The sequence below is a fragment of the Camelus bactrianus genome, chromosome 28 (genome assembly GCF_048773025.1).
Source record: "Camelus bactrianus isolate YW-2024 breed Bactrian camel chromosome 28, ASM4877302v1, whole genome shotgun sequence".
Classification (NCBI taxonomy): Eukaryota; Metazoa; Chordata; class Mammalia; order Artiodactyla; family Camelidae; genus Camelus; species Camelus bactrianus.
Window position 1 is genome coordinate 6,094,524 of NC_133566.1, and position 72,089 is coordinate 6,166,612.

Below are 72,089 nucleotides of genomic sequence, written 5' to 3' on the forward strand. Positions count from 1 at the left end.
GTGAAAACTGCAGGAACTTCAAACCGGCACTAGGAAACAGACTGAGAAACCAGAGTAAATGTTTCTCCTGCAACCCGTTCCCTTTGTGCTAGATGAAAGAACGTCTCTCCACATGCTCAGTTCTGAGAGATACGTGTGTGTGAAAGCCGTCCTTCACCCAGCTTGTTGGGAACACAAAGATTCTCTTCAGTTGCAAACTCCACTCCATACGTATATATGGGGAGGTACTAGCTCCAACTCGGTTTTACAGTGAAAAATGGAGGAACTTCAAACCGGCACTAGGAAACAGACTGAGAAACCAGAGTAAAAGTTTCTCCTGCAACCCGTTCCCTTTGTGATAGATGAACGAACGTCTCTCCACATGCTCAGTTCTGAGAGATAAGTGTGTGTGAAAGCCGTCCTTCACCTAGCTTGTAGGGAACACAAAGTTTCTCTTCTGTTCCAACTCCACTCCATACATATATATGGGGAGGTACTAGCTCCAACTCGGTTTTACAGTGAAAACTGCAGGAACTTCAAACCGGCACTAGGAAACAGACTGAGAAACCAGAGTACAAGTTTCACCTGCAACCCGTTCCCTTTGTGCTAGATGAACGAACGTCTCTCCACATGCTCAGTTCTGAGAGATAAGTGTGTGTGAAAACCGTCCTTCACCTAGCTTGTTGGGAACACAAAGATTCTCTTCAGTTGCCAACTCCACTCCATACATATATATGGGGAGGTACTAGCTCCAACTCGGGTTTACAGTGAAATCTGCAGGAATTTCAAACCGGCACTAGGAAACAGACTGAGAAACCAGAGTAAAAGTTTTCCCTGCAACACGTTCCATTTGTGCTAGATGAACGAACGTCTCTCCACAAGCTCAGTTCTGAGAGATAAGTGTGTGTGAAAGCCGTCCTTCACCTAGATTGTTGGGAACACAAAGTTTCTCTTCAGTTGCAAACTCCACTCCATACATATATATGGGGAGGTACTAGCTCCAACTCGGTTTTACAGTGAAAAATGCAGGAACTTCAAACCGGCACTAGGAAACAGACTGGGAATCCAGAGTAATAGTTTCTCCTGCAACACGTTCCCTTTGTGCTAGATGAACGAACGTCTCTCCACATGCTCAGTTCTGAGAGATATGTGTGTGTGAAAGCCGTCCTTCACATAGCTTGTTGGGAAAACAAAGTTTCTCTTCAGTTGCAAACTCCACTCCATACATATGTATGGGGAGGTACTAGCTCCAACTCGGTTTTACAGTGAAAACTGCAGGAACTTCAAATCGGAACTAGGAAACAGACTGTGAAACCAGAGTAAAAGTTTCTCCTGCAGTCCGTTCCCTTTGACCTAGATGAACGAACGTCTCTCCACATGCTCAGTTCTGAGGGATAAGTGTGTGTGAAAGCCGTCCTTCACCTAGCTTGTTGGGAACACAAAGTTTCTCTTCAGTTTCAAACTCCACTCCATACATATATATGGGGAGGTACTAGCTCCAACCCGAATTTACAGTGAAAACTGCAGGAACTTCAAACCGGCACTAGGAAACAGACTGAGAAACCAGAGTAAATGTTTCTCCTGCAACCCGTTCCCTTTGTGCTAGATGAACGAACGTCTCTCCACATGCTCAGTTCTCAGAGATAAGTGTGTGTAAAAGCCGTCCTTCACTTAGCTTGTTGGGAACACAAAGTTTCTCTCCAGTTGCAAACTCCACTCCATACATATATATGGGGAGGTACTAGCACCAACTCTGTTTTACAGTGAAAACTGTAGGAACTTCAAACCGGCACTAGGAAACAGACTGAGAAATCAGGGAAAAGTTTCCCGTGCAAACCGTTCCCTTTGTGCTAGATGAAAGAACGTCTCTCCACATGCTCAGTTCTGAGAGATAAGCGTGTGTGAAAGCCGTCCTTCACCCAGCTTGTTGGGAACACAAAGTTTCTCTTCAGTTGCAAACTCAACTCCATACATATATATGGGGAGGTACTAGCTCCAACTCGGTTTTACAGTGAAAACTGCAGAAACATCAAACCGGCACTAGGAAACAGACTGAGAAACCAGAGTAAAAGTTTCACCTGCAACCCGTTCCCTTTTTGCTAGATGGACGAAAGTCTCTCCACATGCTCAGTTCTGAGGGATAAGTGTGTGTGAAAGCCGTCCTTCACCTAGCTTGTTGGGAACACAAAGTTTCTCTTCAGTTGCTAACTCCACTCCATACATATATATGGGGAGGTACTAGCTCCAACTCGGTTTTACAGTGAAAACTGCAGGAACTTCAAACCGGCACTAGGAAACAGACTGAGAAACCAGAGTAAAAGTTTCTCCTGCAACCCGTTCCCTTTGTGCTAGATGAACGAAAGTCTCTCCACATGTTCAGTTCTGAGAGATGAGTGTGTGTGAAAGCCGTCCTTCACCTAGCTTGTTGGGAACACAAAGTTTCTCTTCAGTTGCAAACTCCACTCCATACATATATATGGGGAGGTACTAGATCCAAATCGGTTTTACAGTGAAAACTGCAGGAACTTCAAACCGGCACTAGGAAAAATACTGAGAAACCAGAGCCAAAGTTTCTCCTGCAACCAGTTCCCTTTGTGCTAGATGAACGAAAGTCTCTCCACATGCTCAGTTCTGAGAGATAAGTGTGTGTGAAAGCCGTCCTTCATCTTGCTTGTTGGGAACACAAAGTTTCTCTTCAGTTGCAAACTCCACTCCATACATATATATGGGGAGGTACTAGCTCCAACTCGGTTTTACAGTGAAAACTGCAGGAACTTCAAACCGGCACTAGGAAACAGACTGAGAAACCAGAGTAAAAGTTTCTCCTGCAACCCGTTCCCTTTGTGCTAGATGAACGAACGTCTCTCCACATGCTCAGTTCTGAGAGATAAGTGTGTGTGAAAGCCGTCCTTCACCTAGCTTGTTGGGAACACAAAGTTTCTCTTCAGTAGCAAACTCCACTCCATACATATATATGGGGAGGTACTAGCTCCAACTCGGTTTTACAGTGAAAACTGCAGGAACTTCAAACCGGCACTAGGATAAAGACTGAGAAACCAGAGCCAAAGTTTCTCCTGCAAACAGTTCCTTTTGTGCTAGATGAACGAAAGTCTCTCCACATGCTCAGATCTGAGAGATAAGTGTGTGTGAAAGCCGTCCTTCACCTAGCTTGTTGGGAACACAAAGTTTCTCTTCAGTTGCAAACTCCACTCCATACATATATATGGGGAGGTACTAGCTCCAACTCGGTTTTACAGAGAAAACTGCAGGAACTTCAAACCGGCACTAGGAAACAGACTGAGAAACCAGAGTAAAAGTTTCTCCTGCAACCCGTTCCCTTTGTGCTAGATGAACGAACGTCTCTCCACATGCTCAGTTCTGAGAGATAAGTGTGTGTGAAAGCCGTCCTTCACCTAGCTTGTTGGGAACACAAAGTTTCTCTTCAGTTGCAAACTCCACTCCATACATATATATGGGGAGGTACTAGCTCCAACCCGGTTTTACAATGAAAACTGCAGGAACTTCAAACCGGCACTAGGAAACAGACTGAGAAACCAGAGTAAATGTTTCACCTGCAACCCGTTCCCTTTGTGCTAGATGAACGAACGTCTCTCCACATGCTCAGTTCTGAGAGATACGTGTGTGTGAAAGCCGTCCTTCACCCAGCTTGTTGGGAACACAAAGATTCTCTTCAGTTGCAAACTCCACTCCATACGTATATATGGGGAGGTACTAGCACCAACTCGGTTTTACAGTGAAAACTGCAGGAACTTCAAACCGGCACTAGGAAACAGACGGAGAAACCAGAGTAAAGTTTCTCCTGAAATCCGTTCCCTTTGTGCTAGATGAACGAACGTCTCTCCACATTCTCAGTTCTGAGAGATATGTGTGTGTGAAAGCCGTACTTAACCTAGCTAGTTGGGAACACAAAGTTTCTCTTCAGTTGCACACTACACTTCATAAATATATATGGGGAGGTACTAGCCCCAACTCGTTTTTAAAGTGAAAACTGCAGGAACTTCAAACCGGCACTAGGAAACAGACTGAGAAACCAGAGTAAAAGTTTCTCCTTCAACCCGTTCCCTTTGTGCTAGATGAACGAAGGTCTCTCCACATGCTCAGTTCTCAGAGATAAGTGTGTCTGAAAGCCGTCCTTCACCTAGATTGTTGGGAACACAAAGTTTCTCTTCAGTTGCAAACTCCACTCCATACCTATATATGGGGATGTACTAGATCCAACTCGGTTTTACAGTGAAAACTGCAGGAACTTCAAACTGCCACTAGGAATCAAACTGAGAAACCAGAGTAAAAGTTTCTCCTGCAACCCGTTCCCTTTGTGCTAGATGAACGAACGTCTCTCCACATGCTCAGTTCTGAGAGATAAGTGTGTGTGAAAGCCGTCCTTCACCTAGCTTGTTCGGAACACAAAGTTTCTCTTCAGTTGCAAACTCAACTCCATACATATATATGGGGAGGTACTAGCTCCAACTCGGTTTTACAGTGAAAACTGCAGGAACTTCAAACCGGCACTAGGAAACTGACTGAGAAAACAGAGTAAAAGTTTCCCCTGCAACCCGTTCCTTTGTGCTAGATGAACGTACGTCTCTCCACATGCTCAGTTCTGAGAGATAAGTGTGTGTGAAAGCCGTCCTTCACCTAGCCTGTTGGGAACAGAAAATTTCTCTTCAGTTGCAAACTCCACTCCATACATATATATGGGGAGGTACTAGCTCCAACTCGGTTTTACAGTGAAAACTGCAGGAACTTCAAACCGGCACTAGGAAACAGACTGAGAAACCAGAGTAAAAGTTTCTCCTGCAACCCGTTCCCTTTGTGCTAGATGAACGAACGTCTCTCCACATGCTCAGTTCTGAGAGATAAGTGTGTGTGAAAGCCGTCCTTCACCTAGCTTGTTGGGAATACAAACTTTCTCTTCAGTTTCAAACGCCACTCCATACATTTATATGGGGAGGTACTAGATCCTACTCGGTTTTACAGTGAAAACTGCAGGAACTTCAAACCGGCACTAGGAAACAGACTGAGAAACCAGACTAAAAGTTTCTCCTGCAACCCGTTCCCTTTGTGCTAGATGAACGAAAGTCTCTCCACATGCTCAGTTCTGAGAGATAAGTGTGTGTGAAAGCCGTCCTTCACCTAGCTTGTTGGGAACACAAATTTTCTCTTCAGTTGCCAACTCCACTCCATACCTATATATGGGGAGGTACTAGCTCCAACTCGGTTTTACAGTGAAAACTGCAGGAACTTCAAACCGGCACTAGGAAACAGACTGAGAAACCAGACTTAAAGTTTCTCCTGCAACCCGTTCCCTTTGTGCTAGATGAACGAACGTCTCTCCACATGCTCAGTTCTGAGAGATAAGTGTGTGTGAAAGCCGTCCTTCAACTAGCTTGTTGGGAACACAAAGTTTCTCTTAAGCTGCATACTACACTTCATATATATATATGGGGAGGTACTAGCTCCAACTCGTTTTTAAAGTGAAAACTGCAGGAACTTCAAACCGGCACTAGGAAACAGACTGAGAAACCAGAGAAAAAGTTTCTCCTTCAACCCGTTCCATTTGTGCTAGATGAACGAAGGTCTCTCCACATGCTCAGTTCTGAGAGATAAGTGTGTGTGAAAGCCGTCCTTCACCTAGCTTGTTGGGAACACAAAGTTTCTCTTCAGTTGCAAACTCCACTCCATACCTATATATGGGGATGTACTAGATCCAACTCGGTTTTACAGTGAAAACTGCAGGAACTTCAAACTGGCACTAGGAATCAAACTGAGAAACCAGAGTAAAAGTTTCTGCTGCAACCCGTTCCCTTTGTGCTAGATGAACGAACGTCTCTCCACATGCTCAGTTGTGAGAGATAAGTGTGTGTGAAAGCCGTCCTTCACCTAGCTTGTTCGGAACACAAAGTTTCTCTTCAGTTGCAAACTCAACTCCATACATATATATGGGGAGGTACTAGCTCCAACTCGGTTTTACAGTGAAAACTGCAGGAACTTCAAACCGGCACTAGGAAACAGACTGAGAAAACAGAGTAAAAGTTTCCCCTGCAACCCGTTCCTTTGTGCTAGATGAACGTACGTCTCTCCACATGCTCAGTTCTGAGAGATAAGTGTGTGTGAAACCCGTCCTTCACCTAGCCTGTTGGGAACACAAAATTTCTCTTCAGTTGCAAACTCCACTCCATACATATATATGGGGAGGTACTAGCTCCAACTCGGTTTTACAGTGAAAACTGCAGGAACTTCAACCCGGCACTAGGAAAGAGACTGAGAATCCAGAGTAAAAGTTTCTGCTGCAACCCGTTCCCTTTGTGCTAGATGAACGAACGTCTCTCCACATGCTCAGTTCTGAGAGATAAGTGTGTGTGAAAGCCGTCCTTCACCTAGCTTGTTGGGAACACAAAGTTTCTCTTCAGTTTCAAACTCCAGTCCATACATTTATATGGGGAGGTACTAGATCCTACTCGGTTTTACAGTGAAAACTGCAGGAACTTCAAACCGGCTCTAGGAAACAGACTGAGAAACCAGAGTAAAAGTTTCTCCTGCAACCCGTTCCCTTTGTGCTAGATGAACGAACGTCTCTCCACATGCTCAGTTCTGAGAGATAAGTGTGTGTGAAAGCCGTCCTTCACCTAGCTTGTTGGGAACACAAAGTTTCTCTTCAGTTGCCAACTCCACTCCATACCTATATATGGGGAGGTACTAGCTCCAACTCGGTTTTACAGTGAAAACTGCAGGAACTTCAAACCGGCACTAGGAAACAGACTGAGAAACCAGACTTAAAGTTTCTCCTGCAACCCGTTCCCTTTGTGCTAGATGAACGAACGTCTCTCCACATGCTCAGTTCTGAGAGATAAGTGTGTGTGAAAGCCGTCCTTCACCTAGCTTGTTGGGAACACAAAGTTTCTCTTCAGTTGCAAACTCCACTCCATACATATATATGGGGAGGTACTAGCTCCAACCCGGTTTTACAATGAAAACTGCAGGAACTTCAAACCGGCACTAGGAAACAGACTGAGAAACCAGAGTAAATGTTTCTCCTGCAACCCGTTCCCTTTGTGCTAGATGAACGAACGTCTCTCCACATGCTCAGTTCTGAGAGATAAGTGTGTGTGAAAGCCGTCCTTCACCTAGCCTGTTGGGAACACAAAATTTCTCTTCAGTTGCAAACTCCACTCCTTACATATATATGGGGAGGTACTAGCTCCAACTCGGTTTTACAGTGAAAACTGCAGGAACTTCAAACCGGCACTAGGAAACAGACTGAGAAACCAGAGTAAAAGTTTCTCCTGCAACCCGTTCCCTTTGTGCTAGATGAACGAACGTCTCTCCACATGCTCAGTTCTGAGAGATAAGTGTGTGTGAAAGCCGTCCTTCACCCAGCTTGTTGGGAACACAAAGATTCTCTTCAGTTGCAAACTCCACTCCATACGTATATATGGGGAGGTACTAGCACCAACTCGGTTTTACAGTGAAAACTGCAGGAACTTCAAACCGGCACTAGGAAACAGACGGAGAAACCAGAGTAAAGTTTGTCCTGAAATCAGTTCCCTTTGTGCTAGATGAACGAACGTCTCTCCACATCCTCAGTTCTGAGAGATAAGTGTGTGTGAAAGCCGTACTTCACCTAGCTAGTTGGGAACACAAAGTTTCTCTTCAGTTGCATACTACACTTCATACATATATATGGGGAGGTACTAGCTCCAACTCGTTTTTAAAGTGAAAACTGCAGGAACTTCAAACCAGCACTAGGAAACAGACAGAGAAACCAGAGTAAAAGTTTCTCCTTCAACCCGTTCCCTTTGTGCTAGATGAACGAAGGTCTCTCCACATGCTCAGTTCTCAGAGATAAGTGTGTCTGAAAGCCGTCCTTCACCTAGCTTTTTGGGAACACAAAGATTCTCTTCAGTTGCAAACTCCACTCCATACATATATATGGGGAGGTACTAGCACCAACTCGGTTTTACAGTGAAAACTGCAGGAACTTCAAACCGGCACTAGGAAACAGACGGAGAAACCAGAGTAAAGTTTCTCCTGAAATCCGTTCCCTTTGTGCTAGATGAACGAACGTCTCTCCACATTCTCAGTTCTGAGAGATAAGTGTGTGTGAAAGCCGTACTTAACCTAGCTAGTTGGGAACACAAAGTTTCTCTTCAGTTGCATACTACACTTCATACATATATATGAGGAGGTACTAGCCCCAACTCGTTTTTAAAGTGAAAACTGCAGGAACTTCAAACCGGCACTAGGAAACAGACTGAGAAACCAGAGTAAAAGTTTCTCCTTCAACCCGTTCCCTTTGTGCTAGATGAACGAAGGTCTCTCCACATGCTCAGTTCTCAGAGATAAGTGTGTCTGAAAGCCGTCCTTCACCTAGCTTGTTGGGAACACAAAGTTTCTCTTCAGTTGCAAACTCCACTCCATACCTATATATGGGGATGTACTAGATCCAACTCGGTTTTACAGTGAAAACTGCAGGAACTTCAAACTGGCACTAGGAATCAAACTGAGAAACCAGAGTAAAAGTTTCTCCTGCAACCCGTTCCCTTTGTGCTAGATGAACGAACGTCTCTCCACATGCTCAGTTCTGAGAGATAAGTGTGTGTGAAAGCCGTCCTTCACCTAGCTTGTTCGGAACACAAAGTTTCTCTTCAGTTGCAAACTCAACTCCATACATATATATGGGGAGGTACTAGCTCCAACTCGGTTTTACAGTGAAAACTGCAGGAACTTCAAACCGGCACTAGGAAACTGACTGAGAAAACAGAGTAAAAGTTTCCCCTGCAACCCGTTCCTTTGTGCTAGATGAACATACGTCTCTCCACATGCTCAGTTCTGAGAGATAAGTCTGTGTGAAAGCCGTCCTTCACCTAGCCTGTTGGGAACAGAAAATTTCTCTTCAGTTGCAAACTCCACTCCATACATATATATGGGGAGGTACTAGCTCCAACTCGGTTTTACAGTGAAAACTGCAGGAACTTCAAACCGGCACTAGGAAACAGACTGAGAAACCAGAGTAAAAGTTTCTCCTGCAACCCGTTCCCTTTGTGCTAGATGAACGAACGTCTCTCCACATGCTCAGTTCTGAGAGATAAGTGTGTGTGAAAGCCGTCCTTCACCTAGCTTGTTGGGAATACAAACTTTCTCTTCAGTTTCAAACGCCACTCCATACATTTATATGGGGTGGTACTAGATCCTACTCGGTTTTACAGTGAAAACTGCAGGAACTTCAAACCGGCACTAGGAAAAAGACTGAGAAACCAGACTAAAAGTTTCTCCTGCAACCCGTTCCCTTTGTGCTAGATGAACGAAAGTCTCTCCACATGCTCAGTTCTGAGAGATAAGTGTGTGTGAAAGCCGTCCTTCACCTAGCTTGTTGGGAACACAAATTTTCTCTTCAGTTGCCAACTCCACTCCATACCTATATATGGGGAGGTACTAGCTCCAACTCGGTTTTACAGTGAAAACTGCAGGAACTTCAAACCGGCACTAGGAAACAGACTGAGAAACCAGACTTAAAGTTTCTCCTGCAACCCGTTCCCTTTGTGCTAGATGAACGAACGTCTCTCCACATGCTCAGTTCTGAGAGATAAGTGTGTGTGAAAGCCGTCCTTCACCTAGCTTGTTGGGAACACAAAGTTTCTCTTAAGCTGCATACTACACTTCATATATATATATGGGGAGGTACTCACTCCAACTCATTTTTAAAGTGAAAACTGCAGGAACTTCAAACCGGCACTAGGAAACACACTGAGAAACCAGAGAAAAAGTTTCTCCTTCAACCCGTTCCATTTGTGCTAGATGAACGAAGGTCTCTCCACATGCTCAGTTCTCAGAGATAAGTGTGTGTGAAAGCCGTCCTTCACCTAGCTTGTTGGGAACACAAAGTTTCTCTTCAGTTGCAAACTCCACTCCATACCTATATATGGGGATGTACTAGATCCAACTCGGTTTTACAGTGAAAACTGCAGGAACTTCAAACTGGCACTAGGAATCAAACTGAGAAACCAGAGTAAAAGTTTCTCCTGCAACCCGTTCCCTTTGTGCTAGATGAACGAACGTCTCTCCACATGCTCAGTTCTGAGAGATAAGGGTGTGTGAAAGCCGTCCTTCACCTAGCTTGTTCGGAACACAAAGTTTCTCTTCAGTTGCAAACTCAACTCCATACATATATATGGGGAGGTACTAGATCCAACTCGGTTTTACAGTGAAAACTGCAGGAACTTCAAACCGGCACTAGGAAACAGACTGAGAAAACAGAGTAAAAGTTTCCCCTGCAACCCGTTCCTTTGTGCTAGATGAACGTACGTCTCTCCACATGCTCAGTTCTGAGAGATAAGTGTGTGTGAAAGCCGTCCTTCACCTAGCCTGTTGGGAACACAAAATTTCTCTTCAGTTGCAAACTCCACTCCATACATATATATGGGTAGGTACTAGCTCCAACTCGGTTTTACAGTGAAAACTGCAGGAACTTCAACCCGGCACTAGGAAACAGACTGAGAATCCAGAGTAAAAGATTCTGCTGCAACCCGTTCCCTTTGTGCTAGATGAACGAACGTCTCTCCACATGCTCAGTTCTGAGAAATAAGTGTGTGTGAAAGCCGTCCTTCACCTAGCTTGTTGGGAACACAAAGTTTCTCTTCAGTTTCAAACTCCAGTCCATACATTTATATGGGGAGGTACTAGATCCTACTCGGTTTTACAGTGAAAACTGCAGGAACTTCAAACCGGCTCTAGGAAACAGACTGAGAAACCAGAGTAAAAGTTTCTCCTGCAACCCGTTCCCTTTGTGCTAGATGAACGAACGTCTCTCCACATGCTCAGTTCTGAGAGATAAGTGTGTGTGAAAGCCGTCCTTCACCTAGCTTGTTGGGAACACAAATTTTCTCTTCAGTTGCCAACTCCACTCCATACCTATATATGGGGAGGTACTAGCTCCAACTCGGTTTTACAGTGAAAACTGCAGGAACTTCAAACCGGCACTAGGAAACAGACTGAGAAACCAGACTTAAAGTTTCTCCTGCAACCCGTTCCCTTTGTGCTAGATGAACGAACGTCTCTCCACATGCTCAGTTCTGAGAGATAAGTGTGTGTGAAAGCCGTCCTTCATCTAGCTAGTTGGGAACACAAAGTTTCTCTTAAGCTGCATACTACACTTCATATATATATATGGGGAGGTACTAGCTCCAACTCGTTTTTAAAGTGAAAACTGCAGGAACTTCAAACCGGCACTAGGAAACAGACTGAGAAAGCAGAGAAAAAGTGTCTCCTGCAACCCGTTCCCTTGGTGATAGATGAACGAAAGTCTCTCCACTTGCTCATTTCTGAGAGATAAGTGTGTGTGAAAGCCGTCCTTCACCTAGCTTGTTGGGAACACAAAGTTTCTTTTCAGTTGCAAACTCCATTCCATGCATATATATGGGGAGGTACTAGTTCCAACTCTGTTTTACAGTGAAAACTGCAGGAACTTCAAAACGGCACTAGGAAACAGACTGAGAAAGCAGAGAAAAAGTGTCTCCTGCAACCCGTTCCCTTGGTGCTAGATGAAAGAACGTCTCTCCCCTTGCTCAGTTCTGAGAGATAAGTGTGTGTGAAAGCCGTCCTTCACCTAGCCTGTTGGGAACACAAAATTTCTCTTCAGTTGCAAACTCCACTCCATACATATATATGGGGAGGTACTAGCTCCAACTCGGTTTTACAGTGAAAACTGCAGGAACTTCAACCCGGCACTAGGAAACAGACTGAGAATCCAGAGTAAAAGATTCTGCTGCAACCCGTTCCCTTTGTGCTAGATGAACGAACGTCTCTCCACATGCTCAGTTCTGAGAGATAAGTGTGTGTGAAAGCCGTCCTTCACCTAGCTTGTTGGGAACACAAAGTTTCTCTTCAGTTTCAAACTCCAGTCCATACATTTATATGGGGAGGTACTAGATCCTACTCGGTTTTACAGTGAAAACTGCAGGAACTTCAAACCGGCTCTAGGAAACAGACTGAGAAACCAGAGTAAAAGTGTCCCCTGCAACCCGTTCCCTTGGTGCTAGATGAACGAACGTCTCTCCACATGCTCAGTTCTGAGAGATAAGTGTGTGTGAAAGCCGACCTTCAACTAGCTTGCAGGGAACACAAAGTTTCTTTTCAGTTGCAAACTCCATTCCATACATATATATGGGGAGGTACTAGCTCCAACTCGCTTTTACAGTGTAAACTGCAGGAACTTCAAACCGGCACTAGGAAACAGACTGAGAAAGCAGAGAAAAAGTGTCTCCTGCAACCCGTTCCCTTGGTGCTAGATGAACGAACGTCTCTCTACTTACTCAGTTCTGAGAGATAAGTGTGTGTGAAAGCCGTCCTTCACCTAGCTTGTTGGGAACACAAAGTTTCTTTTCAGTTGCAAACTCCATTCCATACATATATATGGGGAGGTACTTGCTCCAACTCGGTTTTACAGTGTAAACTGCAGGAACTTCAAACCGGCACTAGGAAACAGACTGAGAAAGCAGAGGAAAAGTGTCTCCTGCAACCCGTTCCCTTGGTGCTAGATGAACGAACGTCTCTCCACTTGCTCCTTTCTGAGAGATAAGTGTGTGTGAAAGCCGTCCTTCATCTAGCTTGTTGGGAATACAAAGTTTCTTTTCAGTTGCAAACTCGATTCCATACATATATATGTGGAGGTACTAGCTCCAACTCGGTTTTACAGTGAGAACTGCAGGAATTTCAAACCGGCACTAGGAAACAGACTGAGAAAGCAGAGAATAAGTGTCTCCTGCAACCCGTTCCCTTGGTGCTAGATGAACGAACGTCTCTCCACTTGCTCAATTCTGAGAGACAAGTGTGTGTGAAAGCCGTCCTTCACCTAGCTTGTTTGGAATACAAAGTTTCTTTTCAGATGCAAACTCGATTCCATACATATATATGGGGAGGTACTAGCTCCAACTCGGTTTTACAGTGAAAACTGCAGGAACTTCAAACCGGCACTAGGAAACAGACTGAGAATGCAGAGAAAAAGTGTCTCCTGCAACCCGTTCCGTTGGTGCTAGATGAACGAACGTCTCTCCACTTGCTCAGTTCTGAGAGATAAGTGTGTGTGAAAGCCTTCCTTAACCTAGCTTATTGGGAACACAAAGTTTCTTTTCAGTTGCAAACTCCATTCCATACATATATATGGGGAGGTACAAGCTCCAACTCGGTTTTACAGTGAAAACTGCAGGAACTTCAAACCGGCACTAGGAAACAGACTGAGAAAGCAGAGAAAAATTGTCTCCTGCAAACCGTTCCTTTGGTGCTAGATGAACGAACGTCTCTCCACTTGCTCAGTTCTGAGAGATAAGTGTGTGTGAAAGCCGTCCTTCACCTAGCTTGTTGGGAACACAAAGTTTCTTTTCAGTTGCAATCTCCATTCCATGCATATATAGGGGAGGTTCTAGCTCCAACTCGGTTTTACAGTGAAAACTGCTGGAACTTCAAACCGGCACTAGGAAACAGACTGAGCAAGTAGAGAAAAAGTGTCTCCTGCAACCCGTTCCCTTGGTGCTAGATGAACGAACGTCTCTCCACTTGCTCAGTTCTGAGAGATAAGTGTGTGTGAAAGCCGTCCTTCACCTAGCTTGTTGGGAATACAAAGTATCTTTTCAGTTGCAAACTCGATTCCATACATATATATGGGGAGGTACTAGCTCCAAGTCGGTTTTACAGTGAAAACTGCAGGAACTTCAAACCGGCACTAGGAAACAGACTGAGAAACCAGACTTAAAGTTTCTCCTGCAATCCGTTCCCTTTGTGCTAGATGAACGAACGTCTCTCCACATGCTCAGTTTTGAGAGATAAGTGTGTGTGAAAGCCGTCCTTCACCTAGCCTGTTGGGAACACAAAATTTCTCTTCAGTTGCAAACTCCACTCCTTACATATATATGGGGAGGTACTAGCTCCAACTCGGTTTTACAGTGAAAACTGCAGGAACTTCAAACCGGCACTAGGAAACAGACTGAGAAACCAGAGTAAAAGTTTCTCCTGCAACACGTTCCCTTTGTCCTAGATGAAAGAACGTCTCTCCACATGCTCAGTTCTGAGAGATAAGTGTGTGTGAAAGCCGTCCTTCACCTAGCTTGTTGGGAACACAAATTTTCTCTTCAGTTGCCAACTCCACTCCATAACTATATATGGGGAGGTACAAGCTCCAACTCTGTTTTACAGTGAAAACTGCAGGAACTTCAAACCGGCACTAGGAAACAGACTGAGAAACCAGAGTAAAAGTTTCTCCTTCAACCCGTTCCCTTTGTGCTAGATGAACGAAGGTCTCTCCACATGCTCAGTTCTCAGAGATAAGTGTGTCTGAAAGCCGTCCTTCACCTAGCTTGTTGGGAACACAAAGTTTCTCTTCAGTTGCAAACTCCACTCCATACCTATATATTGGGATGTACTAGATCCAACTCGGTTTTACAGTGAAAACTGCAGGAACTTCAAACTGGCACTAGGAATCAAACTGAGAAACCAGAGTAAAAGTTTCTCCTGCAACCCGTTCCCTTTGTGCTAGATGAACGAACGTCTCTCCACATGCTCAGTTCTGAGAGATAAGTGTGTGTGAAAGCCGTCCTTCACCTAGCTTGTTCGGAACACAAAGTTTCTCTTCAGTTGCAAACTCAACTCCATACATATATATGGGGAGGTACTAGCTCCAACTCGGTTTTACAGTGAAAACTGCAGGAACTTCAAACCGGCACTAGGAAACTGACTGAGAAAACAGAGTAAAAGTTTCCCCTGCAACCCGTTCCTTTGTGCTAGATGAACATACGTCTCTCCACATGCTCAGTTCTGAGAGATAAGTCTGTGTGAAAGCCGTCCTTCACCTAGCCTGTTGGGAACAGAAAATTTCTCTTCAGTTGCAAACTCCACTCCATACATATATATGGGGAGGTACTAGCTCCAACTCGGTTTTACAGTGAAAACTGCAGGAACTTCAAACCGGCACTAGGAAACAGACTGAGAAACCAGAGTAAAAGTTTCTCCTGCAACACGTTCCCTTTGTGCTAGATGAACGAACGTCTCTCCACATGCTCAGTTCTGAGAGATAAGTGTGTGTGAAAGCCGTCCTTCACCTAGCTTGTTGGGAATACAAACTTTCTCTTCAGTTTCAAACGCCACTCCATACATTTATATGGGGTGGTACTAGATCCTACTCGGTTTTACAGTGAAAACTGCAGGAACTTCAAACCGGCACTAGGAAAAAGACTGAGAAACCAGACTAAAAGTTTCTCCTGCAACCCGTTCCCTTTGTGCTAGATGAACGAAAGTCTCTCCACATGCTCAGTTCTGAGAGATAAGTGTGTGTGAAAGCCGTCCTTCACCTAGCTTGTTGGGAACACAAATTTTCTCTTCAGTTGCCAACTCCACTCCATACATATATATGGGGAGGTACTAGCTCCAACTCGGTTTTACAGTGAAAACTGCAGGAACTTCAAACCGGCACTAGGAAACAGACTGAGAAACCAGACTTAAAGTTTCTCCTGCAACCCGTTCCCTTTGTGCTAGATGAACGAACGTCTCTCCACATGCTCAGTTCTGAGAGATAAGTGTGTGTGAAAGCCGTCCTTCACCTAGCTTGTTGGGAACACAAAGTTTCTCTTAAGCTGCATACTACACTTCATATATATATATGGGGAGGTACTCGCTCCAACTCGTTTTTAAAGTGAAAACTGCAGGAACTTCAAACCGGCACTAGGAAACACACTGAGAAACCAGAGAAAAAGTTTCTCCTTCAACCCGTTCCATTTGTGCTAGATGAACGAAGGTCTCTCCACATGCTCAGTTCTCAGAGATAAGTGTGTGTGAAAGCCGTCCTTCACCTAGCTTGTTGGGAACACAAAGTTTCTCTTCAGTTGCAAACTCCACTCCATACCTATATATGGGGATGTACTAGCTCCAACTCGGTTTTACAGTGAAAACTGCAGGAACTTCAACCCGGCACTAGGAAACAGACTGAGAATCCAGAGTAAAAGTTTCTGCTGCAACCCGTTCCCTTTGTGCTAGATGAACGAACGTCTCTCCACATGCTCAGTTCTGAGAGATAAGTGTGTGTGAAAGCCGTCCTTCACCTAGCTTGTTGGGAACACAAAGTTTCTCTTCAGTTTCAAACTCCAGTCCATACATTTATATGGGGAGGTACTAGATCCTACTCGGTTTTACAGTGAAAACTGCAGGAACTTCAAACCGGCTCTAGGAAACAGACTGAGAAACCAGAGTAAAAGTTTCTCCTGCAAACTGTTCCCTTTGTGCTAGATGAACGAACGTCTCTCCACATGCTCAGTTCTGAGAGATAAGTGTGTGTGAAAGCCGTCCTTCACCTAGCTTGTTGGGAACACAAATTTTCTCTTCAGTTGCCAACTCCACTCCATACCTATATATGGGGAGGTACTAGCTCCAACTCGGTTTTACAGTGAAAACTGCAGGAACTTCAAACCGGCACTAGGAAACAGACTGAGAAACCAGACTTAAAGTTTCTCCTGCAACCCGTTCCCTTTGTGCTAGATGAACGAACGTCTCTCCACATGCTCAGTTCTGAGAGATAAGTGTGTGTGAAAGCCGTCCTTCACCTAGCTTGTTGGGAACACAAATTTTCTCTTCAGTTGCCAACTCCACTCCATACCTATATATGGGGAGGTACTAGCTCCAACTCGGTTTTACAGTGAAAACTGCAGGAACTTCAAACCGGCACTAGGAAACAGACTGAGAAACCAGACTTAAAGTTTCTCCTGCAACCCGTTCCCTTTGTGCTAGATGAACGAACGTCTCTCCACATGCTCAGTTCTGAGAGATAAGTGTGTGTGAAAGCCGTCCTTCACCTAGCTAGTTGGGAACACAAAGTTTCTCTTAAGCTGCATACTACACTTCATATATATATATGGGGAGGTACTAGCTCCAACTCGTTTTTAAAGTGAAAACTGCAGGAACTTCAAACCGGCACTAGGAAACAGACTGAGAAAGCAGAGAAAAAGTGTCTCCTGCAACCCGTTCCCTTGGTGATAGATGAACGAAAGTCTCTCCACTTGCTCATTTCTGAGAGATAAGTGTGTGTGAAAGCCGTCCTTCACCTAGCTTGTTGGGAACACAAAGTTTCTTTTCAGTTGCAAACTCCATTCCATGCATATATATGGGGAGGTACTAGTTCCAACTCGGTTTTACAGTGAAAACTGCAGGAACTTCAAAAAGGCACTAGGAAACAGGCTGAGAAAGCAGAGAAAAAGTGTCTCCTGCAACCCGTTCCCTTTGTGCTAGATGAACGAAAGTCTCTCCACATGTTCAGTTCTGAGAGATAAGTGTGTGTGAAAGCCGTCCTTCACCTAGCTTGTTGGGAACACAAAGTTTCTCTTCAGTTGCAAACTCCACTCCATACATATATATGGGGAGGTACTAGATCCAAATCGGTTTTACTGTGAAAACTGCAGGAACTTCAAACCGGCACTAGGAAAAAGACTGAGAAACCAGAGCCAAAGTTTCTCCTGCAACAAGTTCCCTTTGTGCTAGATGAACGAAAGTCTCTCCACATGCTCAGTTCTGAGAGATAAGTGTGTGTGAAAGCCGTCCTTCATCTAGCTTGTTGGGAACACAAAGTTTCTCTTCAGTTGCAAACTCCTCTCCATACATATATATGGGGAGGTACTAGCTCCACTCGGTTTTACAGTGAAAACTGCAGGAACTTCAAACCGGCACTAGGAAACAGACTGAGAAACCAGAGTAAAAGTTTCTCCTGCAACCCGTTCCCTTTGTGCTAGATGAACGAACGTCTCTCCACATGCTCAGTTCTGAGAGATAAGTGTGTGTGAAAGCCGTCCTTCACCTAGCTTGTTGGGAACACAAAGTTTCTCTTCAGTAGCAAACTCCACTCCATACATATATATGGGGAGGTACTAGCTCCAACTCGGATTTACAGTGAAAACTGCAGGAACTTCAAACCGGCACTAGGATAAAGACTGAGAAACCAGAGCCAAAGTTTCTCCTGCAAACAGTTCCTTTTGTGCTAGATGAACGAACGTCTCTCCACATGCTCAGTTCTGAGAGATAAGTGTGTGTGAAAGCCGTCCTTCAACTAGCTTGTTGGGAACACAAAGTTTCTCTTCAGTTGCAAACTCCACTCCATACATATATATGGGGAGGTACTAGCTCCAACTCGGTTTTACAGTGAAAACTGCAGGAACTTCAAACCGGCACTAGGAAACAGACTGAGAAACCAGGGAAAAAGTTTCACCTGCAACCCGTTCCCTTTGTGCTAGATGAACGAACGTCTCTCCACATGCTCAGTTCTGAGAGATATGTGTGTGTGAAAGCAGTCCTTCACCTAGCTTGTTGGGAACACAAAGTTTCTCTTCAGTTGCAAACTCCACTCCATACATATATATGGGGAGGTACTAGCTCCAACTCGGTTTTACAGAGAAAACTGCAGGAACTTCAAACCGGCACTAGGAAACAGACTGAGAAACCAGAGTAAAAGTTTCTCCTGCAACCCGTTCCCTTTGTGCTAGATGAACGAACGTCTCTCCACATGCTCAGTTCTGAGAGATAAGTGTGTGTGAAAGCCGTCCTTCACCTAGCTTGTTGGGAACACAAAGTTTCTCTTCAGTTGCAAACTCCACTCCATACATATATATGGGGAGGTACTAGCTCCAACCCGGTTTTACAATGAAAACTGCAGGAACTTCAAACCGGCACTAGGAAACAGACTGAGAAACCAGAGTAAATGTTTCTCCTGCAACCCGTTCCCTTTGTGCTAGATGAACGAACGTCTCTCCACATGCTCAGTTCTGAGAGATAAGTGTGTGTGAAAGCCGTCCTTCACCTAGCCTGTTGGGAACACAAAATTTCTCTTCAGTTGCAAACTCCACTCCTTACATATATATGGGGAGGTACTAGCTCCAACTCGGTTTTACAGTGAAAACTGCAGGAACTTCAAACCGGCACTAGGAAACAGACTGAGAAACCAGAGTAAAAGTTTCTCCTGCAACCCGTTCCCTTTGTGCTAGATGAACGAACGTCTCTCCACATGCTCAGTTCTGAGAGATAAGTGTGTGTGAAAGCCGTCCTTCACCCAGCTTGTTGGGAACACAAAGATTCTCTTCAGTTGCAAACTCCACTCCATACGTATATATGGGGAGGTACTAGCACCAACTCGGTTTTACAGTGAAAACTGCAGGAACTTCAAACCGGCACTAGGAAACAGACGGAGAAACCAGAGTAAAGTTTGTCCTGAAATCAGTTCCCTTTGTGCTAGATGAACGAACGTCTCTCCACATCCTCAGTTCTGAGAGATAAGTGTGTGTGAAAGCCGTACTTCACCTAGCTAGTTGGGAACACAAAGTTTCTCTTCAGTTGCATACTACACTTCATACATATATATGGGGAGGTACTAGCTCCAACTCGTTTTTAAAGTGAAAACTGCAGGAACTTCAAACCGGCACTAGGAAACAGACTGAGAAACCAGAGTAAAAGTTTCCCTTCAAACCGTTCCCTTTGTGCTAGATGAACGAAGGTCTCTCCACATGCTCAGTTCTCAGAGATAAGTGTGTCTGAAAGCCGTCCTTCACCTAGCTTTTTGGGAACACAAAGATTCTCTTCAGTTGCAAACTCCACTCCATACATATATATGGGGAGGTACTAGCACCAACTCGGTTTTACAGTGAAAACTGCAGGAACTTCAAACCGGCACTAGGAAACAGACGGAGAAACCAGAGTAAAGTTTCTCCTGAAATCCGTTCCCTTTGTGCTAGATGAACGAACGTCTCTCCACATTCTCAGTTCTGAGAGATAAGTGTGTGTGAAAGCCGTACTTAACCTAGCTAGTTGGGAACACAAAGTTTCTCTTCAGTTGCATACTACACTTCATACATATATATGGGGAGGTACTAGCCCCAACTCGTTTTTAAAGTGAAAACTGCAGGAACTTCAAACCGGCACTAGGAAACAGACTGAGAAACCAGAGTAAAAGTTTCTCCTTCAACCCGTTCCCTTTGTGCTAGATGAACGAAGGTCTCTCCACATGCTCAGTTCTCAGAGATAAGTGTGTCTGAAAGCCGTCCTTCACCTAGCTTGTTGGGAACACAAAGTTTCTCTTCAGTTGCAAACTCCACTCCATACCTATATATGGGGATGTACTAGATCCAACTCGGTTTTACAGTGAAAACTGCAGGAACTTCAAACTGGCACTAGGAATCAAACTGAGAAACCAGAGTAAAAGTTTCTCCTGCAACCCGTTCCCTTTGTGCTAGATGAACGAACGTCTCTCCACATGCTCAGTTCTGAGAGATAAGTGTGTGTGAAAGCCGTCCTTCACCTAGCTTGTTGGGAATACAAACTTTCTCTTCAGTTTCAAACGCCACTCCATACATTTATATGGGGTGGTACTAGATCCTACTCGGTTTTACAGTGAAAACTGCAGGAACTTCAAACCGGCACTAGGAAAAAGACTGAGAAACCAGACTAAAAGTTTCTCCTGCAACCCGTTCCCTTTGTGCTAGATGAACGAAAGTCTCTCCACATGCTCAGTTCTGAGAGATAAGTGTGTGTGAAAGCCGTCCTTCACCTAGCTTGTTGGGAACACAAATTTTCTCTTCAGTTGCCAACTCCACTCCATACCTATATATGGGGAGGTACTAGCTCCAACTCGGTTTTACAGTGAAAACTGCAGGAACTTCAAACCGGCACTAGGAAACAGACTGAGAAACCAGACTTAAAGTTTCTCCTGCAACCCGTTCCCTTTGTGCTAGATGAACGAACGTCTCTCCACATGCTCAGTTCTGAGAGATAAGTGTGTGTGAAAGCCGTCCTTCACCTAGCTTGTTGGGAACACAAAGTTTCTCTTAAGCTGCATACTACACTTCATATATATATATGGGGAGGTACTCGCTCCAACTCGTTTTTAAAGTGAAAACTGCAGGAACTTCAAACCGGCACTAGGAAACAAACTGAGAAACCAGAGAAAAAGTTTCTCCTTCAACCCGTTCCATTTGTGCTAGATGAACGAAGGTCTCTCCACATGCTCAGTTCTCAGAGATAAGTGTGTGTGAAAGCCGTCCTTCACCTAGCTTGTTGGGAACACAAAGTTTCTCTTCAGTTGCAAACTCCACTCCATACCTATATATGGGGATGTACTAGATCCAACTCGGTTTTACAGTGAAAACTGCAGGAACTTCAAACTGGCACTAGGAATCAAACTGAGAAACCAGAGTAAAAGTTTCTCCTGCAACCCGTTCCCTTTGTGCTAGATGAACGAACGTCTCTCCACATGCTCAGTTCTGAGAGATAAGTGTGTGTGAAAGCCGTCCTTCACCTAGCTTGTTCGGAACACAAAGTTTCTCTTCAGTTGCAAACTCAACTCCATACATATATATGGGGAGGTACTAGCTCCAACTCGGTTTCACAGTGAAAACTGCAGGAACTTCAAACCGGCACTAGGAAACAGACTGAGAAAACAGAGTAAAAGTTTCCCCTGCAACCCGTTCCTTTGTGCTAGATGAACGTACGTCTCTCCACATGCTCAGTTCTGAGAGATAAGTGTGTGTGAAAGCCGTCCTTCACCTAGCCTGTTGGGAACACAAAATTTCTCTTCAGTTGCAAACTCCACTCCATACATATATATGGGTAGGTACTAGCTCCAACTCGGTTTTACAGTGAAAACTGCAGGAACTTCAACCCGGCACTAGGAAACAGACTGAGAATCCAGAGTAAAAGATTCTGCTGCAACCCGTTCCCTTTGTGCTAGATGAACGAACGTCTCTCCACATGCTCAGTTCTGAGAGATAAGTGTGTGTGAAAGCCGTCCTTCACCTAGCTTGTTGGGAACACAAAGTTTCTCTTCAGTTTCAAACTCCAGTCCATACATTTATATGGGGAGGTACTAGATCCTACTCGGTTTTACAGTGAAAACTGCAGGAACTTCAAACCGGCTCTAGGAAACAGACTGAGAAACCAGAGTAAAAGTTTCTCCTGCAACCCGTTCCCTTTGTGCTAGATGAACGAACGTCTCTCCACATGCTCAGTTCTGAGAGATAAGTGTGTGTGAAAGCCGTCCTTCACCTAGCTTGTTGGGAACACAAATTTTCTCTTCAGTTGCCAACTCCACTCCATACCTATATATGGGGAGGTACTAGCTCCAACTCGGTTTTACAGTGAAAACTGCAGGAACTTCAAACCGGCACTAGGAAACAGACTGAGAAACCAGACTTAAAGTTTCTCCTGCAACCCGTTCCCTTTGTGCTAGATGAACGAACGTCTCTCCACATGCTCAGTTCTGAGAGATAAGTGTGTGTGAAAGCCGTCCTTCATCTAGCTAGTTGGGAACACAAAGTTTCTCTTAAGCTGCATACTACACTTCATATATATATATGGGGAGGTACTAGCTCCAACTCGTTTTTAAAGTGAAAACTGCAGGAACTTCAAACCGGCACTAGGAAACAGACTGAGAAAGCAGAGAAAAAGTGTCTCCTGCAACCCGTTCCCTTGGTGATAGATGAACGAAAGTCTCTCCACTTGCTCATTTCTGAGAGATAAGTGTGTGTGAAAGCCGTCCTTCACCTAGCTTGTTGGGAACACAAAGTTTCTTTTCAGTTGCAAACTCCATTCCATGCATATATATGGGGAGGTACTAGTTCCAACTCTGTTTTACAGTGAAAACTGCAGGAACTTCAAAACGACACTAGGAAACAGACTGAGAAAGCAGAGAAAAAGTGTCTCCTGCAACCCGTTCCCTTGGTGCTAGATGAAAGAACGTCTCTCCCCTTGCTCAGTTCTGAGAGATAAGTGTGTGTGAAAGCCGTCCTTCACCTAGCCTGTTGGGAACACAAAATTTCTCTTCAGTTGCAAACTCCACTCCATACATATATATGGGGAGGTACTAGCTCCAACTCGGTTTTACAGTGAAAACTGCAGGAACTTCAACCCGGCACTAGGAAACAGACTGAGAATCCAGAGTAAAAGATTCTGCTGCAACCCGTTCCCTTTGTGCTAGATGAACGAACGTCTCTCCACATGCTCAGTTCTGAGAGATAAGTGTGTGTGAAAGCCGTCCTTCACCTAGCTTGTTGGGAACACAAATTTTCTCTTCAGTTGCCAACTCCACTCCATACCTATATATGGGGAGGTACTAGCTCCAACTCGGTTTTACAGTGAAAACTGCAGGAACTTCAAACCGGCACTAGGAAACAGACTGAGAAACCAGACTTAAAGTTTCTCCTGCAACCCGTTCCCTTTGTGCTAGATGAACGAACGTCTCTCCACATGCTCAGTTCTGAGAGATAAGTGTGTGTGAAAGCCGTCCTTCATCTAGCTAGTTGGGAACACAAAGTTTCTCTTAAGCTGCATACTACACTTCATATATATATATGGGGAGGTACTAGCTCCAACTCGTTTTTAAAGTGAAAACTGCAGGAACTTCAAACCGGCACTAGGAAACAGACTGAGAAAGCAGAGAAAAAGTGTCTCCTGCAACCCGTTCCCTTGGTGATAGATGAACGAAAGTCTCTCCACTTGCTCATTTCTGAGAGATAAGTGTGTGTGAAAGCCGTCCTTCACCTAGCTTGTTGGGAACACAAAGTTTCTTTTCAGTTGCAAACTCCATTCCATGCATATATATGGGGAGGTACTAGTTCCAACTCTGTTTTACAGTGAAAACTGCAGGAACTTCAAAACGGCACTAGGAAACAGACTGAGAAAGCAGAGAAAAAGTGTCTCCTGCAACCCGTTCCCTTGGTGCTAGATGAAAGAACGTCTCTCCCCTTGCTCAGTTCTGAGAGATAAGTGTGTGTGAAAGCCGTCCTTCACCTAGCTTGTTGGGAACACAAAGTTTCTTTTCAGTTGCAAACTCCATTCCATATATATATATATGGGGAGGTACAAGCTCCAACTCTGTTTTACAGTGAAAACTGCAGGAACTTCAAACCGGCACTAGGAAACAGACTGAGAAAGCAGAGAAAAAGTGTCTCCTGCAACCTGTTCCCTTGGTGCAAGATGAACGAACGTCTCTCCACTTGCTCAGTTCTGTGAGAAAAGTGTGTGTGAAAGCCGTCTTTCACCTAGCTTGTTGGGAACACAAACTTTCTTTTCAGTTGCCAACTCCATTCCATACATATATATGGGGAGGTACTAGCTCCAACTCGGTTTTACAGTGTAAACTGCAGGAACTTCAAACCGGCACCAGGAACAGACTGAGAAAGCGAAGAAAAAGTGTCCCCTGCAACCCGTTCCCTTGGTGCTAGATGAACGAACGTCTCTCCACTTGCTCAGTTCTGAGAGATAAGTGTGTGTGAAAGCCGACCTTCAACTAGCTTGCTGGGAACACAAAGTTTCTTTTCAGTTGCAAACTCCATTCCATACATATATATGGGGAGGTACTAGCTCCAACTCGCTTTTACAGTGTAAACTGCAGGAACTTCAAACCGGCACTAGGAAACAGACTGAGAAAGCAGAGGAAAAGTGTCTCCTGCAACCCGTTCCCTTGGTGCTAGATGAACGAACGTCTCTCCACTTGCTCCTTTCTGAGAGATAAGTGTGTGTGAAAGCCGTCCTTCATCTATCTTGTTGGGAATACAAAGTTTCTTTTCAGTTGCAAACTCGATTCCATACATATATATGTGGAGGTACTAGCTCCAACTCGGTTTTACAGTGAGAACTGCAGGAATTTCAAACCGGCACTAGGAAACAGACTGAGAAAGCAGAGAATAAGTGTCTCCTGCAACCCGTTCCCTTGGTGCTAGATGAACGAACGTCTCTCCACTTGCTCAATTCTGAGAGACAAGTGTGTGTGAAAGCCGTCCTTCACCTAGCTTGTTTGGAATACAAAGTTTGTTTTCAGATGCAAACTCGATTCCATACATATATATGGGGAGGTACTAGCTCCAACTCGGTTTTACAGTGAAAACTGCAGGAACTTCAAACCGGCACTAGGAAACAGACTGAGAATGCAGAGAAAAAGTGTCTCCTGCAACCCGTTCCGTTGGTGCTAGATGAACGAACGTCTCTCCACTTGCTCAGTTCTGAGAGATAAGTGTGTGTGAAAGCCTTCCTTAACCTAGCTTATTGGGAACACAAAGTTTCTTTTCAGTTGCAAACTCCATTCCATACATATATATGGAGAGGTACAAGCTCCAACTCGGTTTTACAGTGAAAACTGCAGGAACTTCAAACCGGCACTAGGAAACAGACTGAGAAAGCAGAGAAAAATTGTCTCCTGCAAACCGTTCCTTTGGTGCTAGATGAACGAACGTCTCTCCACTTGCTCAGTTCTGAGAGATAAGTGTGTGTGAAAGCCGTCCTTCACCTAGCTTGTTGGGAACACAAAGTTTCTTTTCAGTTGCAATCTCCATTCCATGCATATATAGGGGAGGTTCTAGCTCCAACTCGGTTTTACAGTGAAAACTGCTGGAACTTCAAACCGGCACTAGGAAACAGACTGAGCAAGTAGAGAAAAAGTGTCTCCTGCAAACCGTTCCCTTGGTGCTAGATGAACGAACGTCTCTCCACTTGCTCAGTTCTGAGAGATAAGTGTATGTGAAAGCCGTCCTTCACCTAGCTTGTTGGGAATACAAAGTATCTTTTCAGTTGCAAACTCGATTCCATACATATATATGGGGAGGTACTAGCTCCAAGTCGGTTTTACAGTGAAAACTGCAGGAACTTCAAACCGGCACTAGGAAACAGACTGAGAAACCAGACTTAAAGTTTCTCCTGCAATCCGTTCCCTTTGTGCTAGATGAACGAACGTCTCTCCACATGCTCAGTTCTGAGAGATAAGTGTGTGTGAAAGCCGTCCTTCACCTAGCCTGTTGGGAACACAAAATTTCTCTTCAGTTGCAAACTCCACTCCTTACATATATATGGGGAGGTACTAGCTCCAACTCGGTTTTACAGTGAAAACTGCAGGAACTTCAAACCGGCACTAGGAAACAGACTGAGAAACCAGAGTAAAAGTTTCTCCTGCAACACGTTCCCTTTGTGCTAGATGAAAGAACGTCTCTCCACATGCTCAGTTCTGAGAGATAAGTGTGTGTGAAAGCCGTCCTTCACCTAGCTTGTTGGGAACACAAATTTTCTCTTCAGTTGCCAACTCCACTCCATAACTATATATGGGGAGGTACAAGCTCCAACTCTGTTTTAAAGTGAAAACTGCAGGAACTTCAAACCGGCACTAGGAAACAGACTGAGAAACCAGACTTAAAGTTTCTCCTGCAACCCGTTCCCTTTGTGCTAGATGAACGAACGTCTCTCCACATGCTCAGTACTGAGAGATAAGTATGTGTGAAAGCCGTCCTTCACCTAGCTTGTTGGGAAAACAAAGTTTCTCTTCAGTTGCCAACTCCACTCCATACCTATATATGGGGAGGTACAAGCTCCAACTCTGTTTTACAGTGAAAACTGCAGGAACTTCAAACCGGCACTAGGAAACAGACTGAGAAACCAGAGTAAAAGTTTCTCCTGCAACCCGTTCCCTTTGTGCTAGATGAACGAACGTCTCTCCACATGCTCAGTTCTGTGAGATAAGTGTGTGTGTAAGCCGTCCTTCACCTAGCTTGTAGGGAACACAAAGTTTCTCTTCTTTTCCAAACTCCACTCCATACATATATATGGGGAGGTACTATCTCCAACTCGGTTTTACAGTGAAAACTTCAGGAACTTCAAACCGGCACTAGGAAACAGACTGAGAAACCAGAGTAAATGTTTCCCCTGCAACCCGTTCCCTTTGTGCTAGATGAACGAACGTCTCTCCACATGCTCAGTTCTGAGAGATAAGTGTGTGTGAAAGCCGTCCTTCACCCAGCTTGTTGGGAACACAAAGATTCTCTTCAGTTGCAAACTCCACTCCATACGTATATATGGGGAGGTACTAGCACCAACTCGGTTTTACAGTGAAAACTGCAGGAACTTCAAACCGGCACTAGGAAACAGACGGAGAAACCAGAGTAAAGTTTGTCCTGAAATCAGTTCCCTTTGTGCTAGATGAACGAACGTCTCTCCACATCCTCAGTTCTGAGAGATAAGTGTGTGTGAAAGCCGTACTTCACCTAGCTAGTTGGGAACACAAAGTTTCTCTTCAGTTGCATACTACACTTCATACATATATATGGGGAGGTACTAGCTCCAACTCGTTTTTAAAGTGAAAACTGCAGGAACTTCAAACCGGCACTAGGAAACAGACTGAGAAACCAGAGTAAAAGTTTCTCCTTCAACCCGTTCCCTTTGTGCTAGATGAACGAAGGTCTCTCCACATGCTCAGTTCTCAGAGATAAGTGTGTCTGAAAGCCGTCCTTCACCTAGCTTTTTGGGAACACAAAGATTCTCTTCAGTTGCAAACTCCACTCCATACATATATATGGGGAGGTACTAGCACCAACTCGGTTTTACAGTGAAAACTGCAGGAACTTCAAACCGGCACTAGGAAACAGACGGAGAAACCAGAGTAAAGTTTCTCCTGAAATCCGTTCCCTTTGTGCTAGATGAACGAACGTCTCTCCACATTCTCAGTTCTGAGAGATAAGTGTGTGTGAAAGCCGTACTTCACCTAGCTAGTTGGGAACACAAAGTTTCTCTTCAGTTGCATACTACACTTCATACATATATATGGGGAGGTACTAGCCCCAAATCGTTTTTAAAGTGAAAACTGCAGGAACTTCAAACCGGCACTAGGAAACAGACTGAGAAACCAGAGTAAAAGTTTATCCTTCAACCCGTTCCCTTTGTGCTAGATGAACGAAGGTCTCTCCACATGCTCAGTTCTCAGAAATAAGTGTGTCTGAAAGCCGTCCTTCACCTAGCTTGTTGGGAACACAAAGTTTCTCTTCAGTTGCAAACTCCACTCCATACCTATACATGGGGATGTACTAGATCCAACTCGGTTTTACAGTGAAAACTGCAGGAACTTCAAACCGGCACTAGGAATCAAACTGAGAAACCAGAGTAAAAGTTTCTCCTGCAACCCGTTCCCTTTGTGCTAGATGAACGAACGTCTCTCCACATGCTCAGTTCTGAGAGATAAGTGTGTGTGAAAGCCGTCCTTCACCTAGCTTGTTCGGAACACAAAGTTTCTCTTCAGTTGCAAACTCAACTCCATACATATATATGGGGAGGTACTAGCTCCAACTCGGTTTTACAGTGAAAACTGCAGGAACTTCAAACCGGCACTAGGAAACAGACTGAGAAAACAGAGTAAAAGTTTCCCCTGCAACCCGTTCCTTTGTGCTAGAAGAACGTACGTCTCTCCACATGCTCAGTTCTGAGAGATAAGTGTGTGTGAAAGCCGTCCTTCACCTAGCCTGTTGGGAACACAAAATTTCTCTTCAGTTGCAAACTCCACTCCATACATATATATGGGGAGGTACTAGCTCCAACTCGGTTTTACAGTGAAAACTGCAGGAACTTCAACCCGGCACTAGGAAACAGACTGAGAATCCAGAGTAAAAGTTTCTCCTGCAACCCGTTCCCTTTGTGCTAGATGAACGAACGTCTCTCCACATGCTCAGTTCTGAGAGATAAGTGTGTGTGAAAGCCGTCCTTCACCTAGCTTGTTGGGAACACAAAGTTTCTCTTCAGTTTCAAACTCCAGTCCATAAATTTATATGGGGAGGTACTAGATCCTACTCGGTTTTACAGTGAAAACTGCAGGAACTTCAAACCGGCTCTAGGAAACAGACTGAGAAACCAGAGTAAAAGTTTCTCCTGCAACCCGTTCCCTTTGTGCTAGATGAACGAACGTCTCTCCACATGCTCAGTTCTGAGAGAAAAGTGTGTGTGAAAGCCGTCCTTCACCTAGCTTGTTGGGAACACAAATTTTCTCTTCAGTTGCCAACTCCACTCCATACCTATATATGGGGAGGTACTAGCTCCAACTCGGTTTTACAGTGAAAACTGCAGGAACTTCAAACCGGCACTAGGAAACATACTGAGAAACCAGACTTAAAGTTTCTCCTGCAACCCGTTCCCTTTGTGCTAGATGAACGAACGTCTCTCCACATGCTCAGTTCTGAGAGATAAGTGTGTGTGAAAGCCGTCCTTCACCTAGCTTGTTGGGAACACAAAGTTTCTCTTAAGCTGCATACTACACTTCATATATATATATGGGGAGGTACTAGCTCCAACTCGTTTTTAAAGTGAAAACTGCAGGACCTTCAAACCGGCACTAGGAAACAGACTGAGAAACCAGAGAAAAAGTTTCTCCTTCAACCCGTTCCATTTGTGCTAGATGAACGAAGGTCTCTCCACATGCTCAGTTCTCAGAGATAAGTGTGTGTGAAAGCCGTCCTTCACCTAGCTTGTTGGGAACACAAAGTTTCTCTTCAGTTGCAAACTCCACTCCATACCTATACATGGGGATGTACTAGATCCAACTCGTTTTTACAGTGAAAACTGCAGGAACTTCAAACTGGCACTAGGAATCAAACTGAGAAACCAGAGTAAAAGTTTCTCCTGCAACCCGTTCCCTTTGTGCTAGATGAACGAACGTCTCTCCACATGCTCAGTTCTGAGAGATAAGTGTGTGTGAAAGCCGTCCTTCACCTAGCTTGTTCGGAACACAAAGTTTCTCTTCAGTTGCAAACTCAACTCCATACATATATATGGGGAGGTACTAGCTCCAACTCGGTTTTACAGTGAAAACTGCAGGAACTTCAAACCGGCACTAGGAAACAGACTGAGAAACCAGAGTAAAAGTTTCCCCTGCAACCCGTTCCTTTGTGCTAGATGAACGAACGTATCTCCACATGCTCAGTTCTGAGAGATAAGTGTGTGTGAAAGCCGTCCTTCACCTAGCTTGTTGGGAACACAAAGTTTCTCTTCAGTTGCAAACTCCACTCCATACATATATATGGGTAGGTACAAGCTCCAACTCGGTTTTACAGTGAAAACTGCAGGAACTTCAAACCGGCACTAGGAAACAGACTGAGAAACCAGAGTAAAAGTTTCTCCTGCAACCCGTTCCCTTTGTGCTAGATGAAAGAACGTCCCTCCACATGCTCAGTTCTGAGAGATAATTGTGTGTGAAAGCCGTCCTTCACCCAGCTTGTTGGGAACACAAAGTTTCTCTTCAGTTGCAAACTCCAATCCATACATATATATGGGGAGGTACTAGCTCCAACTCGATTTTACAGTGAAAACAGCAGGAACAACTACCGGCACTAGGAAACAGACTGAGAAACCAGAGTAAAGTTTCTCCTGAAATCCGTTCCCTTTGTGCTAGATGAACGAACGTCTCTCCACATGCTCAGTTCTGAGAGATAAGTATGTGTGAAAGCCGTCCTTCACCTAGCTTGTTGGGAAAACAAAGTTTCTCTTCAGTTGCCAACTCCACTCCATACCTATATATGGGGAGGTACAAGCTCCAACTCTGTTTTACAGTGAAAACTGCAGGAACTTCAAACCGGCACTAGGAAACAGACTGAGAAACCAGAGTAAAAGTTTCTCCTGCAACCCGTTCCCTTTGTGCTAGATGAACGAACGTCTCTCCACATGCTCAGTTCTGTGAGATAAGTGTGTGTGTAAGCCGTCCTTCACCTAGCTTGTAGGGAACACAAAGTTTCTCTTCTTTTCCAAACTCCACTCCATACATATATATGGGGAGGTACTAGCTCCAACTCGGTTTTACAGTGAAAACTTCAGGAACTTCAAACCGGCACTAGGAAACAGACTGAGAAACCAGAGTAAATGTTTCTCCTGCAACCCGTTCCCTTTGTGCTAGATGAACTAATGTCTCTCCACATGCTCAGTTCTGAGAGATAAGTGTGTGTGAAAGCCGTCCTTCACCCAGCTTGTTGGGAACACAAAGATTCTCTTCAGTTGCAAACTCCACTCCATACGTATATATGGGGAGGTACTAGCACCAACTCGGTTTTACAGTGAAAACTGCAGGAACTTCAAACCGGCACTAGGAAACAGACGGAGAAACCAGAGTAAAGTTTGTCCTGAAATCAGTTCCCTTTGTGCTAGATGAACGAACGTCTCTCCACATCCTCAGTTCTGAGAGATAAGTGTGTGTGAAAGCCGTACTTCACCTAGCTAGTTGGGAACACAAAGTTTCTCTTCAGTTGCATACTACATTTCATACATATATATGGGGAGGTACTAGCTCCAACTCGTTTTTAAAGTGAAAACTGCAGGAACTTCAAACCGGCACTAGGAAACAGACTGAGAAACCAGAGTAAAAGTTTCTCCTTCAACCCGTTCCCTTTGTGCTAGATGAACGAAGGTCTCTCCACATGCTAAGTTCTCAGAGATAAGTGTGTCTGAAAGCCGTCCTTCACCTAGCTTTTTGGGAACACAAAGATTCTCTTCAGTTGCAAACTCCAATCCTTACATATATATGGGGAGGTACTAGCACCAACTGGGTTTTACAGTGAAAACTGCAGGAACTTCAGACCGGCACTAGGAAACAGACGGAGAAACCAGAGTAAAGTTTCTCCTGAAATCCGTTCCCTTTGTGCTAGATGAACGAACGTCTCTCCACATTCTCAGTTCTGAGAGATAAGTGTGTGTGTAAGCCGTACTTCACCTAGCTAGTTGGGAACACAAAGTTTCTCTTCAGTTGCATACTACACTTCATACATATATATGGGGAGGTACTAGCCCCAACTCGTTTTTAAAGTGAAAACTGCAGGAAATTCAAACCGGCACTAGGAAACAGACTGAGAAACCAGAGTAAAAGTTTCTCCTTCAACCCGTTCCCTTTGTGCTAGATGAACGAAGGTCTCTCCACATGCTCAGTTGTGAGAGATAAGTGTGTCTGAAAGCCGTCCTTCACCTAGCTTGTTGGGAACACAAAGTTTCTCTTCAGTTGCAAACTCCACTCCATACCTATATATGGGGATGTACTAGATCCAACTCGGTTTTACAGTGAAAACTGCAGGAACTTCAAACTGGCACTAGGAATCAAACTGAGAAACCAGAGTAAAAGTTTCTCCTGCAACCCGTTCCCTTTGTGCTAGATGAACGAACGTCTCTCCACATGCTCAGTTCTGAGAGATAAGTGTGTGTGAAAGCCGTCCTTCACTTAGCTTGTTGGGAACACAAACATTCTCTTCAGTTTCAAACGCCACTCCATACATTTATATGGGGAGGTACTAGCTCCAACTCGGTTTTACGGTGAAAACTGCAGGAACTTCAAACCGGCACTAGGAAACTGACTGAGAAAACAGAGTAAAAGTTTCCCCTGCAACCCGTTCCTTTGTGCTAGATGAACGTACGTCTCTCCACATGCTCAGTTCTGAGAGATAAGTGTGTGTGAAAGCCGTCCTTCACCTAGCCTGTTGGGAACAGAAAATTTCTCTTCAGTTGCAAACTCCACTCCATACATATATATGGGGAGGTACTAGCTCCAACTCGGTTTTACAGTGAAAACTGCAGGAACTTCAAACCGGCACTAGGAAACAGACTGAGAAACCAGAGTAAAAGTTTCTCCTGCAACCCGTTCCCTTTGTGCTAGATGAACGAACGTCTCTCCACATGCTCAGTTCTGAGAGATAAGTGTGTGTGAAAGCCGTCCTTCACTTAGCTTGTTGGGAACACAAACTTTCTCTTCAGTTTCAAACGCCACTCCATACATTTATATGGGGAAGTACTAGATCCTACTCGGTTTTACAGTGAAAACTGCAGGAACTTCAAACCGGCACTAGGAAACAGACTGAGAAGCCAGACTAAAAGTTTCTCCTGCAACACGTTCCCTTTGTGCTAGATGAACGAAAGTCTCTCCACATGCTCAGTTCTGAGAGATAAGTGTGTGTGAAAGCCGTCCTTCACCTAGCTTGTTGGGAACAGAAAATTTCTCTTCAGTTGCCAACTCCACTCCATACCTATATATGGGGAGGTACTAGCTCCAACTCGGTTTTACAGTGAAAACTGTAGGAACTTCAAACCGGCACTAGGAAACAGACTGAGAAACCAGACTTAAAGTTTCTCCTGCAACCCGTTCCCTTTGTGCTAGATGAACGAACGTCTCTCCACATGCTCAGTTCTGAGAGATAAGTGTGTGTGAAAGCCGTCCTTCACCTAGCTTGTTGGGAACACAAAGTTTCTCTTAAGCTGCATACTACACTTCATATATATATATATGGGGAGGTACTAGCTCCAACTCGTTTTTAAAGTGAAAACTGCAGGAACTTCAAACCGGCACTAGGAAACAGACTGAGAAAACAGAGTAAAAGTTTCCCCTGCAACCCGTTCCTTTGTGCTAGATGAACGTACGTCTCTCCACATGCTCAGTTCTGAGAGATAAGTGTGTGTGAAAGCCGTCCTTCAACTAGCCTGTTGGGAACACAAAATTTCTCTTCAGTTGCAAACTCCACTCCATACATATATATGGGGAGGTACTAGATCCTACTCGGTTTTATAGTGAAAACTGCAGGAACTTCAAACCGGCTCTAGGAAACAGACTGAGAAACCAGAGTAATAGTTTCTCCTGCAACCAGTTCCCTTTGTGCTAGATGAACCAACGTCTCTCCACATGCTCAGTTCTGAGAGATAAGTGTGTGTGAAAGCCGTCCTTCACCTAGCTTGTTGGGAACCCAAATTTTCTCTTCAGTTGCCAACTCCACTCCATACCTATATATGGGGAGGTACTAGCTCCAACTCGGTTTTACAGTGAAAACTGCAGGAACTTCAAACCGGCAATAGGAAACAGACTGAGAAACCAGACTTAAAGTTTCTCCTGCAACCCGTTCCCTTTGTGCTAGATGAACGAACGTCTCTCCACATGCTCAGTCCTGAGAGATAAGTGTGTGTGAAAGCCGTCCTTCACCTAGCTAGTTGGGAACACAAAGTTTCTCTTAAGCTGCATACTACACTTCATATACATATATGGGGAGGTACTAGCTCCAACTCGTTTTTAAAGTGAAAACTGCAGGAAATTCAAACCGGCACTAGGAAACAGACTGAGATACCAGAGGAAAAGTTTCTCCTTCAACCCGTTCCCTTTGTGCTAGATGAACGAAGGTCTCTCCACATGCTCAGTTCTCAGAGATAAGTGTGTCTGAAAGCCGTCCTTCACCTAGCTTGTTGGGAACACAAAGTTTCTCTTCAGTTGCAAACTCCACTCCATACCTATATATGGGGATGTACTAGATCCAACTCGGATTTACAGTGAAAACTGCAGGAACTTCAAACTGGCACTAGGAATCAAACTGAGAAACCAGAGTAAAAGTTTCTCCTGCAAACCGTTCCCTTTGTGCTAGATGAACGAACGTCTCTCCACATGCTCAGATCTGAGAGATAAGTGTGTGTAAAAGCCGTCCTTCACCTAGCTTGTTGGGAACACAAAGTTTCTCTTCAGTTGCAAACTCAACTCCATACATATATATGGGGAGGTACTAGCTCCAACTCGGTTTTACAGTGAAAACTGCAGGATCTTCAAACCGGCACTAGGAAACAGACTGAGAAACCAGAGTAAAAGTTTCCCCTGCAACCCGTTACTTTGTGCTAGATGAACGAACGTATCTCCACATGCTCAGTTCTGAGAGATAAGTGTGTGTGAAAGCCGTCCTTCACCTAGCTTGTTGGGAACACAAAGTTTCTCTTAAGTTGCAAACTCCACTCCATACATATATATGGGTAGGTACAAGCTCCAACTCGGTTTTACAGTGAAAACTGCAGGAACTTCAAACCGGCACTAGGAAACAGACTGAGAAACCAGAGTAAAAGTTTCCCCTGCAACCAGTTCCCTTTGTGCTAGATGAACGAACGTCTCTCCACATGCTCAGTTCTGAGAGATAAGTGTGTGTGAAAGCCGTCCTTCACTTAGCTTGTTGGGAACACAAACTTTCTCTTCAGTTTCAAACGCCACTCCATACATTTATATGGGGAGGTACTAGATCCTACTCGGTTTTACAATGAAAACTGCAGGAACTTCAAACCGGCACTAGGAAACAGACTGAGAAGCCAGACAAAAAGTTTCTCCTGCAACACGTTCCCTTTGTGCTAGATGAACGAAAGTCTCTCCACATGCTCAGTTCTGAGAGATAAGTGTGTGTGAAAGCCGTCCTTCACCTAGCTTGTTGGGAACAGAAAATTTCTCTTCAGTTGCCAACTCCACTCCATACCTATATATGGGGAGGTACTAGCTCCAACTCGGTTTTACAGTGAAAACTGTAGGAACTTCAAACCGGCACTAGGAAACAGACTGAGAAACCAGACTTAAAGTTTCTCCTGCAACCCGTTCCCTTTGTCCTAGATGAACGAACGTCTCTCCACATGCTCAGTTCTGAGAGATAAGTGTGTGTGAAAGCCGTCCTTCACCTAGCTTGTTGGGAACACAAAGTTTCTCTTAAGCTGCATACTACACTTCATATATATATATGGGGAGGTACTAGCTCCAACTCGTTTTTAAAGTGAAAACTGCAGGAACTTCAAACCGGCACTAGGAAACAGACTGAGAAAACAGAGTAAAAGTTTCCCCTGCAACCCGTTCCTTTGTGCTAGATGAACGTACGTCTCTCCACATGCTCAGTTCTGAGAGATAAGTGTGTGTGAAAGCCGTCCTTCACCTAGCCTGTTGGGAACACAAAATTTCTCTTCAGTTGCAAACTCCACTCCATACATATATATGGGGAGGTACTAGCTCCAACTCGGTTTTACAGTGAAAACTGCAGGAACTTCAACCCGGCACTAGGAAACAGACTGAGAATCCAGAGTAAAAGTTTCTCCTGCAACCCGTTCCCTTTGTGCTAGATGAACGAACGTCTCTCCACATGCTCAGTTCTGAGAGATAAGTGTGTGTGAAAGCCGTCCTTCACCTAGCTTGTTGGGAACACAACGTTTCTCTTCAGTTTCAAACTCCAGTCCATACATTTATATGGGGAGGTACTAGATCCTACTCGGTTTTATAGTGAAAACTGCAGGAACTTCAAACCGGCTCTAGGAAACAGACTGAGAAACCAGAGTAATAGTTTCTCCTGCAACCAGTTCCCTTTGTGCTAGATGAACCAACGTCTCTCCACATGCTCAGTTCTGAGAGATAAGTGTGTGTGAAAGCCGTCCTTCACCTAGCTTGTTGGGAACCCAAATTTTCTCTTCAGTTGCCAACTCCACTCCATAACTATATATGGGGAGGTACTAGCTCCAACTCGGTTTTACAGTGAAAACTGCAGGAACTTCAAACCGGCAATAGGAAACAGACTGAGAAACCAGACTTAAAGTTTCTCCTGCAACCCGTTCCCTTTGTGCTAGATGAACGAACGTCTCTCCACATGCTCAGTCCTGAGAGATAAGTGTGTGTGAAAGCCGTCCTTCACCTAGCTAGTTGGGAACACAAAGTTTCTCTTAAGCTGCATACTACACTTCATATACATATATGGGGAGGTACTAGCTCCAACTCGTTTTTAAAGTGAAAACTGCAGGAAATTCAAACCGGCACTAGGAAACAGACTGAGATACCAGAGGAAAAGTTTCTCCTTCAACCCGTTCCCTTTGTGCTAGATGAACGAAGGTCTCTCCACATGCTCAGTTCTCAGAGATAAGTGTGTCTGAAAGCCGTCCTTCACCTAGCTTGTTGGGAACACAAAGTTTCTCTTCAGTTGCAAACTCCACTCCATACCTATATATGGGGATGTACTAGATCCAACTCGGATTTACAGTGAAAACTGCAGGAACTTCAAACTGGCACTAGGAATCAAACTGAGAAACCAGAGTAAAAGTTTCTCCTGCAAACCGTTCCCTTTGTGCTAGATGAACGAACGTCTCTCCACATGCTCAGATCTGAGAGATAAGTGTGTGTAAAAGCCGTCCTTCACCTAGCTTGTTGGGAACACAAAGTTTCTCTTCAGTTGCAAACTCAACTCCATACATATATATGGGGAGGTACTAGCTCCAACTCGGTTTTACAGTGAAAACTGCAGGAACTTTAAACCGGCACTAGGAAACAGACTGAGAAACCAGAGTAAAAGTTTCCCCTGCAACCCGTTCCTTTGTGCTAGATGAACGAACGTATCTCCACATGCTCAGTTCTGAGAGATATGTGTGTGTGAAAGCCGTCCTTCACCTAGCTTGTTGGGAACACAAAGTTTCTCTTAAGTTGCAAACTCCACTCCATACATATATATGGGTAGGTACAAGCTCCAACTCGGTTTTACAGTGAAAACTGCAGGAACTTCAAACCGGCACTAGGAAACAGACTGAGAAACCAGAGTAAAAGTTTCCCCTGCAACCCGTTCCCTTTGTGCTAGATGAACGAACGTCTCTCCACATGCTCAGTTCTGAGAGAAAAGTGTGTGTGAAAGCCGTCCTTCACCTAGCTTGTTGGGAACACAAAGTTTCTCTTCAGTTGCAAACTCCACTCCATACATATATATGGGGAAGTATTTGCTCCTACTCGGTTTTACAGTGAAAACTGCAGGAACTTCAAACCGGCACTAGGAAACAGACTGAGAAACCAGAGTAAAAGATTCTCCTGCAACCCGTTCCATTTGTGCTAGATGGACGAACGTCTCTTCACATGCTCAGTTCTGAGGGATAAGTGTGTGTGAAAGCCATCCTTCACCTAGCTTGTAGGGAACACAAAGTTTCTCTTCAGTTGCAAACTCCACTCCATACATATATATGGGGAGATACTAACTCCAACTCGGTTTTACAGTGAAAACTGCAGGAACTTCAAACCGACACTAGGAAACAGACTGAGAACCCAGAGTAAAAGTTTCCCTTGCAACCTGTTCCCTTAGTGCTAGATGAACGAACGTCTCTCCACATGCTCAGTTCTGAGAGATAAGTGTGTGTGAAAGCCGTCCTTCACCTAGGTTGTTGGGAACAAAAAGTTTCTCTTCAGTTGCCAACTCCACTCCATACCTATATATGGGGAGGTATTAGCTCCAACTCGGTTTTACAGTGAAAACTGCAGGAACTTCAAACCGGCACTAGGAAACAGACTGAGAAACCAGAGTAAAAGTTTCTCCTGCAACCCGTTTCCTTTGTGCTAGATGAAAGAACGTCCCTCCACATGCTCAGTTCTGAGAGATAATTGTGTGTGAAAGCCGTCCTTCACCCAGCTTGTTGGGAACACAAAGTTTCTCTTCAGTTGCAAACTCCAATCCATACATATATATGGGGAGGTACTAGCTCCAACTCGATTTTACAGTGAAAACAGCAGGAACAACTACCGGCACTAGGAAACAGACTGAGAAACCAGAGTAAAAGTTTCTCCTGCAACCCGTTCCCTTTGTTCTAGATGAACGAACGTCTCTCCACATGCTCAGTTCTGAGAGATAAGTGTGTGTGAAAGCCGTCCTTCACCTAGATTGTTGGGAACACAAAGATTCTCTTCAGTTGCAAACTCCACCCCATATATATATATGGGGAGGTACTAGCTCCAACTCGGTTTTACAGTGAAAACTGCAGGAACTTCAAACCGGCACTAGGAAACAGACTGAGAAACCAGAGTAAAAGTTTCTCCTGCAACCCGTTCCCTTTGTGCTAGATGAACGAACGTCTCTCCACATGCTCAGTTCTGAGAGAAAAGTGTGTGAAAGCCGTCCTTCAACTAGCTTGTTGGGAACACAAAGTTTCTCTTCAGTTGCAAACTCCACTCCATACATATATATGGGGAGGTACTAGCTCCAACTCGGTTTTACAGTGAAAACTGCAGGAACTTCAAACCGGCACTATGAAACAGACTGAGAAACCAGAGTAAAAGATACTCCTGCAACCCGTTCCCTTTGTGCTAGATGAACGAACGTCTCTCCACATGCTCAGTTCTGAGAGATAAGTGTGTGTGAAAGCCGTCCTTCACCTAGCTTGTTGGGAACACAAAATTTCTCTTCAGTTGCAAACTCCACTCCATACATATATATGGGGATGTACTAGCTCCAACTCGTTTTTACAGTGAAAACTGCAGGAACTTCAAACCGGCAGTAGGAAACAGACTGAGAAACCAGAGTAAAAGTTTCTCCTGCAACCCGTTCCCTTTGTGCTAGATGGAAGAACGTCTCTCCACATGCTCAGTTCTGAGAGATAAGTGTGTGTGAAAGCCGTCCTTCACCTAGCTTGTTGGGAAAACAAAGATTCTCTTCAGTTGCAAACTCCACTCCATACATATATATGGGGAGGTACTAGCTCCAACTCGGTTTTACATTGAAAACTGCAGGAACTTCCAACCGGCACTAGGAAACCGACTGAGACACCAGAGTAAATGTTTCTCCTGCAACCCGTTCCCTTTGTGCTAGATGAACGAACGTCTCTCCACATGCTCAGTTCTGAGAGGTATGTGTTTGTGAAAGCCGTCCTTCACCTAGCTTGTTGGGAACACAAAGTTTCTCTTCAGTTGTCAACTCCACTCCATACCTATATATGGGGAAGTACTAGCTCCAACTCGGTTTTACAGTGAAAACTGCAGGAACTTCAAACCGGCACTAGGAAACAGACTGAGAAACCAGAGTAAAAGTTTCCCCTGCAACCCGTTCTCTTTGTGTTAGATGAACGAACGTCTCTCCACATGCTCAGTTCTGAGAGATAAGTGTGTGTGAAAGCCGTCCTTCACCTAGCTTGTGGGGAACACAAAGTTTCTCTTCAGTTGCAAACTCCAATCCATACATATATATGGGGAGGTACTAGCTCCAACTCGGTTTTACAGTGAAAACTGAAATAATTTCAAACCGGCCCTAGGAAACAGACTGAGAAACCAGAGTAAAATTTTCTCCTGCAACCTGTTCCCTTTGTGCTAGATGAACGAACGTCTCTCCACATGCTCAGTTCTGAGAGATAAGTGTGTGTGAAAGCCGTCCTACATCTAGCTTGTTGGGAACACAAAGTTTCTCTTCAGCTGCAAACTCCAATCCATACATATATATGGGGAGGTACTAGCTCAAACTCGGTTTTACAGTGAAAACTGCAGGAACTTGAAAACGGCACTAGGAAACAGACTGAGAAACCAGAGTAAAAGTTTCTACTGAAACCCGTTCCCTTTGTGCTAGATGAACGAACGTCTATCCACATGCTCAGTTCTGAGAGATAAGTGTGTGTGAAAGCCGTCCTTCACCTAGCTTGTTGGGAACACAAAGTTTCTCTTCAGTTGCAAACTCCACTCCATACATATATATGGGGTGGTACTAGTTCCAACTCGGTTTTACAGTGAAAACTGCAGGAACTTCAAACCGGCACTAGGAAACAAACTGAGAAACTAGAGTAAAATTTCACCAGCAACCCGTTCACTTTGGGCTAGATGAAAGAACGTCTCTCCACATGCTCAGTTCTGAGAGATAAATGTGTGTGAAAGCCGTCCTTCAACTAACTTGTTGGGAACACATAGTTTCTCTTCAGTTGCTATCTCCACTCCATACATATATATGGGGAGGTACTAGCACCAAATCGGTTTTACAGTGAAAACTGCAGGAACTTCAAACCGGCACTAGGAAACAGACTGTGAAACCAGAGTAAAAGTTTCTCCTGCAACCCGTTCCATTTGTGCTAGATGAACGAACGTCTCTCCACATGCTCAGTTCTGAGGTATATGTGTGTGTGAAAGACGTAATTCACCTAGCTTGTTGGGAACACAAAGTTCCTCTTCAGTTGCAAACTCCACTCCATAGATATATATTGTGAGGTACTAGCTCAAACTCGGTTTTACAGTGAAAACTGCAGGAACTTCAAACCGGCACTAGGAAACAGACTGAGAAACCAGAGTAAAAGTTTCTCCTGCAACCCGTTCCCTTTTTGCTAGATGAACGAACGTCTCTCCACATGCTCAGTTCTGAGAGATAAGTGTGTGTGAAAGCCGTCCTTCACCTAGCTTGTGGGGAACACAAAGTTTCTCTTCAGTTGCAAACTCCAATCCATACATATATATGGGGAGGTACTAGCTCCAACTCGGTTTTACAGTGAAAACTGAAATAATTTCAAACCGGCCCTAGGAAACAGACAGAGAAACCAGAGTAAAATTTTCTCCTGCAACCTGTTCCCTTTGTGCTAGATGAACGAACGTCTCTCCACATGCTCAGTTCTGAGAGATAAGTGTGTGTGAAAGCCGTCCTACATCTAGCTTGTTGGGAACACAAAGTTTCTCTTCAGCTGCAAACTCCAATCCATACATATATATGGGGAGGTACTAGCTCCAACTCGGTTTTACAGTGAAAACTGCAGGAACTTGAAAACGGCACTAGGAAACAGACTGAGAAACCAGAGTAAAAGTTTCTCCTGAAACCCGTTCCCTTTGTGCTAGATGAACGAACGTCTATCCACATGCTCAGTTCTGAGAGATAAGTGTGTGTGAAAGCCGTCCTTCACCTAGCTTGTTGGGAACACATAGTTTCTCTTCAGTTGCTATCTCCACTCCATACATATATATGGGGAGGTACTAGCACCAAATCGGTTTTACAGTGAAAACTGCAGGAACTTCAAACCGGCACTAGGAAAAAGACTGAGAAACCAGAGTAAAAGTTTCTCCTGCAAACCGTTCCATTTGTGCTAGATGAAAGAACGTCTCTCCACATGCTCAGTTCTGAGAGATAAGTGTGTGTGAAAGCCGTACTTCACCTAGCTTGTTGGGAACAGAAAGTTTCTCTTCAGTTGCAAACTCCACTCCATAGATATATATTGGGAGGTACTAGCTCAAACTCGGTTTTACAGTGAAAACTGCAGGAACTTTATACCGGCACTAGGAAACAGACTGAGAAAACAGAGTAAAAGTTTCCCCTGCAATCCGTTCCTTTGTGCTAGATGAACGTACGTCTCTCCACATGCTCAGTTCTGAGAGATAAGTGTGTGTGAAAGCCGTCCTTCACCTAGCCTGTTGGGAACAGAAAATTTCTCTTCAGATGCTAACTCCACTCCATACATATATATGGGGAGGTACTAGATCCAACTCGGTTTTACAGTGAAAACTGCAGGAACTTCAAACCGGCACTAGGAAACAGACTGAGAAACCAGAGTAAAAGTTTCTCCTGCAACCCGTTTCCTTTGTGCTAGATGAACGAACGTCTCTCCACATGCTCAGTTCTGAGAGATAAGTGTGTGTGAAAGCCGTCCTTCACCTAGCTTGTTGGGAACACAAAGTTTCTCTTCAGTTGCAAACTCCAATCCATACATATATATGGGGAGGTACTAGCTCCAACTCGGTTTTACAGTGAAAACTGAAATAATTTCAAACCGGCCCTAGGAAACAGACTGAGAAACCAGAGTAAAATTTTCTCCTGCAACCTGTTCCCTTTGTGCTAGATGAACGAACGTCTCTCCACATGCTCAGTTCTGAGAGATAAGTGTGTGTGAAAGCCTTCCTACATCTAGCTTGTTGGGAACACAAAGTTTCTCTTAAGTTGCAAACTCCACTCCATACATATATATGGGTAGGTACAAGCTCCAACTCGGTTTTACAGTGAAAGCTGCAGGAACTTCAAACCGGCACTAGGAAACAGACTGAGAAACCAGAGTAAAAATTTCTCCTGCAAACCGTTCCCTTTGTGCTAGATGAACGAACGTCTCTCCACATGCTCAGTTCTGAGAGATAATTGTGTGTGAAAGCCGTCCTTCACCTAGCTTGTTGGGAACACAAAGTTTCTCTTCAGTTGCAAACTCCACTCCATACATATATATGGGGAAGTATTTGCTCCTACTCGGTTTTACAGTGAAAATTGCAGGAATTTCAAACCGGCACTAGGAAACAGACTGAGAATCCAGAGTAAAAGATTCTCCTGCAACCCGTTCCATTTGTGCTAGATGGACGAACGTCTCTTCACATGCTCAGTTCTGAGGGATAAGTGTGTGTGAAAGCCATCCTTCACCTAGCTTGTTGGGAACACAAAGTTTCTCTTCAGTTGCAAACTCCACTCCATACATATATATGGGGAGATACTAACTCCAACTCGGTTTTACAGGGAAAACTGCAGGAACTTCAAACCGACACTAGGAAACAGACTGAGAATCCAGAGTAAGAGTTTCCCCTGCAACCTGTTCCCTTTGTGCTAGATGAACGAACGTCTCTCCACATGCTCAGTTCTGAGAGATAAGTGTGTGTGAAAGCCGTCCTTCACCTAGCTTGTTGGGAACACAAAGTTTCTCTTCAGTTGCCAACTCCACTCCATACCTATATATGGGGAGGTACTAGCTCCAACTCGATTTTACAGTGAAAACTGCAGGAACTTCAAACCGGCACTAGGAAACAGACTGAGAAACCAGAGTAAAAGTTTCTCCTGCAACCCGTTCCCTTTGTGCTAGATGAACGATAGTCTCTCCACATGCTCAGTTCTGAGAGATAAGTGTGTGTGAAAGCCGTCCTTCACCCAGCTTGTTGGGAACACAAAGTTTCTCTTCAGTTGCAAACTACAATCCATACATATATATGGGGAGGTACTAGCTCCAACTCGATTTTACAGTGAAAACAGCAGGAACTACTACCGGCACTAGGAAACAGAATGAGAAACCAGAGTAAAAGTTTCTCCTGCAACCCGTTCCCTTTGTGCTAGATGAACGAACGTCTCTCCACATGCTCAGTTCTGAGAGATAAGTGTGTGTGAAAGCCGTCCTTCACCTAGATTGTTGGGAACACAAAGTTTCTCTTCAGTTGCAAACTCCACCCCATATATATATATGGGGAGGTACTAGCTCCAACTCGGTTTTACAGTGAAAACTGCAGGAACTTCAAACCGGCACTAGGAAACAGACTGAGAAACCAGAGTAAAAGTTTCTCCTGCAACCCGTTCCCTTTGTGCTAGATGAACGAACGTCTCTCCACATGCTCAGTTCTGAGAGAAAAGTGTGTGAAAGCCTTCCTTCAACTAGCTTGTTGGGAACACAAAGTTTCTCTTCAGTTGCAAACTCCACTCCATACATATATATGGGGAGGTACTAGCTCCAACTCGGTTTTACAGTGAAAACTGCAGGAACTTCAAACCGGCACTAAGAAACAGACTGAGAAACCAGAGTAAAAGTTTCTCCTGCAACCCGTTCCCTTTGTGCTAGATGAAAGAACGTCTCTCCACATGCTCAGTTCTGAGAGATAAGTGTGTGTGAAAGCCGTCCTTCACCTAGCTTGTTGGGAAAACAAAGATTCTCTTCAGTTGCAAACTCCACTCCATACATATATATGGGGAAGTACTTGCTCCTACTCGGTTTTACAGTGAAAACTGCAGGAACTTCAAACCGGCACTAGGAAACATACTGAGAAACCAGAGTAAAAGTTTCTCCTGCAACCCGTTCCATTTGTGCTAGATGGGCGAACGTCTCTTCACATGCTCAGTTCTGAGGGATAAGTGTGTGTGAAAGCCATCCTTCACCTAGCTTTTTGGGAACACAAAGTTTCTCTTCAGTTGCAAACTCCACTCCATACATATATATGGGGAGATACTAACTCCAACTCGGTTTTACAGTGAAAATTGCAGGAACTTCAAACCGACACTAGGAAACAGACTGAGAAACCAGAGTAAAAGTTTCTCCTGCAACCTGTTCCCTTTGTGCTAGATGAACGAACGTCTCTCCACATGCTCAGTTCTGAGAGATAAGTGTGTGTGAAAGCCGTCCTTCATCTAGGTTGTTGGGAACACAAAGTTTCTCTTCAGTTGCCAACTCCACTCCATACCTATATATGGGGAGGTACTAGCTCCAACTCGGTTTTACAGTGAAAACTGCAGGAACTTCAAACCGGCTCTAGGAAACAGACTGAGAAACCAGAGTAAAAGTTTCTCCTGCAACCCGTTCCCTTTGTGCTAGATGAACGAACGTCTCTCCACATGCTCAGTTCTGAGAGATAAGTGTGTGTGAAAGCCGTCCTTCACCTAGCTTGTTGGGAACACAAAGTTTCTCTTCAGTTGCCAACTCCACTCCATACCTATATATGGGGATGTACTAGCTCCAACTCGGTTTTACAGTGAAAACTGCAGGAACTTCAAACCGGCACTAGGATACAGACTGAGAAACCAGACTTAAAGTTTCTCCTGCAACCCGTTCCCTTTGTGCTAGATGAACGAACGTCTCTCCACATGCTCAGTTCTGAGAGATAAGTGTGTGTGAAAGCCGTCCTTCACCTAGCTAGTTGGGAACACAAAGTTTCTCTTAAGCTGCATACTACACTTCATATATATATATGGGGAGGTACTAGCTCCAACTCGTTTTTAAAGTGAAAACTGCAGGAACTTCAAACCGGCACTAGGAAACAGACTGAGAAAGCAGAGAAAAAGTGTCTCCTGCAACCCGTTCCCTTGGTGATAGATGAACGAAAGTCTCTCCACTTGCTCATTTCTGAGAGATAAGTGTGTGTGAAAGCCGTCCTTCACCTAGCTTGTTAGGAACACAAAGTTTCTTTTCAGTTGCAAACTCCATTCCATGCATATATATGGGGAGGTACTAGTTCCAACTCGGTTTTACAGTGAAAACTGCAGGAAATTCAAAACGGCACTAGGAAACAGACTGAGAAAGCAGAGAAAAAGTGTCTCCTGCAACCCGTTCCCTTGGTGCTAGATGAAAGAACGTCTCTCCCCTTGCTCAGTTCTGAGAGATAAGTGTGTGTGAAAGCCGTCCTTCACCTAGCTTGTTGGGAACACAAAGTTTCTTTTCAGTTGCAAACTCCATTCCATATATATATATATGGGGAGGTACAAGCTCCAACTCTGTTTTACAGTGAAAACTGCAGGAACTTCAAACCGGCACTAGGAAACAGACTGAGAAAGCAGAGAAAAAGTGTCTCCTGCAACCTGTTCCCTTGGTGCTAGATGAACGAACGTCTCTCCACTTGCTCAGTTCTGTGAGAAAAGTGTGTGTGAAAGCCGTCTTTCACCTAGCTTGTTGGGAACACAAAGTTTCTTTTCAGTTGCAAACTCCATTCCATACATATATATGGGGAGGTACTAGCTCCAACTCGGTTTTACAGTGTAAACTGCAGGAACTTCAAACCGGCACCAGGAACAGACTGAGAAAGCAAAGAAAAAGTGTCCCCTGCAACCCGTTCCCTTGGTGCTAGATGAACGAACGTCTCTCCACTTGCTCAGTTCTGAGAGATAAGTGTGTGTGAAAGCCGACCTTCAACTATCTTGCTGGGAACACAAAGTTTCTTTTCAGTTGCAAACTCCATTCCATACATATATATGGGGAGGTACTAGCTCCAACTCGCTTTTACAGTGTAAACTGCAGGAAATTCAAACCGGCACTAGGAAACAGACTGAGAAAGCAGAGAAAAAGTGTCTCCTGCAACCCGTTCCCTTGGTGCTAGATGAACGAACGTCTCTCTACTTACTCAGTTCTGAGAGATAAGTGTGTGTGAAAGCCGTCCTTCACCTAGCTTGTTGGGAACACAAAGTTTCTTTTCAGTTGCAAACTCCATTCCATACATATATATGGGGAGGTACTTGCTCCAACTCGGTTTTACAGTGTAAACTGCAGGAACTTCAAACCGGCACTAGGAAACAGACTGAGAAAGCAGAGGAAAAGTGTCTCCTGCAAACCGTTCCCTTGGTGCTAGATGAACGAACGTCTCTCCACTTGCTCCTTTCTGAGAGATAAGTGTGTGTGAAAGCCGTCCTTCACCTAGCTTGTTGGGAACACAAAGTTTCTTTTCATTTGCAAACTTCATTCCATACATATATATGGGGAGGTACTAGCTCCAACTCGCTTTTACAGTGAAAACTGCAGGAACTTCAAACCGGCGCTAGGAAACAGACTGAGAAAGCAGAGAAATATTGTCTCCTGTAACCCGTTCCCTTGGTGCTAGATGAACGAACGTCTCTCCACTTGCTCAGTTCTGAAAGATAAGTGTGTGTGAAAGCCGTCCTTCATCTAGCTTGTTGGGAATGCAAAGTTTCTTTTCAGTTGCAAACTCGATTCCATACATATATATGTGGAGGTACTAGCTCCAACTCGGTTTTACAGTGAGAACTGCAGGAATTTCAAACCGGCACTAGGAAACAGACTGAGAAAGCAGAGAATAAGTGTCTCCTGCAACCCGTTCCCTTGGTGCTAGATGAACGAACGTCTCTCCACTTGCTCAGTTCTGAGAGATAAGTGTGTGTGAAAGCCTTCCTTAACCTAGCTTATTGGGAACACAAAGTTTCTTTTCAGTTGCAAACTCCATTCCATACATATATATGGGGAGGTACAAGTTCCAACTCGGTTTTACAGTGAAAACTGCAGGAACTTCAAACCGGCACTAGGAAACAGACTGAGAAAGCAGAGAAAAATTGTCTCCTGCAAACCGTTCCTTTGGTGCTAGATGAACGAACGTCTCTCCACTTGCTCAGTTCTGAGAGATAAGTGTGTGTGAAAGCCGTCCTTCACCTAGCTTATTGGGAACACAAAGATTCTTTTCAGTTGCAATCTCCATTCCATGCATATATAGGGGAGGTTCTAGCTCCAACTCGGTTTTACAGTGAAAACTGCAGGAACTTCAAACCGGCACTAGGAAACAGACTGAGCAAGTAGAGAAAAAGTGTCTCCTGCAACCCGTTCCCTTGGTGCTAGATGAACGAACGTCTCTCCACTTGCTCAGTTCTGAGAGATAAGTGTGTGTGAAAGCCGTCCTTCACCTAGCTTGTTGGGAATACAAAGTATCTTTTCAGTTGCAAACTCGATTCCATACATATATATGGGGAGGTACTAGCTCCAAGTCGGTTTTACAGTGAAAACTGCAGGAACTTCAAACCGGCACTAGGAAACAGACTGAGAAACCAGACTTAAAGTTTCTCCTGCAATCCGTTCCCTTTGTGCTAGATGAACGAACGTCTCTCCACATGCTCAGTTCTGAGAGATAAGTGTGTGTGAAAGCCGTCCTTCACCTAGCCTGTTGGGAACACAAAATTTCTCTTCAGTTGCAAACTCCACTCCTTACATATATATGGGGAGCTACTAGCTCCAACTCGGTTTTACAGTGAAAACTGCAGGAACTTCAAACCGGCACTAGGAAACAGACTGAGAAACGAGAGTAAAAGTTTCTCCTGCAACCCGTTCCCTTTGTGCTAGATGAACGAACGTCTCTCCACATGCTCAGTTCTGAGAGATAAGTGTGTGTGAAAGCCGTCCTTCACCTAGCTTGTTGGGAACACAAACTTTCTCTTCAGTTTCAAACGCCACTCCATACATTTATATGGGGTGGTACTAGATCCTACTCGGTTTTACAGTGAAAACTGCAGGAATTTCAAACCGGCACTAGGAAACAGACTGAGAAACCAGACTAAAAGTTTCTCCTGCAACACGTTCCCTTTGTGCTAGATGAACGAAAGTCTCTCCACATGCTCAGTTCTGAGAGATAAGTGTGTGTGAAAGCCGTCCTTCACCTAGCTTGTTGGGAACACAAATTTTCTCTTCAGTTGCCAACTCCACTCCATACCTATATATGGGGAGGTACAAGCTCCAACTCTGTTTTACAGTGAAAACTGCAGGAACTTCAAACCGGCACTAGGAAACAGACTGAGAAACCAGACTTAAAGTTTCTCCTGCAACCCGTTCCCTTTGTGCTAGATGAACGAACGTCTCTCCACATGCTCAGTTCTGAGAGATAAGTGTGTGTGAAAGCCGTCCTTAACCTAGCTTGTTGGGAAAACAAAGTTTCTCTTCAGTTGCCAACTCCACTCCATACCTATATATGGGGAGGTACAAGCTCCAACTCTGTTTTACAGTGAAAACTGCAGTAACTTCAAACCGGCACTAGGAAACAGACTGAGAAACCAGAGTAAAAGTTTCTCCTGCAACCCGTTCCCTTTGTGCTAGATGAACGAACGTCTCTCCACATGCTCAGTTCTGTGAGATAAGTGTGTGTGTAAGCCGTCCTTCACCTAGCTTGTAGGGAACACAAAGTTTCTCTTCTTTTCCAAACTCCAATCCATACATATATATGGGGAGGTACTTGCTCCAACTCGGTTTTACAGTGTAAACTGCAGGAACTTCAAACCGGCACTAGGAAACAGACTGAGAAAGCAGAGGAAAAGTGTCTCCTGCAAACCGTTCCCTTGGTGCTAGATGAACGAACGTCTCTCCACTTGCTCCTTTCTGAGAGATAAGTGTGTGTGAAAGCCGTCCTTCACCTAGCTTGTTGGGAACACAAAGTCTCTTTTCATTTGCAAACTTCATTCCATACATATATATGGGGAGGTACTAGCTCCAACTCGCTTTTACAGTGAAAACTGCAGGAACTTCAAACCGGCGCTAGGAAACAGACTGAGAAAGCAGAGAAATATTGTCTCCTGTAACCCGTTCCCTTGGTGCTAGATGAACGAACGTCTCTCCACTTGCTCAGTTCTGAAAGATAAGTGTGTGTGAAAGCCGTCCTTCATCTAGCTTGTTGGGAATGCAAAGTTTCTTTTCAGTTGCAAACTCGATTCCATACATATATATGTGGAGGTACTAGCTCCAACTCGGTTTTACAGTGAGAACTGCAGGAATTTCAAACCGGCACTAGGAAACAGACTGAGAAAGCAGAGAATAAGTGTCTCCTGCAACCCGTTCCCTTGGTGCTAGATGAACGAACGTCTCTCCACTTGCTCAGTTCTGAGAGATAAGTGTGTGTGAAAGCCTTCCTTAACCTAGCTTATTGGGAACACAAAGTTTCTTTTCAGTTGCAAACTCCATTCCATACATATATATGGGGAGGTACAAGTTCCAACTCGGTTTTACAGTGAAAACTGCAGGAACTTCAAACCGGCACTAGGAAACAGACTGAGAAAGCAGAGAAAAATTGTCTCCTGCAAACCGTTCCTTTGGTGCTAGATGAACGAACGTCTCTCCACTTGCTCAGTTCTGAGAGATAAGTGTGTGTGAAAGCCGTCCTTCACCTAGCTTATTGGGAACACAAAGATTCTTTTCAGTTGCAATCTCCATTCCATGCATATATAGGGGAGGTTCTAGCTCCAACTCGGTTTTACAGTGAAAACTGCAGGAACTTCAAACCGGCACTAGGAAACAGACTGAGCAAGTAGAGAAAAAGTGTCTCCTGCAACCCGTTCCCTTGGTGCTAGATGAACGAACGTCTCTCCACTTGCTCAGTTCTGAGAGATAAGTGTGTGTGAAAGCCGTCCTTCACCTAGCTTGTTGGGAATACAAAGTATCTTTTCAGTTGCAAACTCGATTCCATACATATATATGGGGAGGTACTAGCTCCAAGTCGGTTTTACAGTGAAAACTGCAGGAACTTCAAACCGGCACTAGGAAACAGACTGAGAAACCAGACTTAAAGTTTCTCCTGCAATCCGTTCCCTTTGTGCTAGATGAACGAACGTCTCTCCACATGCTCAGTTCTGAGAGATAAGTGTGTGTGAAAGCCGTCCTTCACCTAGCCTGTTGGGAACACAAAATTTCTCTTCAGTTGCAAACTCCACTCCTTACATATATATGGGGAGCTACTAGCTCCAACTCGGTTTTACAGTGAAAACTGCAGGAACTTCAAACCGGCACTAGGAAACAGACTGAGAAACGAGAGTAAAAGTTTCTCCTGCAACCCGTTCCCTTTGTGCTAGATGAACGAACGTCTCTCCACATGCTCAGTTCTGAGAGATAAGTGTGTGTGAAAGCCGTCCTTCACCTAGCTTGTTGGGAACACAAACTTTCTCTTCAGTTTCAAACGCCACTCCATACATTTATATGGGGTGGTACTAGATCCTACTCGGTTTTACAGTGAAAACTGCAGGAATTTCAAACCGGCACTAGGAAACAGACTGAGAAACCAAACTAAAAGTTTCTCCTGCAACACGTTCCCTTTGTGCTAGATGAACGAAAGTCTCTCCACATGCTCAGTTCTGAGAGATAAGTGTGTGTGAAAGCCGTCCTTCACCTAGCTTGTTGGGAACACAAATTTTCTCTTCAGTTGCCAACTCCACTCCATACCTATATATGGGGAGGTACAAGCTCCAACTCTGTTTTACAGTGAAAACTGCAGGAACTTCAAACCGGCACTAGGAAACAGACTGAGAAACCAGACTTAAAGTTTCTCCTGCAACCCGTTCCCTTTGTGCTAGATGAACGAACGTCTCTCCACATGCTCAGTTCTGAGAGATAAGTGTGTGTGAAAGCCGTCCTTAACCTAGCTTGTTGGGAAAACAAAGTTTCTCTTCAGTTGCCAACTCCACTCCATACCTATATATGGGGAGGTACAAGCTCCAACTCTGTTTTACAGTGAAAACTGCAGTAACTTCAAACCGGCACTAGGAAACAGACTGAGAAACCAGAGTAAAAGTTTCTCCTGCAACCCGTTCCCTTTGTGCTAGATGAACGAACGTCTCTCCACATGCTCAGTTCTGTGAGATAAGTGTGTGTGTAAGCCGTCCTTCACCTAGCTTGTAGGGAACACAAAGTTTCTCTTCTTTTCCAAACTCCAATCCATACATATATATGGGGAGGTACTAGCTCCAACTCGGTTTTACAGTGAAAACTGCAGGAACTTCAAACCGGCACTAGGAAACAGACTGAGAAACCAGAGTAAATGTTTCTCCTGCAACCCGTTCCCTTTGTGCTAGATGAACGAACGTCTCTCCACATGCTCAGTTCTGAGAGATAAGTGTGTGTGACAGCCGTCCTTCACCCAGCTTGTTGGGAACACAAAGATTCTCTTCAGTTGCAAACTCCACTCCATACGTATATATGGGGAGGTACTAGCACCAACTCGGTTTTACAGTGAAAACTGCAGGAACTTCAAACCGGCACTAGGAAACAGACGGAGAAACCAGAGTAAAGTTTGTCCTGAAATCAGTTCCCTTTGTGCTAGATGAACGAACGTCTCTCCACATCCTCAGTTCTGAGAGATAAGTGTGTGTGAAAGCCGTACTTCACCTAGCTAGTTGGGAACACAAAGTTTCTCTTCAGTTGCATACTACACTTCATAAATATATATGGGGAGGTACTAGCTCCAACTCGGTTTTACAGTGAAAACTGCACGAACTTCAAACCGGCACTAGGAAACAGACTGAGAAACCAGAGTAAAAGTTTCTCCTGCAACCCGTTCCCTTTGTGCTAGATGAACGAAGGTCTCTCCACATGCTCAGTTCTCAGAGATAAGTGTGTCTGAAAGCCGTCCTTCACCTAGCTTTTTGGGAACACAAAGATTCTCTTCAGTTGCAAACTCCACTCCATACATATATATGGGGAGGTACTAGCACCAACTCGGTTTTACAGTGAAAACTGCAGGAACTTCAAACCGGCACTAGGAAACAGACGGAGAAACCAGAGTAAAGTTTCTCCTGAAATCCGTTCCCTTTGTGCTAGATGAACGAACGTCTCTCCACATTCTCAGTTCTGAGAGATAAGTGTGTGTGAAAGCCGTACTTCACCTAGCTAGTTGGAACACAAAGTTTCTCTTCAGTTGCATACTACACTTCATACATATATATGGGGAGGTACTAGCCCCAACTCGTTTTTAAAGTGAAAACTGCAGGAACTTCAAACCGGCACTAGGAAACAGACTGAGAAACCAGAGTAAAAGTTTCTCCTTCAACCCGTTCCCTTTGTGCTAGATGAACGAAGGTCTCTCCACATGCTCAGTTCTCAGAGATAAGTGTGTCTGAAAGCCGTCCTTCACCTAGCTTGTTGGGAACACAAAGTTTCTCTTCAGTTGCAAACTCCACTCCATACCTATATATGGGGATGTACTAGATCCAGCTCGGTTTTACAGTGAAAACTGCAGGAACTTCAAACTGGCACTAGGAATCAAACTGAGAAACCAGAGTAAAAGTTTCTCCTGCAACCCGTTCCCTTTGTGCTAGATGAACGAACGTCTCTCCACATGCTCAGTTCTGAGAGATAAGTGTGTGTGAAAGCCGTCCTTCAACTAGCTTGTTCGGAACACAAAGTTTCTCTTCAGTTGCAAACTCAACTCCATACATATATATGGGGAGGTACTAGCTCCAACTCGGTTTTACAGTGAAAACTGCAGGAACTTCAAACCGGCACTAGGAAACTGACTGAGAAAACAGAGTAAAAGTTTCCCCTGCAACCCGTTCCTTTGTGATAGATGAACGTACGTCTCTCCACATGCTCAGTTCTGAGAGATAAGTGTGTGTGAAAGCCATCCTTCACCTAGCCTGTTGGGAACAGAAAATTTCTCTTCAGTTGCAAACTCCACTCCATACATATATATGGGGAGGTACTAGCTCCAACTCGGTTTTACAGTGAAAACTGCAGGAACTTCAAACCGGCACTAGGAAACAGACTGAGAAACCAGAGTAAAAGTTTCTCCTGCAACCCGTTCCCTTTGTGCTAGATGAACGAACGTCTCTCCACATGCTCAGTTCTGAGAGATAACTGTGTGTGAAAGCCGTCCTTCACCCAGCTTGTTGGGAACACAAACTTTCTCTTCAGTTTCAAACGCCACTCCATACATTTATATGGGGAGGTACTAGATCCTACTCGGTTTTACAGTGAAAACTGCAGGAACTTCAAACCGGCACTAGGAAACAGACTGAGAAACCAGAGTAAAAGTTTCTCCTGCAACCCGTTCCCTTTGTGCTAGATGAACGAAGGTCTCTCCACATGCTCAGTTCTCAGAGATAAGTGTGTCTGAAAGCCGTCCTTCACCTAGCTTTTTGGGAACACAAAGATTCTCTTCAGTTGCAAACTCCACTCCATACATATATATGGGGAGGTACTAGCACCAACTCGGTTTTACAGTGAAAACTGCAGGAACTTCAAACCGGCACTAGGAAACAGACGGAGAAACCAGAGTAAAGTTTCTCCTGAAATCCGTTCCCTTTGTGCTAGATGAACGAACGTCTCTCCACATTCTCAGTTCTGAGAGATAAGTGTGTGTGAAAGCCGTACTTCACCTAGCTAGTTGGAACACAAAGTTTCTCTTCAGTTGCATACTACACTTCATACATATATATGGGGAGGTACTAGCCCCAACTCGTTTTTAAAGTGAAAACTGCAGGAACTTCAAACCGGCACTAGGAAACAGACTGAGAAACCAGAGTAAAAGTTTCTCCTTCAACCCGTTCCCTTTGTGCTAGATGAACGAAGGTCTCTCCACATGCTCAGTTCTCAGAGATAAGTGTGTCTGAAAGCCGTCCTTCACCTAGCTTGTTGGGAACACAAAGTTTCTCTTCAGTTGCAAACTCCACTCCATACCTATATATGGGGATGTACTAGATCCAGCTCGGTTTTACAGTGAAAACTGCAGGAACTTCAAACTGGCACTAGGAATCAAACTGAGAAACCAGAGTAAAAGTTTCTCCTGCAACCCGTTCCCTTTGTGCTAGATGAACGAACGTCTCTCCACATGCTCAGTTCTGAGAGATAAGTGTGTGTGAAAGCCGTCCTTCACCTAGCTTGTTCGGAACACAAAGTTTCTCTTCAGTTGCAAACTCAACTCCATACATATATATGGGGAGGTACTAGCTCCAACTCGGTTTTACAGTGAAAACTGCAGGAACTTCAAACCGGCACTAGGAAACTGACTGAGAAAACAGAGTAAAAGTTTCCCCTGCAACCCGTTCCTTTGTGCTAGATGAACGAACGTCTCTCCACATGCTCAGTTCTGAGAGATAAGTGTGTGTGAAAGCCGTCCTTCACCTAGCTTGTTGGGAACACAAAGTTTCTCTTAAGCTGCATACTACACTTCATATATATATATGGGGAGGTACTAGCTCCAACTCGTTTTTAAAGTGAAAACTGCAGGAACTTCAAATCGGCACTAGGAAACAGACTGAGAAACCAGAGAATAAATTTCTCCTTCAACCCGTTCCATTTGTGCTAGATGAACGAAGGTCTCTCCACATGCTCAGTTCTCAGAGATAAGTGTGTGTGAAAGCCGTCCTTCACCTAGCTTGTTGGGAACACAAAGTTTCTCTTCAGTTGCAAACTCCACTCCATACCTATACATGGGGATGTACTAGATCCAACTCGGTTTTACAGTGAAAACTGCAGGAACTTCAAACTGGCACTAGGAATCAAACTGAGAAACCAGAGTAAAAGTTTCTCCTGCAACCCGTTCCCTTTGTGCTAGATGAACGAACGTCTCTCCACATGCTCAGTTCTGAGAGATAAGTGTGTGTGAAAGCCGTCCTTCACCTAGCTTGTTCGGAACACAAAGTTTCTCTTCAGTTGCAAACTCAACTCCATACATATATATGGGGAGGTACTAGCTCCAACTCGGTTTTACAGTGAAAACTGCAGGAACTTCAAACCGGCACTAGGAAACAGACTGAGAAAACAGAGTAAAAGTTTCCCCTGCATCCCGTTCCTTTGTGCTAGATGAACGTACGTCTCTCCACATGCTCAGTTCTGAGAGATAAGTGTGTGTGAAAGCCGTCCTTCACATAGCTTGTTGGGAACACAAAGTTTCTCTTCAGTTTCAAACTCCAGTCCATACATTTATATGGGGAGGTACTAGATCCTACTCGGTTTTACAGTGAAAACTGCAGGAACTTCAAACCGGCTCTAGGAAACAGACTGAGAAACCAGAGTAAAAGTTTCTCCTGCAACCCGTTCCCTTTGTGCTAGATGAACGAACGTCTCTCCACATGCTCAGTTCTGAGAGATAAGTGTGTGTGAAAGCCGTCCTTCACCTAGCTTGTTGGGAACACAAATTTTCTCTTCAGTTGCCAACTCCACTCCATACCTATATATGGGGAGGTACTAGCTCCAACTCGGTTTTACAGTGAAAACTGCAGGAACTTCAAACCGGCACTAGGAAACAGACTGAGAAACCAGACTTAAAGTTTCTCCTGCAACCCGTTCCCTTTGTGCTAGATGAACGAACGTCTCTCCACATGCTCAGTTCTGAGAGATAAGTGTGTGTGAAAGCCGTCCTTCACCTAGCTAGTTGGGAACACAAAGTTTCTCTTAAGCTGCATACTACACTTCATATACATATATGGGGAGGTACTAGCTCCAACTCGTTTTTAAAGTGAAAACTGCAGGATCTTCAAACCGGCACTAGGAAACAGACTGAGAAACCAGAGTAAAAGTTTCCCCTGCAACCCGTTCCTTTGTGCTAGATGAACGAACGTCTCTCCACATGCTCAGTTCTGAGAGATAAGTGTGTGTGAAAGCCGTCCTTCACCTAGCTTGTTGGGAACACAAAGTTTCTCTTAAGCTGCATACTACACTTCATATATATATATGGGGAGGTACTAGCTCCAACTCGTTTTTAAAGTGAAAACTGCAGGAACTTCAAACCGGCACTAGGAAACAGACTGAGAAACCAGAGAATAAATTTCTCCTTCAACCCGTTCCATTTGTGCTAGATGAACGAAGGTCTCTCCACATGCTCAGTTCTCAGAGATAAGTGTGTGTGAAAGCCGTCCTTCACCTAGCTTGTTGGGAACACAAAGTTTCTCTTCAGTTGCAAACTCCACTCCATACCTATACATGGGGATGTACTAGATCCAACTCGGTTTTACAGTGAAAACTGCAGGAACTTCAAACTGGCTCTAGGAATCAAACTGAGAAACCAGAGTAAAAGTTTCTCCTGCAACCCGTTCCCTTTGTGCTAGATGAACGAACGTCTCTCCACATGCTCAGTTCTGAGAGATAAGTGTGTGTGAAAGCCGTCCTTCACCTAGCTTGTTCGGAACACAAAGTTTCTCTTCAGTTGCAAACTCAACTCCATACATATATATGGGGAGGTACTAGCTCCAACTCGGTTTTACAGTGAAAACTGCAGGAACTTCAAACCGGCACTAGGAAACAGACTGAGAAAACAGAGTAAAAGTTTCCCCTGCATCCCGTTCCTTTGTGCTAGATGAACGTACGTCTCTCCACATGCTCAGTTCTGAGAGATAAGTGTGTGTGAAAGCCGTCCTTCACCTAGCCTGTTGGGAACACAAAATTTCTCTTCAGTTGCAAACTCCAGTCCATACATATATATGGGGAGGTACTAGCTCCAACTCGGTTTTACAGTGAAAACTGCAGGAACTTCAACCCGGCACTAGGAAACAGACTGAGAATCCAGAGTAAAAGTTTCTCCTGCAACCCGTTCCCTTTGTGCTAGATGAACGAACGTCTCTCCACATGCTCAGTTCTGAGAGATAAGTGTGTGTGAAAGCCGTCCTTCACATAGCTTGTTGGGAACACAAAGTTTCTCTTCAGTTTCAAACTCCAGTCCATACATTTATATGGGGAGGTACTAGATCCTACTCGGTTTTACAGTGAAAACTGCAGGAACTTCAAACCGGCTCTAGGAAACAGACTGAGAAACCAGAGTAAAAGTTTCTCCTGCAACCCGTTCCCTTTGTGCTAGATGAACGAACGTCTCTCCACATGCTCAGTTCTGAGAGATAAGTGTGTGTGAAAGCCGTCCTTCACCTAGCTTGTTGGGAACACAAATTTTCTCTTCAGTTGCCAACTCCACTCCATACCTATATATGGGGAGGTACTAGCTCCAACTCGGTTTTACAGTGAAAACTGCAGGAACTTCAAACCGGCACTAGGAAACAGACTGAGAAACCAGACTTAAAGTTTCTCCTGCAACCCGTTCCCTTTGTGCTAGATGAACGAACGTCTCTCCACATGCTCAGTTCTGAGAGATAAGTGTGTGTGAAAGCCGTCCTTCACATAGCTTGTTGGGAACACAAAGTTTCTCTTCAGTTGCAAACTCCACTCCATACATATATATGGGGAAGTATTTGCTCCTACTCGGTTTTACAGTGAAAACTGCAGGAACTTCAAACCGGCACTAGGAAACAGACTGAGAAACCAGAGTAAAAGTTTCTCCTGCAACCCGTTCCATTTGTGCTAGATGGACGAACGTCTCTTCACATGCTCAGTTCTGAGGGATAAGTGTGTGTGAAAGCCATCCTTCACCTAGCTTGTTGGGAACACAAAGTTTCTCTTCAGTTGCAAACTCCACTCCATACATATATATTGGGAGATACTAACTCCAACTCGGTTTTACAGTGAAAACTGCAGGAACTTCAAACCGACACTAGGAAACAGACTGAGAATCCAGAGTAAAAGTTTCTCCTGCAACCTGTTCCCTTTGTGCTAGATGAACGAACGTCTCTCCACATGCTCAGTTCTGAGAGATAAGTGTGTGTGAAAGCCGTCCTTCACCTAGGTTGTTGGGAACACAAAGTTTCTCTTCAGTTGCCAACTCCACTCCATACCTATATATGGGGAGGTATTAGCTCCAACTCGGTTTTACAGTGAAACTGCAGGAACTTCAAACCGGCACTAGGAAACAGACTGAGAAACCAGAGTAAAAGTTTCTCCTGCAACCCGTTCCCTTTGTGCTAGATGAAAGAACGTCCCTCCACATGCTCAGTTCTGAGAGATAATTGTGTGTGAAAGCCGTCCTTCACCCAGCTTGTTGGGAACACAAAGTTTCTCTTCAGTTGCAAACTCCAATCCATACATATATATGGGGAGGTACTAGCTCCAACTCGATTTTACAGTGAAAACAGCAGGAACTACTACCGGCACTAGGAAACAGACTGAGAAACCAGAGTAAAAGTTTCTCCTGCAACCCGTTCCCTTTGTTCTAGATGAACGAACGTCTCTCCACATGCTCAGTTCTGAGAGATAAGTGTGTGTGAAAGCCGTCCTTCACCTAGATTGTTGGGAACACAAAGTTTCTCTTCAGTTGCAAACTCCACCCCATATATATATATGGGGAGGTACTAGCTCCAACTCGGTTTTACAGTGAAAACTGCAGGAACTTCAAACCGGCACTAGGAAACAGACTGAGAAACCAGAGTAAAAGTTTCTCCTGCAACCCGTTCCCTTTGTGCTAGATGAACGAACGTCTCTCCACATGCTCAGTTCTGAGAGAAAAGTGTGTGAAAGCCGTCCTTCAACTAGCTTGTTGGGAACACAAAGTTTCTCTTCAGTTGCAAACTCCACTCCATACATATATATGGGGAGGTACTAGCTCCAACTCGGTTTTACAGTGAAAACTGCAGGAACTTCAAACCGGCACTATGAAACAGACTGAGAAACCAGAGTAAAAGATACTCCTGCAACCCGTTCCCTTTGTGCTAGATGAACGAACGTCTCTCCACATGCTCAGTTCTGAGAGATAAGTGTGTGTGAAAGCCGTCCTTCACCTAGCTTGTTGGGAATACAAAATTTCTCTTCAGTTGCAAACTCCACTCCATACATATATATGGGGAGGTACTAGCTCCAACTCGTTTTTACAGTGAAAACTGCAGGAACTTAAAACCGGCACTAGGAAACAGACTGAGAAACCAGAGTAAAAGTTTCTCCTGCAACCCGTTCCCTTTGTGCTAGATGAAAGAACGTCTCTCCATATGCTCAGTTCTGAGAGATAAGTGTGTGTGAAATCCGTCCTTCACCTAGCTTGTTGGGAAAACAAAGTTTCTCTTCAGTTGCCAACTCCACTCCATACCTATATATGGGGAAGTACTAGCTCCAACTCGGTTTTACAGTGAAAACTGCAGGAACTTCAAGCCGGCACTAGGAAACAGACTGAGAAACCAGAGTAAAAGTTTCCCCTGCAACCCGTTCTCTTTGTGTTAGATGAACGAACGTCTCTCCACATGCTCAGTTCTGAGAGATAAGTGTGTGTGAAAGCCGTCCTTCACCTAACTTGTGGGGAACACAAAGTTTCTCTTCAGTTGCAAACTCCAATCCATACATATATATGGGGAGGTACTAGCTCAAACTCTGTTTTACTGTGAAAACTGAAATAATTTCAAACCGGCCCTAGGAAACAGACTGAGAAACCAGAGTAAAATTTTCTCCTGCAACCTGTTCCCTTTGTGCTAGATGAACGAACGTCTCTCCACATGCTCTGTTCTGAGAGATAAATGTGTGTGAAAGCCATCCTTCAACTAACTTGTTGGGAACACATAGTTTCTCTTCAGTTGCTATCTCCACTCCATACATATATATGGGGAGGTACAAGCACCAACTCGGTTTTACAGTGAAAACTGAAATAATTTCAAACCGGCCCTAGGAAACAGACTGAGAAACCAGAGTAAAATTTTCTCCTGCAACCTGTTCCCTTTGTGCTAGATGAACGAACGTCTCTCCACATGCTCAGTTCTGAGAGATTAGTGTGTGTGAAAGCCGTCCTACATCTAGCTTGTTGGGAACACAAAGTTTCTCTTCAGCTGCAAACTCCAATCCATACATATATATGGGGAGGTACTAGCTCCAACTCGGTTTTACAGTGAAAACTGCAGGAACTTGAAAACGGCACTAGGAAACAGACTGAGAAACCAGAGTAAAAGTTTCTCCTGAAACCCGTTCCCTTTGTGCTAGATGAACGAACGTCTATCCACATGGTCAGTTCTGAGAGATAAGTGTGTGTGAAAGCCGTCCTTCACCTAGCTTGTTGGGAACACAAAGTTTCTCTTCAGTTGCAAACTCCACTCCATACATATATATGGGGTGGTACTAGTTCCAACTCGGTTTTACAGTCAAAACTGCAGGAACTTCAAACCGGCACTAGGAAACAAACTGAGAAACTAGAGTAAAATTTCACCAGCAACCCGTTCCCTTTGGGCTAGATGAACGAACGTCTCTCCACATGCTCAGTTCTGAGAGATAAATGTGTGTGAAAGCCGTCCTTCAACTAACTTGTTGGGAACACAAAGTTTCTCTTCAGTTGCAAACTCCACTCCATACATATATATGGGGAGGTACTAGCACCAAATCGGTTTTACAGTGAAAACTGCAGGAACTTCAAACCGGCACTAGGAAACAGACTGAGAAACCAGAGTAAAAGTTTCTCCTGCAACCCGTTCCATTTGTGCTAGATGAACGAACGTCTCTCCACATGCTCAGTTCTGAGAGATAAGTGTGTGTGAAAGCCGTCCTTCACCTAGCTTGTTGGGAACAGAAAGATTCTCTTCAGTTGCAAACTCCACTCCATAGATATATATTGGGAGGTACTAGCTCAAACTCGGTTTTACAGTGAAAACTGCAGGAACTTCAAACCGGCACTAGGAAACAGACTGAGAAAACAGAGTAAAAGTTTCCCCTGCAACCCGTTCCTTTGTGCTAGATGAACGTACGTCTCTCCACATGCTCAGTTCTGAGAGATAAGTGTGTGTGAAAGCCGTCCTTCACCTAGCCTGTTGGGAACAGAAAATTTCTCTTCAGTTGCAAACTCCACTCCATACATATATATGGGGAGGTACTAGCTCCAACTCTGTTTTACAGTGAAAACTGCAGGAACTTCAAACCGGCACTAGGAAACAGACTGAGAAACCAGAGTAAAAGTTTCTCCTGCAACCCGTTCCCTTTGTGCTAGATGAACGAACGTCTCTCCACATGCTCAGTTCTGAGAGATAAGTGTGTGTGAAAGCCGTCCTTCACCTAGCTTGTTGGCAACACAAACTTTCTCTTCAGTTTCAAACTCCACTCCATATATTTATATGGGGAGGTACTAGATCCTACTCGGTTTTATAGTGAAAACTGCAGGAACTTCAAACCGGCACTAGGAAACAGACTGAGAAACCAGAGTAAAAGTTTCTCCTGCAACACGTTCCCTTTGTGCTAGATGAACGAAAGTCTCTCCACATGCTCAGTTCTGAGAGATAAGTGTGTGTGAAAGCCGTCCTTCACCTAGCTTGTTGGGAACACAAATTTTCTCTTCAGTTGCCAACTCCACTCCATACCTATATATGGGGAGGTACTAGCTCCAACTCGGTTTTACAGTGAAAACTGCAGGAACTTCAAACCGGCACTAGGAAACAGACTGAGAAACCAGAGTAAAAATTTCTCCTGCAAACCGTTCCCTTTGTGCTAGATGAACGAACGTCTCTCCACATGCTCAGTTCTGAGAGATAAGTGTGTGTGAAAGCCGTCCTTAACCTAGCTTATTATGAACACAAAGTTTCTCTTCAGTTGCAAACTCCACTCCATACATATATATGGGGAAGTATTTGCTCCTACTCGGTTTTACAGTGAAAACTGCAGGAACTTCAAAACGGCACTAGGAAACAGACTGAGAATCCAGAGTAAAAGATTCTCCTGCAACCCGTTCCATTTGTGCTAGATGGACGAACGTCTCTTCATATGCTCAGTTCTGAGGGATAAGTGTGTGTGAAAGCCATCCTTCACCTATCTTGTTGGGAACACAAAGTTTCTCTTCAGTTGCAAACTCCACTCCATACATATATATGGGGAGATACTAACTCCAACTCGGTTTTACAGTGAAAACTGCAGGAACTTCAAACCGACACTAGGAAACAGACTGAGAATCCAGAGTAAGAGTTTCTCCTGCAACCTGTTCCCTTTGTGCTAGATGAACGAACGTCTCTCCACATGCTCAGTTCTGAGAGATAAGTGTGTGTGAAAGCCGTCCTTCACCTAGCTTGTTGGGAACACAAAGTTTCTCTTCAGTTGCCAACTCCACTCCATACCTATATATGGGGAGGTACTAGCTCCAACTCGGTTTTACAGTGAAAACTGCAGGAACTTCAAACCGGCACTAGGAAACAGACTGAGAAACCAGAGTAAAAGTTTCTCCTGCAACCCGTTCCCTTTGTGCTAGATGAACGAACGTCTCTCCACATGCTCAGTTCTGAGAGATAAGTGTGTGTGAAAGCCGTCCTTCACCCAGCTTGTTGGGAACACAAAGTTTCTCTTCAGTTGCAAACTCCAATCCATACATATATATGGGGAGGTACTAGCTCCAACTCTATTTTACAGTGAAAACAGCAGGAACTACTACCGGCACTAGGAAACAGAATGAGAAACCAGAGTAAAAGTTTCTCCTGCAACCCGTTCCCTTTTTGCTAGATGAACGAACGTCTCTCCACATGCTCAGCTCTGAGAGATAAGTGTGTGTGAAAGCCGTCCTTCACCTAGATTGTTGGGAACACAAAGTTTCTCTTCAGTTGCAAACTCCACCCCATATATATATATGGGGAGGTACTAGCTCCAACTCGCTTTTACAGTGAAAACTGCAGGAACTTCAAACCGGCACTAGGAAACAGACTGAGAAACCAGAGTAAAAGTTTCTCCTGCAACCCGTTCCCTTTGTGCTAGATGAACGAACGTCTATCCACATGCTCAGTTCTGAGAGAAAATTGTGTGAAAGCCTTCCTTCAACTAGCTTGTTGGGAACACAAAGTTTCTCTTCAGTTGCAAACTCCACTCCATACATATATATGGGGAGGTACTAGCTCCAACTCGGTTTTACAGTGAAAACTGCAGGAACTTCAAACCGGCACTACGAAACAGACTGAGAAACCAGAGTAAAAGATACACCTGCAACCCGTTCCCTTTGTGCTAGATGAACGAACGTCTCTCCACATGCTCAGTTCTGAGAGATAAGTGTGTGTGAAAGCCGTCCTTCACCTAGCTTGTTGGGAACACAAAATTTCTCTTCAGTTGCAAACTCCACTCCATACATATATATGGGGAGGTACTAGCTCCAACTCGTTTTTACAGAGAAAACTGCAGGAACTTCAAACCGGCACTAGGAAACAGACTGAGAAACCAGAGTAAAAGTTTCTCCTGCAACCCGTTCCCTTTGTGCTAGATGAAAGAACGTCTCTCCACATGCTCAGTTCTGAGAGATAAGTGTGTGTGAAAGCCGTCTTTCACCTAGCTTGTTGGGAAAACAAAGATTCTCTTCAGTTGCAAACTCCACTCCATACATATATATGGGGAGGTACTAGCTCCAACTCGGTTTTACATTGAAAACTGCAGGAACTTCCAACCGGCACTAGGAAACCGACTGAGACACCAGAGTAAAAGTTTCTCCTGCAACCCGTTCCCTTTGTGCTAGATGAACGAACGTCTCTCCACATGCTCAGTTCTGAGAGGTATGTGTGTGTGAAAGCCGTCCTTCACCAAGCTTGTTGGGAACACAAAGTTTCTCTTCAGTTGCCAACTCCACTCCATACCTATATATGTGGAAGTACTAGCTCCAACTCGGTTTTACAGTGAAAACTGCAGGAACTTCAAACCAGCACTAGGAAACAGACTGAGAAACCAGAATAAAAGTTTCTCCTGCATCCCGTTCCATTTGTGCTAGATGAACGAACGTCTCTCCACATGCTCAGTTCTGAGTGATAAGTGTGTGTTAAAGCCGTACTTCAACTAGCTTTTTGGGAACACAGAGTTTCTCTTCAGTTGCAAACTCCACTCCATACATATATAAGGTTAGGTACTAGCTCCATTTCGGTTTTCCAGTGAAAACTGCAGGAACTTCAAACCGGCACAAGGAAACAGACTGAGAATCCAGAGTAAAAGTTTCTCCTGCAACCCGTTCCCATTGTGGTAGATGAACGAACGTCTCTCCACATGCTCAGTTATGAGAGATAAGTGTGTGTGAAAGCCGTTCTTCACCTAGCTTGTTGGGAACAGAAAGTTTCTCTTCAGTTGCAAACTCCACTCCATAGATATATATTGGGAGGTACTAGCTCAAACTCGGTTTTACAGTGAAAACTGCAGGAACTTCAAACCGGCACTAGGAAACAGACTGAGAAACCAGAGTAAAAGTTGCTCCTGCAACCCGTTCCCTTTGTGCTAGATGAACGAACGTCTCTCCACATGCTCAGTTCTGAGAGATAAGTGTGTGTGAAAGCCGTCCTTCACCTAGCTTGTTGGGAACACAAAGTTTCTCTTCAGTTGCAAACTCCACTCCATACATATATATGGGGAAGTACTTGCTCCTACTCGGTTTTACAGTGAAAACTGCAGGAACTTCAAACCGGCACTAGGAAACAGACTGAGAAGCAGAGTAAAAGTTTCTCCTGCAACCCGTTCCATTTGTGCTAGATGGACGAACGTCTCTTCACATGCTCAGTTCTGAGGGATAAGTGTGTGTGAAAGCCATCCTTCACCTAGCTTGTTGGGAACACAAAGTTTCTCTTCAGTTGCAAACTCCACTCCATACATATATATGGGGAGATACTAACTCCAACTCGGTTTTACAGTGAAAACTGCAGGAACTTCAAACCGACACTAGGAAACAGACTGAGAAACCAGAGTAAAAGTTTCTCCTGCAACCTGTTCCCTTTGTGCTAGATGAACGAACGTCTCTCCACATGCTCAGTTCTGAGAGATAAGTGTGTGTGAAAGCCGTCCTTCACATAGGTTGTTGGGAACACAAAGTTTCTCTTCAGTTGCCAACTCCACTCCATACCTATATATGGGGAGGTACTAGCTCCAACTCGGTTTTACAGTGAAAACTGCAGGAACTTCAAACAGGCACTAGGAAACAGACTGAGAAACCAGAGTAAAAGTTTCTCCTGCAAACCGTTCCCTTTGTGCTAGATGAACGAAAGTCTCTCCACATGCTCAGTTCTGAGAGATAAGTGTGTGTGAAAGCCGTACTTCACATAGCTTGTTGGGAAAACAAAGTTTCTCTTCAGTTGCAAACTCCACTCCGTACATATATAAGGGGAGGTACAAGCTCCAACTCGGTTTTACAGTGAAAACTGCAGGAACTTCAAACCGGCATTAGGAAACAGACTGATAAACCAGAGTAAAAGTTTCACCTGCAACCCGTTCCCTTTGTGCTAGATGAACGAACGTCTCTCCACATGCTCAGTTCTGAGAGATAAGTGTGTGTGAAAGCCGTCCTTCACCCAGCTTGTTGGGAACACAAAGTTTCTCTTCAGTTGCAATCTCCAATCCATACATATATATGGGGAGGTACTAGCTCCAACTCGATTTTACAGTGAAAACAGCAGGAACTAATACCGGCACTAGGAAACAGAATGAGAAACCAGAGTAAAAGTTTCTCCTGCAACCCGTTCCCTTTGTGCTAGATGAACGAACGTCTCTCCACATGCTAATTTCGGAGAGTTAAGTCTGTGTGAAAGCCGTCCTTCACCTAGCTTGTTGGGAAAACAAAGTTTCTCTTCAGTTGCAAACTCCACTCCGTACATATATAAGGGGAGGTACAAGCTCCAAATCGTTTTTACAGTGAAAACTGCAGGAACTTCAAACCGGCACTAGGAAACAGACTGAGAAACCAGAGTAAAAGTTTTTCCTGCAACCCGTTCCCTTTGTGCTAGATGAACGAACGTCTCTCCACATGCTCAGTTCTGAGAGAAAAGTGTGTGAAAGCCTTCCTTCAACTAGCTTGTTGGGAACACAAAGTTTCTCTTCAGTTGCAAACTCCACTCCATACATATATATGGGGAGGTACTAGCTCCAACTCGGTTTTACAGTGAAAACTGCAGGAACTTCAAACCGGCACTAGGAAACAGACTGAGAAACCAGAGTAAAAGATACTCCTGCAACCCGTTCCCTTTGTGCTAGATGAACGAACGTCTCTCCACATGCTCAGTTCTGAGAGATAAGTGTGTGTGAAAGCCGTCCTTCACCTAGCTTGTTGGGAACACAAAATTTCTCTTCAGTTGCAAACTCCACTCCATACATATATATGGGGAGGTACTAGCTCCAACTCGGTTTTAGAGTGAAAACTGCAGGAACTTCAAACCGGCACTAGGAAACCGACTGAGACACCAGAGTAAAAGTTTCTCCTGCAACCCGTTCCCTTTGTGCTAGATGAACGAACGTCTCTCCACATGCTGAGTTCTGAGAGGTATGTGTGTGTGAAAGCCGTCCTTCACCTAGCTTGTTGGGAACACAAAGTTTCTCTTCAGTTGCCAACTCCACTCCATACCTATATATGGGGAGGTACTAGCTCCAACTCGGTTTTACAGTGAAAACTGCAGGAACTTCAAACCAGCACTAGGAAACAGACTGAGAAACCAGAATAAAAGTTTCTCCTGCATCCCGTTCCCTTTGTGCTAGATGAACGAAAGTCTCTCCACATGCTCAGTTCTGAGTGATAAGTGTGTGTTAAAGCCGTACTTCAACTAGCTTTTTGGGAACACAAAGTTTCTCTTCAGTTGCAAACTCCACTCCATACATATATAAGGTTAGGTACTAGCTCCATTTCGGTTTTCCAGTGAAAACTGCAGGAACTTCAAACCGGCACTAGGAAACAGACTGAGAAACCAGAGTAAAAGTTTCTCCTGCAACCAGTTCCCATTGTGGTAGATGAACGAACCTCTCTCCACATGCTCAGTTCTGAGAGATAAGTGTGTGTGAAAGCCGTCCTTCACCTAGCTTGTTGGAAAAACAAAGTTTCTCTTCAGTTGCAATCTCTAGTCCATATATATATATGGGAAGGTACTAGCTCCAACTCGGTTTTACAGTGAAAACTGCAGGAACTTCAAACCGGCACTAGGAAACAGACTGAGAAACCAGAGTAAAAGTTTCCCCTGCAACCCGTTCTCTTTGTGTTAGATGAACGAACGTCTCTCCACATGCTCAGTTCTGAGAGATAAGTGTGTGTGAAAGCCGTCCTTCACCTAGCTTGTGGGGAACACAAAGTTTCTTTTCAGTTGCAAACTCCAATCCATACATATATATAGGGAGGTACTAGCTCCAACTCGGTTTTACAGTGAAAACTGAAATAATTTCAAACCGGCCCTAGGAAACAGACTGAGAAACCAGAGTAAAAGTTTCTCCTGCAACCTGTTCTCTTTGTGCTAGATGAACGAACGTCTCTCCACATGCTCAGTTCTGAGAGATAAGTGTGTGTGAAAGCCGTCCTACATCTAGCCTGTTGGGAACACAAAGTTTCTCTTCAGCTGCAAACTCCAATCCATACATATATATGGGGAGGTACTAGCTCCAACTCTGTTTTACAGTGAAAACTGCAGGATCTTGAAAACGGCACTAGGAAACAGACTGAGAAACCAGAGTAAAAGTTTCTCCTGAAACCCGTTCCCTTTGTGCTAGATGAACGAACGTCTATCCACATGCTCAGTTCTGAGAGATAAGTGTGTGTGAAAGCCGTCCTTCACCTAGCTTGTTGGGAACACAAAGTTTCTCTTCAGTTGCAAACTCCACTCCATACATATATATGGGGTGGTACTAGTTCCAACTCGGTTTTACAGTGAAAACTGCAGGAACTTCAAACCGGCACTAGGAAACAAACTGAGAAACTAGAGTAAAATTTCACCAGCAACCCGTTCCCTTTGGGCTAGATGAAAGAACGTCTCTCCACATGCTCAGTTCTGAGAGATAAATGTGTGTGAAAGCCGTCCTTCAACTAACTTGTTGGGAACACATAGTTTCTCTTCAGTTGCTATCTCCACTCCATACATATATATGGGGAGGTACTAGCTCCAAATCGGTTTTACAGTGAAAACTGCAGGAACTTCAAACCGGCACTAGGAAACAGACTGAGAAACCAGAGTAAAAGTTTCTCCTGCAACCCGTTCCATTTGTGCTAGATGAACGAACGTCTCTCCACATGCTCAGTTCTGAGAGATAAGTGTGTGTGAAAGCCGTTCTTCACCTAGCTTGTTGGGAACAGAAAGTTTCTCTTCAGTTGCAAACTCCACTCCATAGATATATATTGGGAGGTACTAGCTCCAACTCGGTTTCACAGTGAAAACTGCAGGAACTTCAAACCGGCACTAGGAAACAGACTGAGAAACCAGAGTAAAAGTTTCTCCTGCAACCCGTTCCCTTTGTGCTAGATGAACGAAAGTCTCTCCACATGCTCAGTTCTGAGAGATAAGTGTGTGTGAAAGCCGTCCTTCACCTAGGTTGTTGGGAACACAAAGTTTCTCTTCAGTTGCCAACTCCACTCCATACCTATATATGGGGAGGTACTAGCTCCAACTCGGTTTTACAGTGAAAACTGCAGGAACTTCAAACAGGCACTAGGAAACAGACTGAGAAACCAGAGTAAAAGTTTCTCCTGCAAACCGTTCCCTTTGTGCTAGATGAACGAAAGTCTCTCCACATGCTCAGTTCTGAGAGATAAGTGTGTGTGAAAGCCGTACTTCACATAGCTTGTTGGGAAAACAAAGATTCTCTTCAGTTGCAAACTCCACTCCGTACATATATAAGGGGAGGTACAAGCTCCAACTCGGTTTTACAGTGAAAACTGCAGGAACTTCAAACCGGCATTAGGAAACAGACTGATAAACCAGAGTAAAAGTTTCACCTGCAACCCGTTCCCTTTGTGCTAGATGAACGAACGTCTCTCCACATGCTCAGTTCTGAGAGATAAGTGTGTGTGAAAGCCGTCCTTCACCCAGCTTGTTGGGAACACAAAGTTTCTCTTCAGTTGCAATCTCCAATCCATACATATATATGGGGAGGTACTAGCTCCAACTCGATTTTACAGTGAAAACAGCAGGAACTAATACCGGCACTAGGAAACAGAATGAGAAACCAGAGTAAAAGTTTCTCCTGCAACCCGTTCCCTTTGTGCTAGATGAACGAACGTCTCTCCACATGCTAATTTCGGAGAGTTAAGTCTGTGTGAAAGCCGTCCTTCACCTAGCTTGTTGGGAACACAAAGTTTCTCTTCAGTTGCAAACTCCACTCCGTACATATATAAGGGGAGGTACAAGCTCCAAATCGTTTTTACAGTGAAAACTGCAGGAACTTCAAACCGGCACTAGGAAACAGACTGAGAAACCAGAGTAAAAGTTTTTCCTGCAACCCGTTCCCTTTGTGCTAGATGAACGAACGTCTCTCCACATGCTCAGTTCTGAGAGAAAAGTGTGTGAAAGCCTTCCTTCAACTAGCTTGTTGGGAACACAAAGTTTCTCTTCAGTTGCAAACTCCACTCCATACATATATATGGGGAGGTACTAGCTCCAACTCGGTTTTACAGTGAAAACTGCAGGAACTTCAAACCGGCACTAGGAAACAGACTGAGAAACCAGAGTAAAAGATACTCCTGCAACCCGTTCCCTTTGTGCTAGATGAACGAACGTCTCTCCACATGCTCAGTTCTGAGAGATAAGTGTGTGTGAAAGCCGTCCTTCACCTAGCTTGTTGGGAACACAAAATTTCTCTTCAGTTGCAAACTCCACTCCATACATATATATGGGGAGGTACTAGCTCCAACTCGGTTTTAGAGTGAAAACTGCAGGAACTTCAAACCGGCACTAGGAAACCGATTGAGACACCAGAGTAAAAGTTTCTCCTGCAACCCGTTCCCTTTGTGCTAGATGAACGAACGTCTCTCCACATGCTCAGTTCTGAGAGGTATGTGTGTGTGAAAGCCGTCCTTCACCTAGCTTGTTGGGAACACAAAGTTTCTCTTCAGTTGCCAACTCCACTCCATACCTATATATGGGGAGGTACTAGCTCCAACTCGGTTTTACAGTGAAAACTGCAGGAACTTCAAACCAGCACTAGGAAACAGACTGAGAAACCAGAATAAAAGTTTCTCCTGCATCCCGTTCCCTTTGTGCTAGATGAACGAAAGTCTCTCCACATGCTCAGTTCTGAGTGATAAGTGTGTGTTAAAGCCGTACTTCAACTAGCTTTTTGGGAACACAAAGTTTCTCTTCAGTTGCAAACTCCACTCCATACATATATAAGGTTAGGTACTAGCTCCATTTCGGTTTTCCAGTGAAAACTGCAGGAACTTCAAACCGGCACTAGGAAACAGACTGAGAAACCAGAGTAAAAGTTTCTCCTGCAACCAGTTCCCATTCTGGTAGATGAACGAACGTCTCTCCACATGCTCAGTTCTGAGAGATAAGTGTGTGTGAAAGCCGTCCTTCACCTAGCTTGTTGGAAAAACAAAGTTTCTCTTCAGTTGCAATCTCTAGTCCATATATATATATGGGAAGGTACTAGCTCCAACTCGGTTTTACAGTGAAAACTGCAGGAAATTCAAACCGGCACTAGGAAACAGACTGAGAAACCAGAGTAAAAGTTTCCCCTGCAACCCGTTCTCTTTGTGTTAGATGAACGAACGTCTCTCCACATGCTCAGTTCTGAGAGATAAGTGTGTGTGAAAGCCGTCCTTCACCTAGCTTGTGGGGAACACAAAGTTTCTTTTCAGTTGCAAACTCCAATCCATACATATATATAGGGAGGTACTAGCTCCAACTCGGTTTTACAGTGAAAACTGAAATAATTTCAAACCGGCCCTAGGAAACAGACTGAGAAACCAGAGTAAAAGTTTCTCCTGCAACCTGTTCCCTTTGTGCTAGATGAACGAACGTCTCTCCACATGCTCAGTTCTGAGAGATAAGTGTGTGTGAAAGCCGTCCTACATCTAGCCTGTTGGGAACACAAAGTTTCTCTTCAGCTGCAAACTCCAATCCATACATATATATGGGGAGGTACTAGCTCCAACTCTGTTTTACAGTGAAAACTGCAGGATCTTGAAAACGGCACTAGGAAACAGACTGAGAAACCAGAGTAAAAGTTTCTCCTGAAACCCGTTCCCTTTGTGCTAGATGAACGAACGTCTATCCACATGCTCAGTTCTGAGAGATAAGTGTGTGTGAAAGCCGTCCTTCACCTAGCTTGTTGGGAACACAAAGTTTCTCTTCACTTGCAAACTCCACTCCATACATATATATGGGGTGGTACTAGTTCCAACTCGGTTTTACAGTGAAAACTGCAGGAACTTCAAACCGGCACTAGGAAACAAACTGAGAAACTAGAGTAAAATTTCACCAGCAACCCGTTCCCTTTGGGCTAGATGAAAGAACGTCTCTCCACATGCTCAGTTCTGAGAGATAAATGTGTGTGAAAGCCGTCCTTCAACTAACTTGTTGGGAACACATAGTTTCTCTTCAGTTGCTATCTCCACTCCATACATATATATGGGGAGGTACTAGCTCCAAATCGGTTTTACAGTGAAAACTGCAGGAACTTCAAACCGGCACTAGGAAACAGACTGAGAAACCAGAGTAAAAGTTTCTCCTGCAACCCGTTCCATTTGTGCTAGATGAACGAACGTCTCTCCACATGCTCAGTTCTGAGAGATAAGTGTGTGTGAAAGCCGTTCTTCACCTAGCTTGTTGGGAACAGAAAGTTTCTCTTCAGTTGCAAACTCCACTCCATAGATATATATTGGGAGGTACTAGCTCCAACTCGGTTTTACAGTGAAAACTGCAGGAACTTCAAACCGGCACTAGGAAACACACTGAGAAACCAGAGTAAAAGTTTCTCCTGCAACCCGTTCCCTTTGTGCTAGATGAACGAAAGTCTCTCCACATGCTCAGTTCTGAGAGATAAGTGTGTGTGAAAGCCGTCCTTCACCTAGGTTGTTGGGAAAACAAAGTTTCTCTTCAGTTGCCAACTCCACTCCATACCTATATATGGGGAGGTACTAGCTCCAACTCGGTTTTACAGTGAAAACTGCAGGAACTTCAAACAGGCACTAGGAAACAGACTGAGAAACCAGAGTAAAAGTTTCTCCTGCAAACCGTTCCCTTTGTGCTAGATGAACGAAAGTCTCTCCACATGCTCAGTTCTGAGAGATAAGTGTGTGTGAAAGCCGTACTTCACATAGCTTGTTGGGAAAACAAAGATTCTCTTCAGTT